Genomic DNA, 72,089 nt, shown 5'->3' with positions numbered 1-72,089 from the left:
TGCACAGGAGTGGCCCATCCTAGCTGATCAGAAAGGCCCCCCGGGAGACAAAAGAACCACAAAGGCCACAGTCCCAAAGGTATGAAACTTGCAGTTGACTGTTGACTTCCTTTGTAGCCAAAGGGACAAAAGAAAGATCTGTTAGGCGATAAAAAAAATTGCAGCTTGGTGGGGAGCACACAGGTCTGTTAGTTTCAACCAGTCTTATAAAAGGCTAGTATTTCTTTAGACTAATTACTGGTCTTATTTTATTCATGGCGCATAAAGGGTTTTGAAGCTTGTAAAACCTAAAGCTGATAAATATTTTAGTGTATTTCATCACTATGAAGGAGTGTTTATTAAGTGCTGACCCACCTGTGGGGTTTTCTTAGGTCTCGTGCGTCAGGTGAGTCAAACTGATAAAATTTATGCACTTGGAACGAGGAAATTTTAAAATGAACCAACTCAAAGCAAATTGAGGCGGTGAACTAAGTATAGGAGGAGCGAGGGACATGATCTCAAGTGCACACATAGCTCGCATGCAACAAGGTAGGGAGAGAGGAAATGATGGGAAAGTGCTAAAAAGCCCATTTTGCCTCGAAAGGCAGTAGTTTGATATTTAAGGCAGCTTTTGCTTATTGACTTTAACCATCTTGTTTCTTAGGAGAAGAAACAAACAAAAATATAGAGACAATAGTCTGTACTTAGTGGATAGTGTTCTAGCAGAAACATTATAGAAATTCTTCACCCTGTTCAAAAATCTCTAAGAGGCCATTCCCTCCCCGCCTTCTCTCACACACCCTCTCAGTCGAGCCGGATGGCAGGACATCAGAGAAGACGACTGGACTGTCCAGGGCTGTAACAGTTAGTTGTCGCTCATGGGACTGAGATGGACAAAAGGAAGATCACCAAATATGTGATACGAAGGCGGGGATAGCGTTCCTAAAACAGAAGGCAGACTGAAACTGGCCAAATAGCTAACGAAAACCATGGCCTTGGTAAAAGCAAAAAGGAAAATAAGAGGTAAGACCCAGAGGACAACTCAACACAGTGCACACGTAGGAACACGCAGGTGGACAAGCCACAGACGAAGAGAAGGAATTTTCCAGCACAAACTACCAAGCACTTGTCACCCAAATATATAAAGAAGTCCTTCAAAAAACACTAATAGAAAGAAAACCCAATTAAAAAAATAGGCAAATAATATGAGCAGACATTTTACAGAAGAAATCACTTTTGACCATAGGGATAAAAAAACCTAAGAAGTCTTAAAAATACCAAGTGTTGGCAAGGATGTGGAGCAGCTGGAACGCCTGCCCACAGCTGGTATGAGTGTAAATCGGTGTGCCCATTTTGGAAAGCAATTTGGTATTCTCTTTTTCAAGTTATATAGATGCATAACCATACCTAAAAAAAGAAAAACTTGCACATGTGACTCAAATAGATATTTATAAGAATATTCTACAATCATTGTTCTTCATGGCAAAAATTGGGGAGAAACATCAGCAAGAAATGAGAATATAAAACTGTGGAATATGCAAATGATGGAATATTAAAAAGGAGTGAAAATCAATAAATAATAGCAATATGCCATAACCTGGATGAATCTTGGAAAAATAATAGTCAGTCAAAAAAAGCAAATTGCACCTGATCAGGCAGTGACGCAGTGGATAAAGTGTCAGACTGGGATGCGGAGGATCCAAGTTCAAGATCCCAAAGTCACCTACTTCAGTGCAGGGTTATCTGGTTTGAGCAAAGCTCACCAGCTTGAGTCCAAGGCCGCTGGCTTGAGCAAGGGGTCACTCAGTCTGCTGTAGCCTCCTGGTCAAAGCACATATGAGAAAACAATCAATGAACAACTAAGGTGCCTTAACAAAGAATTGATGCTTCTCATCTCTCTCCCTTCCTGTCTGTCTGTCCCTACCTGTCCCTCTCTCTGTCTCTGTCACAGAACAATAAAATTTAAAAAAATAAATAAAATGCAAGTTGCTTAAGTTTCCATACTGTATGGATTTAGTTTTTAAAAGCTCAAACAGCCACGGATACATATATTGTAACGCATTTGTTAAAAAGCATGGGAATATCCCGAGGCATCCAATTTAGTGGAGGAACCACCATGGACTTCACAGAGATACAGACGGAGCTTAAAAACCTAACACGATGTAGAACCCTTGTTTCTGCAAGTCTCTTCATTCCTCTGAGCATGAGGTGAGTCACAACATAACACAATATAACATAAAACACAACAGTATTAACGATATTATTAACCCAGTTTAGTCCTTAAAGCTCATTAATAAGTTATGCTGCTCATTATGGAACCATTACCATAAAGCAGAAGGTGGCCATTTGGTCATCGCATCCAAGGAGAGGAAGATGACGACTAGGAACAGAACCGAGAACTTGCTTGTGGCCATCGTGACGGCGTGCGGTTGCCAATCCTCTAGTGATGTGGTGCCATTGACCAAGCTGACCCATACCTGGGGAGCATAATGCAGAGATACACAGGAAGGCTTTTCCCGGGTGGAACTCTCAAAACTATTTAACCTGTATTATTACTTTAGTTCTCAATCTTTTGTTTGCAGGGCCCCAAGTTAAAGGACTCCATTCAGGCTTCAAGGAGAGACTCCAACACAGAGGTAGACCAAAAGACCACATGGTCACAACTTTGGAACCAAGGCCTACGGACCCTTGCTGAGTCTATCAGTCCTGGAGTTTTATAGCCAGTGTCCAAATGTGGAGTATTTATGATTTATATGTTGTCAGATAATCCATAATTATACAAGCAAACAAAAAAAATTCAATATAGTATAGCTCATATTGATTTTTTGGCTATGCTGTAAGACCTTGATGCTAATATATTAGATAGAAATTCTCAATAGTCTCCAAACATTTTGTTGTTCTAGTAAATGGTTCTTAATATTTTGAAATCACCTGATTGTTCCCATGGGTCTGAGATTATTTGAAACCCATTTTTATTAGGGATCGTGACTCAGACTCCTGGTAGACAGTTTTGTGAGCGTAATAACCTCTCTATACATATTACTGGCGGAGTCAAAAACTAAGTGAGAGAAATGAATAGACTCGTGGCTTTCTCCATAGAGACTTTAGAAACCCCCAGGTTTTATTTTAGTCTAATTATAGATTTTGACTTTTTCAAGGTACCTAATTAAAGCTTGGCCCTTCTGCAAATCAAATGGAGCCAGGTTTCAAAGGCCTTGGGAACGGGCAGGTCACTTAAAGGGCCATGGAATTAACGAGTGTAAATCTATGTATCTTTGCAGGCCAGGAGGTGTTTTCTGCCCAGTGAGGGCTGGACCCAATGAGGTGTCACAGACAATAATAAAAGTCTGAGGCAGAGAGGTTCTGAACACTAGCTAGTCTAGTGTAAATATATTGATAGTGAAAGTCTCAGGTACAGAAACAAAAAAAAAAAAGAAAAAAAGAGAGAAAAAATGGTAATGACTTTGCACTGACAAATAAAACAATTGCTAGGATTATTCTGAGAGTAGAGCAGGCCTGGGACCCCAAAAAACTGGCCTTTCTAAATTACAACATGGCGGACTGCATGACAGAAGAGTGGTGTTTGGGCCCAGAAGGTGAACTGAGCTCTCTTGGACACAAGGCCTGAGGGCAACGGGGAAATGGTGGCTATCAGGTCCGGTTTTGGCCAGGGTGTGAATTTTAATTCTATCAAACTGAGTCTGAGGAACTTCAGTTCTGTGCGAGTCAGTTGCCTTATCTTTAAGTCCCTCGCAGGGTTTTCGGAAAGATTGTGTAAGGTGATGTGTCTACCCCAATGGGGTATCACCTCACACCTGTTAGGATGTCTGTTACCAAATCGACAAGAGATAGCAAGTGCTGGAGAGGATGTGGAGGAAAGGGAACCTTTCTCCACTGCTGCTGGGAAAGTAAACTAGTGCAGCTCTCCGGAAACAGTATAGACTATTGCTTTCTCATATGTGCCTTGACCAGGGGGCTCCTCAAGAATTTAAAAATAAAACAACTATATGATCCAGCGATCAACCTCGGGGTACATATCCAAATACAAATGAAGGTGTTATCTGAAAGAGATCTCTGTATGCCCATGTTCTTAGCAGCATTATTCACAACACCAAGGTATGGAAACTACCGAAGCTTCTGTTGACAGATGAACAGGTAGAGAAAATGTGTTCTATGTCAATGGAATGTTATTCAGCCGTTTAAACGAAGGAAATCCTGTCATTTGTGATAACATGGAGAACCTGGAGGGCATTATGCTAAGTGACATAAAACAGGCACAAAAAGACAACACTACATAGTATAACCTAGAAGTAGACTCTAAAAAAAGTCAAGCTTGGTAAATATGTGAGGTGATGGATATGTTAGTTAACTCTATATATATACAGAAGACTCAAGTAGGAGTACTTAACATCTTTTAGGCAGGTTGTGGGATTGCTTTGAGGCCTTATTTCTCACGGAATTAATGTCTTTTTAGTTAGTCTTTGCTAATTTTTTTTATTTTTTATGTCTTTATCCCTCCCCTTTAGCAAGTTTGGCTACATCTTACTTCCCTTTTTTCTTAACAAAATTGAAATCACTTAGCGGAAGTTATTTTGTGACCATCACCCAGATTCTAAAGTTGTCACCAGTAGCTTGTCACTTTCTGATAAAACACGTGTTCAGGAGTAGCCTGTCCCAGGTGCCCATTTCCTTGATAGGCAGCTCTGGAAATGAGCCAACATATCGCTGTTATTAGACTATCATTCACCCAGCCTTTCCCTCAATGTTACAAACCTGAAGGATAGCTTATGAAATTAACCAGAGTAGATACCTATGACAATAATTTTTTATTCAAACAATTAGCTCTACAATCCTTCAGGCAGAAAGTTTTTTGGGTTTTTTGTGGGGGTTTTTTGGATGACTCTAAGTGAGCGAACAATTTGGTCAAGAAAATTAAGATTTGTATTCTCAAAACTCTGTGAAAGCAAAGACGGGAAGGAAGAACCCTGTGCCCTCCGCAGAGGTAAAGAGAGCAAGCCTGCCTATTTCTGACACAAACCCTCCGAATCGTATCTCGTTTTCCATAATTCATAGGCTCGCTCTTTAGCATCAGATTTGTGGCCGTGCACAAAGGTCAGAGTGGGGAGAGTATAAAGCGTGTAAATCTGAGGGCGGAAATTCTTTCTTCCCCATTACTTATTTATCAAACAGGTTGACGGCAGACAGGAAGCTCAGGTATTGTCTTGCCTTACTTCCCCTCGTGCACCGAACCATCCCTGCGTCCTACCTGATTAACCTTTTCTGTTTATTCCATTTCTCTGCAATTTCTTATTATAGTTGCCAGTTAATCACAAATATGTTAAAAGATGTCTTTTTAATCTAGCAGTCTCCGTTGCCCTGTGGCATCTTCGTGAGCGGCTGCACCCCTGCTAAAGAGTGTCCAATTATGCTCACTGTAGGGAAAACCAAGACATCAGCGGTTGACTTTGCTTTTTGTCTAAGGCATCAAAAGTGAGAGCAAATTAGGTATCTAAAAATAAAAATTAAAATTAAGACTAATAAAATGGAGCTTTGACTTTTCTCATCACAGACTCATTTATACTTAATGACACAGACCCACTGAATAGGTAATTGTTATAGTCTCTCTTGAAATGGATTTAAAAAAAATGGCTGATCCATCCCTCCTTTCAGGACAGGCAAATGGGCATCAAGATAATAGGGAGATGAGCGCCTGTTTGTGCAGTTCTGTACTAATTTGTCTGTAATTCGGTTTGCACAGAGGTGAGAGAGAGAGACACGCCAGCCAGTATCACTTAGACATGACAGTGTATAAATTCACTCGTGCATTCTTTTGCTCACTGAGAGCTCTATCTGCCAGATCAAACACAGAAGACACTAGAAAAACAACACCAAAACTTTCTTTCTCCAAAACAACCCATTTCACTTTCATCAGAAAAAGACGATTTTAATAATACAATTTACAGAACCTTCTCTTTCTTTGGATGTATGTTTCCTCAGTTTACCAACAGTCCTCCGAGTTTCCGACATACAGTTTGTTAATATTTCCTATGAGATACCGATTACCTTTTCTTCTTCTTCCTCCTCCTCCTCCTCTTCTTCTTCTTCTTCCTCTTCAACTCCTCCCCCCCCCTCTTCCTCCTCAACATCCCCCTCCTCCTCCTTCTTCTTCTTCCTCTCTCACAAGCTTCTTCTGCTGCTCAGACCTATTACCAGCTGGACAGGAACTTAGTTCTGAAGGGATTATAGCGCCACCTGAAGGCTGGTACAAGAAACAATCTTATCCACTTTTCTTCCGCCATCTGCTTCTTTCCTCCTCCAAGGGTTCTTTCTCTGCACACAGTTTCGCATCTTTGCTAAGCCCTTTCTTATTCAAAGTTGGTGTCCTTCACACCCCCAACTCGGAAGCAAGGGGAAATTTTAACCCTCACAAGAAATAAAACAATTTTATTTATGGAGCATTCATTTTTCTTGGAGAGGCTCTAAGGTATTTAAACTTTTTTTCTTTTTTGTACTAATAACACTCTTAAGTGGTAGATCTTCATGTACTTTAAATATATCAATTCACCCATTTAAATAAAATTAGTGAAATAAGCAACTCACATAATTTATGTAATCCTCCCCCTCAGCCTCCTCCCAATTTCACATATGGGTTGATAATCTATTTGAATTTATTACAGGTTTTTGGTGGAAACCAAAGACAAGTGAGATAATTTATGAAGTGAAACTAAATTATAACGCGATACACACAGAGAAGTGTCTACTGTGGCGACATAATTTGAAAGACAACTGTCTTCTCTGTCTCACAGATAAGTAGGCTAATGGACTCCCTCAGCGGAGTGGCTCAGCTTCTGCTGGTCTGTCCTTCTGTGTTGCCCAGCGCCAGCTCTGCAGCCCTCAGCTCTCTGCTCACAAGTGTCTGTAGATGACTCTCAAGTGCAGCGTGAACGTGGAATCACACAGGCAGGAGCCCTGACCCTGGTCCCACCACAGAGATTAATAGGAGAGGTCCTTCCTGCCCGCGCCCCACACGCTGCCACGCACTCACACGTGCCAGCAGCTGTAGTCAGCTCCTCCCCACTCGAGTCCAAGCACCGGGGGCAGGGGGCTTTCCCAGGGTGGTGTTTGCATGTTAGCTTTAAAAAGTCTAAAAATAAACCTATGCAAGTAAAATCATATTCGATTTTACCAACCCTTCTGCACGATACTATTATTTTCTTTTAAAAAACATTTGTATATACATTTGATCTATAAAACACTGCCTTAAGAGTTATAATTCTGTGAAGTTTCCATGTGGGCAAAGGTATAATCTCTCAAGAAATGGCATTCCCTTAAGCTAAAAACGGGAGAGAAGGTAAAATGCACTTTTGAAGAGAGGCAGAAGTCTCAAGTTACTTGCTTCAGGAGCAGGCTTGATGGAAACTGGATCAACTCTGTAAATCACAGGATTATTGGCATTTTGTCAGGCTTGGGGAAGGGGAGTCAGGGACTCTCAGTGGAGTTTAGCAAGTGTTATTACTGTTGAATATCACTGTAGGCGAGATCTATCCCTAGTGGTGATCCGTACCTTCCTGTGGGAGGAGGAGGAAAAGGCAGTCCTCATCTCAAGACATGTCCCCATGACTCCAACATACGACCTTGAACTGGAGGAAGAAGTGAGGGAATCTCAGTAGGTAGCACAGAAAGTTCCCTTTTCAGACTGAGCTAGCCCTTAAGAGGAGCGTTTTTGTGGAGATTAATCTGCCTGATGCCCCATTTGTAAAAGCCACTGGTAATCTGGTAAATATTCAGTTCTGTTCTCTGGATTTTATCCTTCTTATAATATGAAAAATCAATTCATTTGTTTCTGATATTTAGATTTTTCTTTCAATTCTTTTTTTTCCTCTCTAAAATCTATTCTCTATGAACAACACAGTTGGACATGTTTAGATTTTTATTGGTGGCTGCTAGCTTTGTTTTTCTTGCTGTCTCTTTACAAAATCTTTTTCTAAAGATGATTCTGGAACATCGTATCTCTTTTAACATGGTTAGACTTTTAAAGAACTATACATTTTTCTTTCAATTAATTTAAGTTATGCAGCATGATTTTTTTTTCACTTTCTATTATTGATTTTAACCGAGTAAAAATTTCTGCTCCAAAAAAAGAAAGAGATGGATACAATTTCCAGTAATTGCTACCCATGCAATCATTTCTCAAGAAAATGCACAGATGTCAGGATGAACAGCCACAACCTTGTCGAAGCGGTTCTGGAGGACATGCTGGGCACAGCTCTGAAGCAGTCCACAGCCCACACAGCCCGCAAGTCCACTGTGGAGCTGCCTCGGGGAGCCATTGCCACAAACCCCATCAAACCCCCAGCAGTTCTCCAGGAAATAGACATGAGAATTTGTGATGTGTCTATCCAAGTATTTTCCATAATTTCAGACTTCTAAAAATGTTACAAGAATAGTACACGGAACCCAGATTCAATAATCCTGTATGTTGCCCTCCTCCTCCTCTCGCTTTCTCCAGCTCCCTCTCTTCCCCTTTCTCCGTCTCTCTCTATCTGAAATGAGGAATATCGGGATCTTCCACTTTCCCTCTAATACTTACAATATTGACTTCTTAAGGAAAAGGATATTTTCTATATAGCAAAAGCACAAAGATTATAAAACTCAGAAAATTAAATTTAATAATGATACATTTTTGAATCTACAATGCATATAAATATATATATATATAAATATATCTGTTGACTTTGGGGTATTTGACTATTAGGAAGAAAGCATCTATAAACATTCTGGTATAAGAATCTTTATGGACATGTATTTTTTATTTCTTTTAAGAGAACACCTAACGGCAAAAGAGCTGGGTCACGGTGTACATATATTTTTCTTTTTGCAAGAGACCATCAAAATGTTTTCCAAAACGGCCGTACCATTGCACTTTCTTAGCATCAATGGAGCACAGTGCCAATTCTACAGTCTTGCCAACATGTGGTGTTTTAATCTTAGTCATTCTAATGCATCTGTAGTGGTATCTGGTTATGGTTTTAATTTACATTTCTCTAAAAGCTAATAATTCTGATAACATATTTATGTGCATATAGACCATTTGTGTATCTCTCTCCTTCAAGTGTCTGTTTAAATCTTTTGCCCATTTTTCATAATCTTTTTGCCTTTTTAATATTGCATTATTAACATTTTAAAAATATCTGTTGGATATACGTCCTTTTAAAGATGTATACATTGCAAATTTAGTCACAGTCAAATATTTAGTTGTGATCTTGCTCATTCATTTTCCATAACAGTGTCTTGTGACAAGCAAAGTTTTTAATTGTGAAGAACTCAAATTTACCATTTTATGAGTTGCTATTTCTGGTCTATGAATTTATTGCCTACTTCTACCATGCAAACAAGCCCCGGGGAATAAAGATCAATGAGTCTAAAAACAGGTGTATCAGTCTGGGTCTAGTGAAGAGGCAGACATGTTGTCTTCTTCTGGTGTGCTTTGTCCTGTTGAGATTTGGTCTGGGGCTTTGATATGTTGTATCTAGGGCTATTCTAGCCCTAGTCATAATGGACAGTCTTTTTGTTTGAGAATCCAGTCTCTACTCTGACTCCTTGGAAACTTCTATTTCTCAGTTCTGTACAAATATTAGACCCTTTTTTAAACCTGTTCATAGTTTCCAAGTAGCTATTCTCCACTAGATCTCATTCCACACATGTTCAGCTTAGCATTTGGCTAAAGAGTCAAGGGACCCCATGCAGCTTTCTGAGGCTCCTTCTCTATACGGTTTCCTTCTCTCTGGGAACCAGCCCCTCAAGAGCGACCTCGCCTGCCGCAGGGCCAGCCTCTGTTTCCCCCACCCAGAGAGACCGTTACTCTGTGTTTGGGCTCCGAGTCCCAGGGCTGGGTTTTCAAAGTACTCCTAGAAAGACAGATGCACTTAATGTCGATCTCTCCTTATATATTTCTATTCTTTCAGAGATCACAGCCCTGCTTTGCCTGAAAGCAATTGTTCAATATGTGTGATACAGTTGTATAGATTTTTAATGGTGTGTCAGTTCTATGACCATTTCCCTTATATAGCTTAAAGTTCTTTTAAAATGAGCTGGTATGTGTATGCTTTGGATTTGATATTGCTAGATAAAACTTTGATGTTAGAGAATCTGGAGAAAAGAAAATCACTGGTAATTTCAACATTCAGAGAAAACTACTCTAACCCTTTTATGTTTTTGTTGTTTTAATATCTGCATGCACACACACACACACACACACACACACGTAGATGTAAAAAAATAAATTTTGACTCATATAATACCTATTGTTTTCATAACCTGTTTTTCTACTCCAACTTTACTATGAACACCTTTTTAAGTGATAAAATAGTTTTCCACAGCCAGTAACCAGCAAAACTATAGACTACTAAATCCTTCCTGAACTGTAAATTCCACCAATAGAATCAGAAGTGTTTCCATAGCTGGTGAAGCTCTGAGGTTGTCCTTCAAAATTTAATACATAAGTTCAAGTAAATTAATGGTTAATTTGCATATACCTGGGGTTTTTTTCTTTCTCATCTGATCTATTATTTCCTACAGGCCCTATAACCTAGTCGCACTTGGAAAACTAAGCTAAAACCACTGTAATTAGATAGTGTCTGATGCCAGATTGGTAAAGCTGCAGAAATTCCTGGTACGCAGCTCAACACATCAAACAAACTGATTTGGGTTCACCGCCTAAGTTACCATGGTAGCCTCCAGAATCATAGAAACCTGCCATACCAGTGAAGCTTTAAAGAGAGGAGGCTGTCCCTAATTCGGGAGTAATGCAAGGTCAGTCTGTTTCATTGTTGCCTGCTTTAACCATCCTTAGACTGTACTTCCCTCCCCTTTCTCTTCCTCTTCCTCTCTCACACACACATACACACAGACGGACTTCAGTGCTAAACTCTCAGCAAATAGGTTTTTGCCTGAGTCCACATTTTCCCTTGCCTAGAGGGGCGTGCAAATGAGGGAGAGCGGGTGCTTCACTGCGCAGAAGCCAACGCTGAACTCGTTTCACAGGCGAGACCACAGCTGCCGTTCACCCGGCTTTGCGTTGGCTCGATACAGCCTGTCTGTTTGGGTGCCTGTTATTGACTTGCCTCATTTGTCTGTGCTAACAGGATCTTTTAAAAGAAGGAAACAAAAGGAAGGAAAGGGGATGGAGAAAAGGGAGCAAAAGGAAAAGCAAATAATAATTTAAAATCGGTCCAGCAGGTCATTCCTATTGGTATGTCGGTTTCAATACGACACTCCGACGCCATGGATCAGTATTGGGCTCCCAGCACCATCGTTACTGATCACCTTAAAGAAGACATTCATTGTCGCCAATGTGGACACACCCAGAGCCCCAACCACTTCATCTCTTTCACCTCAGTTGAAGTAATTGGACTCTTATTTAGATTTCTGCTCATTCAATTTTTATTCATGGCATTTTGCTCCCAAGCACATTCTTTTATCAAGAACTGCACATTTCATCATTTAATTTTGCTTCGCACAAAGAAAATATCAACCCAAATTACTGAAAATGACATGATGCATTATCCAAGTTAAAGGAAGTCTCCATTGACTCAGGCAAAAAGACCCATATTTTTGTGGTGAAGATTAAATTTGTCAGAGATTACTGTCTGTTCAATCATAAATCAGATGGTGACATGCACAAGGCTGTCAGATCGATAACATCATCCTAATTCCCACTTTAAGCTCTGACTTAAACCCAGTATCTTCAAACACTTTCTATAGGCTCTAATTAATTCCTGAAACAGAATCAAATCAACCATAATTGATCATTCTACTTGATGCTTTTTATTCAAACTTGATATAAATGTTTCTGTATTAAATAAATGTACATATACACACATTACAAAAACAAAACAAAACAAGTAACATCACGTTTGGGTCACTAAAATGTTAGCTAGAATGACCTGCCCTTTAGGATATTCATGAGGCTGATTAAATTTTACTTAGCATAATTTGGACAATGTCTGTGCATCTTTTAAGAACTCTGCAGATCTCCAGAAAAGTTAGGACTTTACAAGCACATCTGTTTTGGTGATTTAGTTCTGTTTGACCATTTTCCCATTCCACACATATGGTGTCACACACATATGGAAGTCATTTATTGACTCATCTCAGTCCTCCTCCCCTATTTCTAAATGGTCGATGCCTCCGAGCTCACTTTCTGATACCTCCTCTTCCCCATCCGCACTCATTTCTTCATGATCTCACCTATAATAGTACATGTCCTTAAATATTATCCATATGCTGATGTATTAGTGTCCTGTGTCTATACTATAACAAATTACCATAAATTTAGTGATTTGAAACACAGATATTTTTGTTCTCATAGTTCTAGAGACCAAGAGTTAAAATCAGTATCAGTATCAGTGGGCTGTAATCAAGTGGTTGCTATGGTTCTGCTCCCTCCAGAGGATCTAGGGGAGATTCTATTCTTTGCCTCTTCCAGCTGCTGGGGCTGCCATCATTCCTATGCTTGTGGCCTCATCACTCTAATCTCTGCCTCCCTGGTAACATTGCCTTCTCCTCTTCTGTGTGTGGGGGAGATGGGGGTGGGGGGAAATCTCCCTCTGCCTCTCTTATAAGAATATTTGTGATGGCATATAGAGCCCACTAAATTATCTACAAAATTCTCTCTATCTCCAGATCCTTAAGAGTATCTGAAAAAAAAAATTTCCTTAAAAGGTAACATTCACTGAATCCAGGGATTAGGACCCAGCATTTTTGGGGGTATTTTTCCATTTACATGAGCTGATAGTTCAAAACCATATATCTACAGCCCCATGTCTCAACCTTCAAATTAGAATAAGCTATAGTCCGCCGGGTGTCTTGGGTCACCTCTGACCTTGTTCCTCACCATCCTCCCGTCTGACCACTATGCCCCAGACACTCCGGCTTCCCTGCTGTTCTCAGGGCCTGAGAACTTGCTTCCTCATGTCATTCAGCTCTCTGCTCAAATGTCACCACCACCGAGAAGCCATCTCATCCCCCATGTGGTTTCCCCTCTGTTCCTCCTTATCTCTTTCCCCTCTTCTCCTCCCTCACCTCTTCTTTCCACCGTCGTTCCGCACCTGCCATGTATCCCCTCTTTGTACAATGTCACTTTCACCTCGGAATTGAAACTTCTCGGTTTTCACAATATACAAAACACACAAAAGTCGTGGCCATGACTAGGACAAGAGAAGGTTGTTATTACTGGGTAATTAATGATTCAAGTATCATGTAACACTTCATGTACTTATGAAAGTGAACTATATATTGCAAAAAAAAAAACAAACCCATAGGTATCACTACAAGAAATAATTGCAGTTTCTCCTAGTCTCTTTTCAATATAATTCTGCATTAAAAGAGCCATCCCTGGATATAACAGCAGTATGCAGAAATTAATGTGTGCCTTTGGTGCCTAGTTTTATCCTTTTCCATGTTCTGTTTTTTGGTTTTTATTTGTTTGTTTATTTGTATTTTTCTGAAGTGAGAAGTGGGGAGACAGAGAGACAGACTCCTACATGTGCCCGACTGGGATCCACCCAGCATGCCCACCAGGGGGCGATGCTCTGCCCATCTGCACCATTGCTCTTTTGCAACTGGAGCCATTCTAGTGCCTGAGGCAAAGCCATGGAGCAGTCCTCAGTGCCTGGGTCAATTTTGCTCCAATGGAGCCTTGGCTGTGGGAGGGGAAGAGAGAGAGAGAGAGAGAGAAAGGAGTGGGGGAGGGGAGGAGAAGCAGATGGACGCTTCTCCTGTCTGTGTGCCCTGATTGGGGATTGAACCCAGTACATCCACACACCAGGCTGATGCTCTACCACTGAGCCAACCGGCCAGGGCTCCTTGCTTTGTTTAGATTACAGGACTCTTTTGACACAGGACTCTATTGGCTTCTGGGGTCACATGCCCACAAAGTGAAACCTGGACAATAGGCTGTTTCAAATTGTTTCCTTAAGTGTTACATTTTTTTGTGTGATATTTGGGTTTTTCTTTTTTACTTATTTTGAAATAGTTATAGAGTCATAAAGACTTGCAAAAATAGGAACGAGAGGTCTCCTTGTAATCTTCATCTTCTTTGGTTTTTAATAGGATATTTTTAAAAGTCAGTAGCAAAGGGAACGATTCCCCTTGCTGTAAAGTAGGACGCCTGAAATTTGGTGAACCTGTCTACAGTCCCACATCAGGCTCAGAAGTGACCAGCACACAGGGGTGTTCTTTCTTTGTGCTTCTAGAACATTCTGAACTCACTTTAGCAAAGCCTACAAGTGCTACTGGCTTGCTTCCCTCCATCATGGGGACCCCGCATTACCTGTGTGGGAAGAGGGAGCATATCTGTTCTGTTCTCAGACAATTTGGAGGCTCTGACAAAGGCCAGGCACGTAGCAGGTGCTCAAAATCATACTGTCCATCTCGCTGGCCAGGAGGTGGTCAAAATCATACTGTCCCTGTTTTATTGCAGCCCAGGCTTGCAAGCATTCTTTCTGTGCAGTCTATAAAAGTTAGATTGAGTTTACGCTAGTAGTTTGAAAGTCATAAATGGGAAGATGTAGCAGGTATTTAGGAATTTGGATGGTGTGGCGGGGGCTTACCTCTAAGTCTCAAGTCAAGTCCTAGTTACAAAGCTTGTGTGATCCTTCCTTTCAGAAGTCTGCGGTGATGATTCTTAGCACAGACTGAGACAGCTACTGGGAGGAAAAGAAGACCTGTGATTCTTTTAGTGGCTTAAAAATTATTAAAATCTGATGGGAAAGCAAGTTTTGAGGTTTGTAAACCGTCACAAAGCCTGAGCAGGAGAGACGATTCCTTCCCATTAAGTAGGTTAACTTCCTCTTACTGTGAGAGAAACAAATAAAAAATTCACACGAGCTATTTTTTATTTATCCTCAGGGTAAATTTACAATCCTTATCTACTTATCCAAAATAAAGCCCAGCCATCCCACTTTTGAACGAGGCCTCAGAGATCGATGTCACCTGGGGCAGGTCTTTGCTCAGGGAGCCCCACACAAAGCAAAGAGAAGAAAATCACAACTCCCGTTGCCATAGAGAGTCACCGCGATCTTTTGTCTCTAGGTCAGCGCTGTTTTGTATAATCACGTAGCTATCCCTATTTGACTTCAAGCAGGGCAAATCTGGGTTTTAAAGAATTGATTGCTGCCTTGACTTTTTAGAACTATTTATTTCTAAAACCCAGAGCAAGACCCTGTAGTTACAATCTTAAGTGAATCAAACAATTGGATAAATACACACACCAAGAACCAGACCCACTGGGAACTAAAACGGCTCCATTTTGAAACAATATAATTTATAACTTGCATAGCTACGAAAGGGGCAGTGGATCCTAAATTATCTTTTTTTTCTTATTTCTTTTTAACCTCAGTGCATTGAGTCATTTCTTACACCGAGAAGACAGTGAGTGGCTGATGTTATTTCTTTCTGTGTAAGGAATGGTTACTGAATAGAATGCTCGCTGACCCTCACACTGATTCGGGCATTACCCGCCCTACGGTTAATGGCTACTGCCCCTCCCTGCCCCTCGTCCTTCCTCATTCTTGCTGCGTGATCAGTGTGAGGTTTTTGTGGAAATCAAACCACCCTATGGCTGATTGCTGGGTACCAGCACCTTCTATCAGCTCTGTTCCCTTCTGGTTAATGACAGCCAAGACACCCTTTCATGGACGGCTGCCCCGTGTCCTTGACGCGTGTTTCCTGCTCCTGTAGGCGCGGAGCGAGCCATCCGGTTCATGGGTAACTGCGGGGCCGTGCGTGTGTCTCCGCACTTTTCCTCTCCACGCCCTTTTAGGTTAGTAAATGGAGACTCCCTGGTTTCTAATGGGGCTGAGTTCCAAAGTTTACTTATTAATCTGTTAGGACATCAACAAAATTTTCCTCTAGAAACAGGTGAGAAATGTTGGTTAAGTCCCCAGTTCAGGCTATATAAAAAGCCAGGTGGCAGAAATGAAAAAATATAGACGTGTGTGTGTGTGTGCGGGGGGGGGGGGGGGGGGGGGGGGGGGGGTACTGACACTGATACAAATACATCGTATTGCAAGCTACGTGTGATCAGTTTGGAGCCCCAGACCATGTAACCCCATTAACAAGAGCCAGATGGGAGCTGGGGGGGGGGGGGGGGGCAGGGGAAAACCTTCAAATCACAGGCTCACAGGCCCATGGAGACTCGGGAGAAAGTCAAGTGGGACTGAGTGTGATGCTTTACCGGATCTGAATGAAGTGAAACAGCTTTCAAGTCCAACCTGAATTACTGTGGACGCGCCACAGATGAGAACACTACAGAAACATAAACGACGTCAGCTAATCACGTGTCTGCCAATCACGTGTCTGCCAATCACGTGTCTGCTGACCACGTTGTGAGCAGTGAAGGCGGAGGAGGAAAAACGGCGGTGGAGCGCAGAAAGGATTGGAGACCGCAGAAGCCCACGGGAAGTGGTGACCCCTTAGAAAGCACGCGAGTGTGTTCTGTCCTAGCGAGAAAGGTTCTCTCACTGACGCCCATTGTTGATACAGTGATGCCCCAACTCTCCTGATCTTAAACGTGTTTTGAACCACTTGCTAAAATGCAGGTCACCAGTTCTTTTTTTGAACCCCCCCCCCCCCCCACAAACACACACACTGAATTAGATTCTCATAATCTGGAGAATGGTCAATCCGGTACAGGTGTCACCTGAAATGCTGATACCTAGTCTGAGTCACCCAACATGCAGGTGAGCCCTGTCCACGTGATTCCCGCACAGGGCTTTGAGAAGAGTAGGGAGCAGCAGAGCAGACACTGGAGGGGCCAGGAAGTGTGTGTGTGTGTGTGGGGGGGGGGTTGTGATAAATGGTCCGACTCTGTAGTGACAAGTGGAAAGTGTCAGAGAAAAGGGATTTTGTTCAGTTCTTTATGCAGTGAACGTTTGTCAAGTTATTATGTGTCCGTTAGGCGTGTGTCCCCCGATTGGATTTCATGATCATCATTCTGTGTTAATCATTCCCTGTAGAATTCTCAGTTTTGTAATGTTGAATCTGGATATCTGTTTTTACACTGTAATTTACAGGGCCTATTATTCTGAATGACATCATGGTACTGGTAAATATTAGCACAACACTACAACAATCACCATTTATTGAGCATCTATTATATTTAAGCTCTGGACTGAATGCTGATGAAGGCAGCAATGAACAAGAACACACAGTAAGGATTCTGTAATTCATCTAGACGCGAGAATAGAGATCTAAGAAGTCAAGGAAGGAGGTGGTAGGAGGAAGCATTTAATTACAGCAATGCAATGGACTGGGAGTTCAAAGACAGGAAACGCCTCTACAATCCGCAAGGTCCCTTTTCAGAAATTAAGAGGTCCACAAGGTCGGCGTGCAACTAGCATGTTTCACAATAAAATAAATGGAACAATAAGAAAGGATAGAGACCATCTCAGACGTTCTGTTTAAATTAAACAAGTACAACCATTTAAAGTCTGTGTATATGGGAAGTTTTGTCAGCTAAAATGAATCGACCTTTAACTGGGAAACTTAAGCTGTTCACAGGTCTTACCTAGTAAATCTAGACGTCTGTGCAGTTTTTCGTATACAATCTTATATTGATTAGAATACATTATAAATGTTGAATTTGTCTTAAAAATTCTAAATCTGATTAACTTTCTTTATATAACTCCATTTAGTTTATATAACTCCATTAGTTTGAATACATTAAGAAAAGAGATTTTAATTCATTTGCCCATTTTTTCCCAATATGATAGCAGTAAGTCATATGAATTAAATAAATGCTTGAACCATGAGGCTATCCTGCAAAGGTGAAATGATGTAACTTACGTAAGACTAGTGAGTAATTCTGGTTTTTAACTAAATATTTAGAGAACCAACTACACAAAATCAATTAGCTTTGCCTCTAATTTCATTATCAGCATATGACAACACATTATTTGCTGTTTGTGTAACAGAGTCTAGTTATCGATGCATTATTTTTATAACAGTTTATTGAGATAAATATTCAGTATGAAAGCATTCTCTAATGGAATCCAAAACTCAGGACTACACAATCTCAAGAAGTATCTTAAATGCAAAAAATAATTTTATCAAATATTCTGAATGGAAAACTATTTGGCAGAGCAGCAAATTCTCAAAACTAAAATTCCCCTGCCGTGGCCATTTATGTTTTACTTGCTACCCTTTACAAATTCTGTTTAAGCAGATGCCGAATCAGCTGGCAAGATTTCTATGTGTTTGGATGATCGGTTTATGAAGGCTAAAATAGGTTTCCAGAGTACTCCAAATAATTATTTAAAATCAAAATGCTTTCTGTGCTTCATGGAATAATATCCTACTAATCGAATCTTTTTGTTGCTTACTATTCAGGGAATTTCAAAAGACGTTCCTGTATTCAAAGCACTATTGGAGTTCCTTCGATGAGACCAGGGATACAATCTGTTCAGGTACCTTCATGATACGAAAGAGTCGTCACTGTGAAATGGATGGCTCCATCATAACCTAATACAACACAGTGATTTGCAATATGGTGATTACTTACCACTGTGATTTGATTCATTAATTCTCAGTAACAGTTGTTAATCAGCTCATTAGGCAAGAATTGTACAGAAGCTTTCAACCAGGGGAAAATCTCTTAAAATCCACTAAATATCTTCTTTTCCTGGAAGAGGGAAACAGGTTTAATGTCAGAGGAGTAGTCTATAAATATGGCAGGTTTTCAACTATGGCAAAGTTTTAAATAATTATCCTTCTATAACACTATAACACTGAGAACTTTGTTCCTTTTCCAAAAAAAAAAAAAAAAAAGTTCACAGTCAGAAAACTCCCATTATTTGGCCTTCCTAGATTTTACAACTATTTTTTTATTAAGATATATATAGAAAGGACAAGAGGCTTATTCCAACTTGTCTGTCTCATCTAGAAAGATGACATAATTTGACCTACCCAGAGAATATTATAGACTTCCATAATATAATTATATATTCATTATAGGTGTTTGAATAATGCCATTAAAACTTGCAAGCCTATGTCATATGAGCTGACCTATAACACAACTGACCACTTCTTTATTACTGTAAATTTTCTAGATCAATCTGTCTGCAAAAGTCAAGTCTAAGCTTCAGTGGACAAATGATGTGCTATTGGGAGACATACTAGGTCTTTGAATTTTGAGAGAAGGCGCTCAAGGATCTAAGACTGGAGCCGTGAGATTTAGAAAACCTTATCTGTAGAGGGAATTAGAAATCCTACAATTACTGAGATGGAGATTTGCCAGATTACACCAAGGAGAAAGAGTTTTCGCTCAGAAGAATCCCCAGGATAGAAGGAGTACAAATAAGTAACCAATAAAAATGTTATTAAGATAGCATTATTGGGGAGAGTCTAGTTTCATCTAGGCTCCAAATCAAAGACTTCTCTGGTGTAACCTATTTTTCAACTAGACTACTTCAGGCTTCAGGGAAACAAACATAGCTCATGCAGGATCATGTAACAATAATCCCCTCAATTTCAGAGAAACAAGTAAGTATTGCTTAAACTTATCTAGGTCATTTGGTCATTTACTGGGATGGTTATATATAGTAAAAGATATATCAACTAACACCAAACCTAAATGAAACCTTCAATTAATCATAATTCATTGTGCTTCCACTTTTATGAAAAATAGGTCAATCATAAGAAAACAAGCTGAGATCAAAGATTTAGTTAAAAAACAACTTTTAGAATTCACTCTATGTTTTTCTAAATCATCAAAAATAATTCATTTATACTGAATTATATTTATACTCTGCCAACAAAGTTATCTAACATATTTTGAATGATTTTCCACAAGGGAAGAAATAAATGTTTTATTAGTGAGGATCTTTTTGAATGTAAGTCACAAAAAACTTAAGCCAAATTTGCTCATGTAACTGAACTCCAGATGGATGAAGAATGGCTGGATTCAGCTCATCATGACATAACCTCTCTCTTAGCTCAGCATTTATCCATTTGACTTGATCCTCGGACTTTGTGTTGTGACAAGAATGGCTGCCAGCAGTCCCATAACCAGCTCCCCCTTCCACATTTAAATCCAGAGGAAGGAGTGTGTACTTCTTTCTCAACAGTCACAATAGCCCAGATTATATCTGATTGGCTTTGAGTCTCTGTGCTTAAGCTTTAGGACATTATGACTTTCTGATGGCCAGAACTAGGACAGCAAAACATTAAATGTCCAGTGGAATTGCTAATTGTTCTTTGGACCCAATGATAAAGGGGCTCATGGACTTGGTTCTTATGGATATCTTTTATCTCTACCATTTTATACAACACTTGATACATGTAAATGCACAATAAATGTCTCCTTTTTTATTTTTTCATTAATAATTATAAATGTGCTAAATCTATTGGGAAACATTTTGACCTTAAAATGGGTAGCAGAACATCCAAATAAAAATGAATGGAAGTCAGTGATCATGTGAAATCAGAACATTGTTTCCTAAAGTGCCTTCCTGGAACAGGGGTCCTTGAAATGCTCTGTGAGGAAGTGAGGTTCGGAGAGGGTGGCTACTACCATCTCTTGTAGATTAAGAACTCCAAGAATCCATGAGAAATCAAGACTGCCTACTTTGTTATTCATGTTTCCCAAATTTCCATGTTGAAGGACTTGTTTGTCATCTTGGGAGGCAATAGAGTGGAAGTTTCTAAGGGAGGACTGGAAATGTGACTGTCAGAGTGGTTGCTCAGGTGTGAACAGTGGGTTTTTAGACATGATGCCATTAAGAAAACATTTTCAAGTAATATAAATGTTCATAAGTAGAAAATTGTTTAAATTAAGGGTAAAAGAATGAGATACAATAAGACTAAAATTATAAACACCTATATTTAATAGCATGAAAAGAAACCAGTGGCACATGCTCTGTAATTATATAAAGCATGTTGTAAAATAAATGCCTATTGTCTTACTGATTTTTCTTTATAAAAAATGAAAAAGTAGACATTTTATGCAAAAAAAATCTTTAAACTTGTACAACAAAAAAACAAATGAGGGTTTATGGTCGGTTTTTAGTTTTTTCTTTGAACTTTTTTGTATTTTCAGGATACATTTTGTTATTATAATTTTTCCAAAAGCTTACTATTAAATATTATTGTACAAGTTTTCATGCCTTTCCCCTTTCTAATTTGAACATTAGTTGATGTACTTTTAACATCATGTAAAATTTCAAACCCATAAGTCTTTATTCTCTTCTCAAAAATAAAATAATTTCTTGGTGCTACAAAAGTCAGAAAGAAAGGCTTGTAGGCAGAGCACTTCAAAAAGTCCTCAACTGATTCATATTTCAGCTGCCTCATTACCAGATTTCAATAGAGCACATGAATCAGGACAACTTGACATTAACATCAGTCCAATAGAGATGTCAAAAGTATAGGGTGCAATTAGGAGCTGAAAAATAACAAAGTGATGGAATATCATCAAATCATAGCAGAAATTGTAATAGCACTTGACACCAGCTACCTAATGAAGCTGATTTAACTAACTATTCAACAGCTTTTATTTCAGGAAGGAAGAGGTTGGTGTGGGATGGGAAGGACCTTCCTGGGCAGTGGAAAGGTGGAATCACTAATAGAATACCCTCAAAAGGAGTTCTGTTCAAACTGCTGAGTTGGAATAAGGCTGTCACATTCTGGGATCAGGACAGCTTGAGCTGAGCATTGTCAGGTCAAGGAGGCAGCAGGCAGCCAGATCGAATGTTTACCTCTAGATCTGGGAGATAAGATTGGTTTTTCATCATCCATAGTAATAGAAGTTTCCAGAAAAAACTGAAGCTTCTTCCCCTTGTCTCAATTTTTTTTTCCCTATCTGATGCTGTGTCTGGACAAGGAAAGAATTCCTAGGTATGAGAGATGAAGGCATACACTAGCATGGAAATTGTCTTGAATTCTTTCCAAAAGGATGAGAAAATGGCAGTCTTTTAAAAAAAATTTAGAAAATTAAATTTTTTTTTTTTTTTGTATTTTTCTGAAGCTGGAAACGGGGAGAGACAGTCAGACAGACTCCCGCATGCGCTGGACAAGGATACACCCGGCATGCCCACCAGGGGGCGATGCTCTGCCCCTCCGGGGCATCGCTCTGCCGCGACCAGAGCCACTCTAGCGCCTGGGGCAGAGGCCAAGGAGCCATCCCCAGCGCCTGGGCCATCTTTGCTCCAATGGAGCCTTGGCTGCGGGAGGGGAAGAGAGAGACAGAGAGGAAGGGTGGAGGAGCAAATGGGCGCTTCTTCTATGTGCCCTGGCCGGGAATCGAACCCGGGTCCCCCGCACACAAGGCCGATGCTCTACCGCTGAGCCAACTGGCCAGGGCCAGAAAATTAAATTTAATGGGATGACATTGATCAATGAAGAGTACACAAGTTCCAGGTAAAGATCTTTTCTGTGCAGAAGGAGGAAGGAAGATATTATTTGGGATAAAACAGTCAAATTGGTCACATAACATACAATTAGGCATTATTCTAAAAATGGAAGGCTCATTATAACTTCTTTCAATTAGAAAGCTGTCTTTTTCATCTCTTATAGCATCATGGTACTATGTGTAACCTAAAGGAATCCCCATCTACATCAAAAGACATAACTCCATTACAAATAAGGAATACATAGATATTAATGAAAACAAATGGACAACCGTGAGGATGATTACAGTCTTCTCTGTAGAGGATATAAGGCCAGAACACAGTGAAATAATCTCTTCCACATGCTGGGGCAGTACAGAAAGAACCATCAACCCAACATTTTATGCCCAGAAAAAAATATCCTTTGTAAATAAAGAAAAATAAATTTTTAATTGTGGATAAACTAGGGTGAGGAGAATTCACCACTATAAGATATGCACTACAAATAATTGTAAAAGGAAGTTGTTCAGGCTAAAGAAAAATGAAGGAAAGTTGAATTTATACACATACAAAAATAAGTGTGTCTAAAGGTCAGCTACCCACACTGGTTTCAGTAATTAAGGGATTAGCTAAACATACAATGAGGATTTAGTCCTTCAAATCTTAATATTGCCTCTTAGGGTAGGAGTGGAGGGGAATAAGTAGTCTAACAAAACTATATGGAACCCAGAAAGATCTAGAACAAGGTAATATACTTCTGAACTGATTTCAGTCTGAATATCATCTCATTAATTAAAAGCTGAGAGGCATTGATTTATTAAGATTTTATCTTTACAGAGTCTGTACTGGGAAGACTGCATCCCTTTGAGTCATTTCTCCATGAACAGCTATCTAATTTTTAAAAGCAAGTGTCTGTTGGCATGAAATTATTTCCACAGTTATATAAAAACAACTTGTGGGATTGCTCTAGGGGGTATTACACTTAAATTTCTAATCAAGGAGACAGTATTACTGGTTATTTAATAATTCCATCCTTGAGAAAGTAAGACATGTTTGAAAATGATCATTTATGCCTTAAAATCTACTTGAAGTATCAACTCTGTTGACACAAGTCCTTCCCATACACACTGCAACTCACTTAACAAGTAATTATGGAGAACACTACGCCAGGTGCTGGGTTCTAACTCTGAACCCAGACACTGACTGAAGAAGTGATAAGAAGGAACAGAGAGGCACATAAACATAATGACAATATAATGCGGTGAGTGGTACAGCAGCTAAGATGAGGGTTTTTGTTTGTTTTTTAGTTTTTTTTTTAGGAAAATACCATCTACTCTGTGACCTCTATCACAGCACGCATGATCCAGCTCTCAGCAATAATTTTCATATAAATGAGGTGACTATTTCACAAATTTTCTTCTATTCAATCTCCTACATTCTCTAAATATCTCACTTATGGATGATGGTTGTATTTAGTACTCACAGAGAAAAGAAAAAAAAAATATTTCTTCTAACTCCCAATTCCACCAACATTTCTGCATTGGAAGCCAGGTAGCCGTCCCTAAGCATGTGCATTAGAATCTGACCCCTCCTACCTTCTCGGGGACCTTGCCCCCTCCCTCTCCTGCAATGTTAATCATAACATCTTTGCTAGGTCCTTCCCCAGGACTGCCAATCATGTCTTAATAATAAGCATCTTTTGAAACAAGATCCACCTTGTTGCACATCTGGAGATATTCCGACATTCTTTTACTATCCTAGCAAAGTTCCTCGTAAGAGTTGGCTAATTCACTGCCTTCTCTTCCTTACCTCTTATTATCTTCTCAATCCATTTTAATGGGTCCTTTGTCTCCACCACAAAGCAGAAGTGTCTCTTATCAAGGTCACGGTAACCTGCACCTTACCAGTCGCAGCCTCTTCTCAGCATCAGGTGTCAGGGTTGACCACTCCCTGTTTCTCTAGGCTTCCCTGATGCCACATTTGTCTCTTCTTCCTCTTCACCAACTACTCCATTTATTCTCCTTTGTTGGCTTCTTCTTCAATACCATCTCCCTAAATGTAAGAGTATCTAAGCTTTGACCTTTGCCTTTTTTTTTTCTATCAGCCTCATACATGATCTCATTAAATCCTGTGGCTTTGAATGCCACCTATATATGTACATGAGTCCATACCATAATCTGGCATCTGTCCTATATGCCAGACTCTTGTATCCAACCTCCTACTCAACATGACCACTTGGGTATTTATTCTGCAATGGATGAGCAGAATGTCTGTTACTGCCCCACTGGGATGAACACTGTTGTACATGTGTTTTCTAGGTCATTGTGAGAACTGCTCTGGGTTGATATTCCAGAGCAAGATCACTGACTCATGTGTCTGTGTGCCCATCGTTCTCCACAATGGCTACACGGACACCATACCCCATGTGAGTGTTTCTACCCTGGTGGAGCTCAAGCCTGGCTACATATTAGGATCATGTAGAGGAATTTCAAAACTCCAGTTATAACCCTCGTTAATTAAATCGGAATCGCCAGGAGTGGAACTGAGGCAGCTGTACTTAAAGCTTCTCAGGTAATTACAATATGCAAATAAGATAAAGCACTGCCCTGTTTCCATGTCCTCACTCATCTTTTCCCAGCTTTCTAACGTTGTCAATATCATAGGTGGTAAGTGCAGTATTATTATTATTTTAATCTGCATTTAACCTATAGAAATCTTTATTATTTTTAACATAATAAACCAAGTTTTCCCAATACTATCTCCTAAACAATTAGACATTTTCTCAAGAATGTACAGTTCTATAGTTTGCCAAGCTCTTTGTAACTGGAATAGAGTAAATCCATTCACTTCACAATATCTCATCAAACATTTAATTCTGCAAAGACATTTCAGACAGTGTGTCAGAATTGTTAAAATATTGGGCACACATCTGCAATGTGTGTATGTACATTGTAGTTTGTGGTGAGTGCAGTTTTGGAGATGGTATCGTCCGGTATTTGAGAGCTCCCATTTTGAAGTCAGACATACCCGATTTGAATTCCAGCCTTGCCATTTGCTAGCTCCACGGCTTTGGGCAAGTTGTGGAATCTCTCTCTCTGAGCCTCGGGTTCTCGTGAGTAGAATGACGACAGTAACTTAGACCATATATGTTTGTTGTAAAGATTAAATGAGGAAGCAGAACTAAAGCATGAAACACAATGGCTGACGCATTATTAAATGTCCGGTAACTGTGGTTTTCGTATTTCTATTCTTTCTGATTTCCATTCTCCTCACTGTGTTTGATGCTGCATCACAACTATGTTTGAAACACCAGCTTGTTCCATCGTTGGAGCCCATCGAACCTCTCCTCTGAGGGAAATATAATGCCGGCATATTTTTCAGGCACCCCTGCACCTCATTTTGGTTGACAGTAGCTTGACGGGCCATTTAAGTAACAATGAGAACCTAGTCTTAAAGTTTTTACGCCAGTATGACAACCGTGCCACTTGCGTGTCCCTGATCTCTAAGCAAAAGTTACCTTTGGAAAACAAGAGTATTAACACTTGGAGCTCATTAGAGAATCTACTTCCCAAACACCGCGAGGTGACCGGAGATTATGGTGGGAGACGTCCCAGGAAGTGCTTTCCAACCCCAGGCAACCAGTACATGCAATGATTTGCTGTGTGGTCCAGGTCTTCTGATTTTCAAAGAAGCCAGAAATGCAACTTTTAAATGGATTCAAACATGCTAAATCATTGCATTAGCCAAACAAAACCTGTCTACTGGTCAGACTGGGCCCATTGAGTATTAATTTCAACATCTGTGTTTTATAGATCAATGCTAGACCCGCCAGTTTACCAGGAAGGTTGCAACCAGACTGTGGGGTTTTAGCTTCCACGGAATCTTATCTTAAATTGCATCCTAATGTTATTGACAGGGCTGGGTTTCATGTTTTCCAGCGCTCTGTCCCTTTTTATTATTGTTGCTGTTATCACGTTTTATCATAATATCTATCTTATGAATTGTCTTCTCACTAATCAGAGAGTTCTTTAAGGAGAAGACTACATCTAGACCTCAGCACCTTGCATAGGCCTGACACCTTAGGCATTTAAAAAATTCTGTGGGATGAATGAATGAATAAATCCACAATATCCTTGATGTCCTTTCTGTTGGAGGAAAGCCAAAGCACTGAGTGACTTTCTGTTCCCATCTTGCGAAAGTGAAGGTCGAGATCAAGCATACATGACTGAAGGCACTCGTGTCCAGGGAAGGCCCCAAGGATGCAATGCATGTCTCAGAAAGGGCAAGAGCAATCTAATCAGTTTTGCAAAACTAAATAATAAAATTGCACACTGTGTTCTGTTTGTTAGTTTCTCACGCATGATGTCATGTTTATGCTTAATAAATTAGATAACTGATCTCTCTAAGACACCTCAATCCTGGGCAGATTGGGGTCCTCCACTTGCAGTTTTGCTGCTGCCTTGTTCCTTTGTGACTCCTCTTCATGAGACCCTGAATACTAACAACAGATGATTAAACAGGGACGAGCCCAGCGCCGAATCCCGCCCCGTGGTGGGGCGCGGGAAATGTGGCATAGGGAAGACCCACTCCCAGGGCACCACCTCAGATCAGACGTGGCGACCAGCTCAATTTAAGCATATTAGTCAGCAGAGGAAAAGAAACTAACCAGGATTCCTCAGTAACGGCCAGTCCTTCAAGAGTTATTTAGGAAATGTCCATTGGCGAAATATGTCAGTCTTTTGCAAAATAGTTATTAAAGAAACTAGCAATTTAGTTTCTTAAATCGATGTCAAGGTCACATAAAAGGTCACATTAAGGATTCACGTGGAAATCTTTTACAGGTTTTAAGAGAAAATCCTACTTCTCAGGTGGCGTGAAATGTTTTCCCTTTTCTTCAACACCACCTGTTAACACCTTTTTTCCTTGGCTGCCAGTACGCTCAGAGGCATGCTGAGCACTCGGCTGTGACGATGAACTCATTGCTGAGAGAAGACCCTGCACTTCCATTTTCCTCCAATATTTTCCATTTGGCTTTTAATGTCCTGTTTTATGCTTGTTAGTTGTGTCACTCAAGTAAAATATTTTATGGACGCAAGCAACATAGAAATCATTAGGAAACAATTATAAAGGAAAATATACAGCAATTTGCCTCAGGACTAATATGCCCCAGAGGGTTCGTCCATTTGGCAATTAGCATCCAGCAGGTTTTAGCACCCACTTGCCACCTGTTCCCTAGTCTTTCCTTTGTACTTCAGAACACTCACGTTACAATAAAGGACTCGGTTTCTACTGTAACAATGAGCGAGGTGCTTGGGGTCTGGGGACAGAGAGAAATCTAGTATAAGGACCCTGCTCCCAAGGTTACCATCTCATTGAGGAAAACAGGGCAAATATACTGCTCACAAAAATTAGGGGATATTTCAAAATGAATAGGAAGCGATAAAATATCCCCTAATTTTTGTGAACAGTTGTACTTACAGAAAATAACTAATAAGAAATCACAGCTGAGGTATTAGTTTCTAAGGGCTTCAAACAAAAGCAATGTATTCTTTTGCCGTAATCTCGAGGCCAGAGTCCAAAGTCAAGGTGTCCGTAGGGCCATGCTCTAGCTGAAGAGTCTGGTCTACTTTTTCTCTTAGCTTTTGGAGTTCCCAGCAATCCTTGGCGTTCGTTGGCTTATTGACTCGTGACTGCAATTTCTGCCTCCCTCATCGTATAGAGTTTTCTCCCTTTGTCTCTTTATGTGTCTGTTTCTATCTCTTCTCCTCTTATAAGGACACCAGTCATGGCAGATGAAGGGCCTTCCCTACTCCTGAATGATCTCACCTTTACTTACATATTAGTTACATCTGAAAGACTGTTTCCAAATATGTTCACACCTGTAGGCTCCAGGGATTACATCTTCAACACATCTTTTGGGGGACACAATTCGACTCACACCATTGGCTTTCGGATAAGTGCCAAGAAGCGTGAAATTGGAAAGGTTCTCAAAGATACATTGGGTCTTAGTGAGGAACCTTCCTCACTGGTTTGCATCTTACTTAGTAGGGCTTCAGGACCTGGCCCCCTTGCTGGAAACTCTGAGATGTTGGTCTGTGTGTCGTTTTTCTGCTGAGGACACTTTCCTGTTATCCTGTTCGCTCACCTTAGCTCATGCTCTGCTACAAACCACCTCTCCTGAGTACCACTGTTTGGGAAGCAAGCCCACTTCAGCCCTCAGCATTCTTGGTGCGCCTCTGCATGTAGGGTTTTATCCGTTGTGGGTGATGAGAAATTTCTAAGGCGCTTGTTACATGAAGGCCTTCCTTTACTCATGTCCTTATCGCGTGTTGCTATCACTAACTTGTGTGAGAGCGTTTGCCAGCCTTAAATTCATAGGCTCTCTGAAGTAAAGAGAAAATACACACACCTGATTTTTTTTTCCTTTTGCTGCTCACAGTACATGGGCAAATATACAAAGACTATCGAAGTATTCTCCCAACTCTCAGCCTCACTGCAGTGTCTGTGGGTTTAAAACACCACTTGGTTTATCTTCCTTTCCTCATGGGGGTTTTTAAATAGTCTTGGCTGGTTTACTTTTCAGGATGAAATGTTCACTTTCTTCTTTTTTCAAAAAATTTTTATTTATGATTTTATAGGGAGAAGAAGGGAGAAAGAGAGACACAGAAACCTCAACATGGTTCTGAAGGTGCCCTGACCGGGGATTTAACCGGCAGCCTCTGCATATTGGACAGTGTTCTAGTCAACTGAGCTGCTCGGCCAGGGCTTCCCTTTCTTCTTTTAAGGTCTTATTGTAACCATCCACATTCTCTTACCTGGTCAGGGAGAAGGACCCTAAAAATTGCTGCATCCTTCCCCATGTCATGTCTGATCAGCAACCTAGATGTGTAGATTCTCCTACCGTCCCCCTTCAAATGAAAATAAGGGAACTAGGGCATTATTAACCTAGTACTGTTTGGTGTGCATTTAAGCTTCTATCAATTGTGAGAACCTTGTTAGAATAAGTGTTTTTGTTAGACATAATCACAGTTGCAATCAATTAACATTTTATTGAGTGTTAGTTGTGTGGTGTTTTGTTAGGCAATAATTATGGCCAATAGTATTTTTATATAAAATACCAGCTAATGCGGTCACAAGTTCATGACCTGAAGTATATTTGGAGACTAATAAACTAGCAAAGATATTTACCATATTAGCTGGAAACCAGAAGTTGGACTACAGCAGGATTAAATAATTTCAGTTCCTATATCTAAATCTTCAGTTCCACTAGAGTCATGAATGAATGGAGTGCAGTTGTCCACTCACACATGAATGCTGTTACTGCCTGCTTCTCAATCCTCTTTATTACTGTCAACGAACGCTACCTGCAGTGGAATATTAAAACACCACTGCCTGATGTGTTTGTAATGGTGTGTAGCTCATTAAACACTTCTACATCCTTTATTCCCATTGCTCAGGGCCAGGGCGGAAGGTAGCTCTTCCTGTGGAATCTGGTCATGAGGTGCAAACACGAAGGACCAGTCAGACTTTGGGATTTAAGTCTGGGAATGGTCCACTACACTGCTTTGTCTCCTCCCTCTGCCATCCTGTTTCTAGTCTACTCAAACATCTTCCCAAGTTTCCTATTACTTTTCACATCAAATTGGAACCTTGGCAATGAAGGTCCTCCTAACATTTCTTCAAAATACCTCCCTCTCCCGCCATTGTGCCACACTGATGACCGTCACACAATCATTGCCACTCCCAAGAGCTGGCTGGGCACGTGCTCTTCTTCCTCAACCTGTCTAATCCCAATCTTTCCATCCTTCCAGGCCCTGTAGAGCCTCAGTCCTTTGTGACACCCTTCATGATGACAACTTTAGGCCATATTGATACCCCCTTTATGTCCCCTTAGCATTTAGATTTCATACCAGAGTATTTAGCACTTATGCTTACACCTGTCTCATTATCATTCAAATGTTGGCTAGAAGTGTTCATTTTTATTTATTTATTTATTTATTTTTTTATTTTTTATTTTTCTAAAGTTAGAAGCAAGGAGGCAGTCAGACAGACTCCTGCATGGGCCCAATCAGGATCCACCTGGCATACCCACCAGGGGGCGATGCTCTGCCCATCTGGGGCATTGCTCTGTTGTGGCCGAAGCCATTCTAGCGCCTGAGGTGGAGGCCATGGAGCCATCCTCAGCACCCCGGCCAACTTTGCTCCAGTGGATCCTTGGATGAAGGAGGGGAAGAGAAACACAGAGAGAAAGGAGAGGGGGAAGGGTGGAGAAGCAGATGGGCACTTCTCCTGTGTACCATGACCAGGAATTGAACCTGGGACTTCTACACACCAGGTCAACGCTCTACCGCTGAGCCAACCGGCCAGGGCCTAGGAGTGTTAACTTTATCTTCTAACCAGGTTGTTGTAATATCTTTGAAGAAAGGATTTTGTCATATATTTCTTTTCTATTTTGCACTTTTAAATACATACTTTGATGATTAATATTACTTAATTTCCTAACCTTTTGGCATTAAAATGTAGGTGAACATCATAAAGAGTAAAACATTTAACTGCAAGCCGTGTTCTTTCAATGATGCCAAGTTGAGGCCTGACCTGTGGTGGCGCAGTGGATAAAGCGTAGACCTGGAATGCTGAGGTCGCCGGTTCAAAACCTTGGGCTTGCCTGGTCAAGGCACATATGGGAGTTGATGCTTCCTGCTCCTCCCTCCTCCTTCTCTCTCTCTCTCTCTCTCACTCTCTCTCCTCTCTAAAAAAAAAAATTAATAAAAGTAAAAAAAATTTTTTTTTAAAAATGATGCCAGGTTGATATTAACATTCTGCTTTCCAAAATTCTAATAGAAGTCACCCATGAATATACACCATGGATATATTATGTTAGTATGTTTTTGACCCCATATTTAAAAAAAAAAAAAAAACTCTTAAGAGAAAGAGAAATATGTACCATCCTGGATTTTTTTTTTTTTTTTTACAGTTCTGTGTAGAAGAGGATTGTTGTCCTTGCTCTCTCTGCTTTATCTAACTGAGCATTTTTTATAATTATTCATCTTTACGAGACTGTATTTACAGTTGGTCCAGGAAAGTCTAGCTTCTGCATATTTTCCGAGCTCTTCGTGCATTGTTTAGCAAGCTCTTCTTCCATTTGGGATTGCCTCATTCTACTGAGGCAAGAAATTGAGCCCTCTGTTTTGTTGATGTCCTGGAGGTGTAGTGAGGAAAAGGCTTTTTAAGTGGAGTGACCTCAACGAAATAGAAGTTCTTTGGACACCAAAGGGAAAAAAAAAAAAAAGTTAATTTCTACCCAAAGCTTCATTAAACGGACTCTTTGTAAGAAAGGCTAATAAAAGCATGGCGATCCCATTAGTTTTAGGGGAACTCCACGCTGCAGTGCCTCAGACCGAGCTGTTGGTCCTGCTCTGTCAGTAAAGCATCCTAGATGCCCAGTTAAATGGGACTTCTTTCTCTGGCTCTAACCGATGCTTTAGGGGTTTTAGACCATTAGCCAATGGCTGACTAGCTTTATGGGATTTATGCACCGCTGCAGTCACAAAATGCAGTTTCATCCTCTGAATGTGCGGAAGGTCCCTAATAAATTAGAGCCTCCTCCTTCCCCTGCTCCTATGGTCTTGAGGATTTCAGTCTTTAGATAAGAACATTTGGAAAACCACATTGTGAAGATTTGCTTGCAAAGAAACAAAGCCATGTCAGAATATTTTAATTTGGTCTCAGATAGTTTTGTTTGAAATTCATTAGATATTTTTCCTTTATTTTCCACCTGATGTCTGTTTTATGTACAATAAAATGTGCATTCATCAGTTAGTCTGAAGAATGCCCGCCCACTTATCACAATCTACAATTTAGAAAGGTTCCTTTTGGTCTTCCCCAATTCGTATCACCACTGTGTCCTGGGCCCACACACCCATGTCTCCCAGACACATAGTACTAGGGTGTTGCTGGTTTCAGAAGAGGATCTGCAGGCTCAGTAAACTCATCTATTCACCTGTAATAACACAGTGATGTCAGAGTGCCTCAGCCAATAAATTTCCCAAGAAAACTTCCCAACCATGCACCAAAAGTTTATTTGCATTTTTGAGAATGACATAGTACAGGTATGACACTCACCTACTCATGAATCTACTCAACTGCTTTATACTAACAGCTAGATAAATGAGTATGCAGAGAAGTGAAGGTTCTTATTTATCATATTACTTTGAAGTAGTTGAGCACGTGGTAATTCAGCTTCAGGTTTATGTTCCCAACACCCATATGCCACAAGAATCAATTCTTAACAGCAACAAGCTATGGCACAAAAGATTCTAGTTTTTAACCTACACTTGTATTATACATGGTATCATCGAGATGGTCTTTTGTATTGAAGTTAAAATGTGTATATGCCTAAGGACTTAAAATTTTGAAACATCAGACTGCATATATACTTAGATATAACAGATCATGTATACTGAAGGGCTAAAGTAGGCCTGTTACTTAAGTTAGCAAAGGGCTTACACATAAGCAACAGAAAAGTAGCCTTTTTAAAAAGACACCTTTATGCTGGTTAGAAAGAAAAAGAAGGAGACACTAACTCCATTCCTGGCTCCCTGCAGTGTGCAGGAAATCAGAAGAATGAAATGACCGCCATTGAAGCATAGCACCACCAATCCTGGTCATGGTCACTGTCTCCAAATATTTGAAAGACTGTCATGTGAAACAGGAGTTAATTAGACTTACTCTATTTACTCCACAGGACAGCACAAAGAACAATGAAAACAAGTTCTAGGGGAGATGTGTTTTGCCTTCATATGGAGAAGTCTTGAACATTTAGAACTCTTTATATATATAAACAGTTGGGCTGGACTCTTTTGCTAAGTAGGAAGCTCCCAGTTCCTAGAAGTGTTTAAACAGAATCATGGCGACCTCTATCCAGAATAATAGGATGGAATTGTTGTTCTAGTGCAAAGATTTGCTTCTGTGACCTCAAATTCATTTCTATTCCAAGATTAACTGATTCCTTGTACTTAGTTGATGAGAAAGTATACTGCTCACAAAGATTAGGGGATATTTTATCACTTCATATGAATCTTTTCTATTAATCTCTTCTAAGTCAGCTTGTTTATTTTTCAAATTCTCTGGTGGTTCAGAAAGAATTTTACCCTTATTTCCAGCTGCCCTCTATATTCCCCCAAATAGAAAATAAAATGAATTTCAGAAGAGATCTTTAGTATTTTCTGTGATATGATTCAGGCAGTGTTACACATGTAATTAAAATTCTGTTTGCATTGCTGGAAATATAGACAAGCATCGCGCAGTGTGATCACTCTGCAACAGCAGATCTGCGTGGTTACCCAATTCAGGCTGCTAATAGAGTCATTTTGGACCCCCGATTCTTAGACTAACCCTAATTTCTTGTAATCACTGTTGAATTTTAGGCTATAAGGTTATGCAGGTTCTAGAACAAAATTGTCTCGCAGTAAAAAAATGAAGCTGAAGAGATTGTGGCAGGAATTTAGCTATTTACTGTGTGTAGATGATTGTTCTAACAAAGCAATCTGGATTTTATTTTAAAGTAAACATTACAAATGCGTCTTCCAAACCAGGCAGAGACCCACTTCCATACCAATTGAGGAAAACAGAGCTGAGAGGTGTAAAAAAAAAAGAAAAGAAACCTACCGCTGCTTTCCACGAGTCAGTAAGAATAATAACTCACATTATCCGAAAGGGCAGAACAAAATTACTCGTGCAAAGAACAAGTAAAGACTTCTTGCTTTTCCTCTTTGGCTTTCTCGCTACCAATTTAAGATCAAGATCTTAGAAGGAATTGCATTCCATCTTAGGTGGAACTGACGGAGATGCATTTCAATTACCAGCAGGTGACAATAGAACAACAATGTCAGTGAGTTTTAAACAAGGTTATTTCTTGCTTTACAAAAGTGACTATTTATAAATGGCTGAACAAGATCTCTAACAAATAATATTATTCTTTACAAAAAAAATATAAATGCTATCTCTTTGGATACTGGTACACTTTCACTTACACTTTTCTGGTTTCTTAGGGTCCCAATGGGAGAACAAGTCGCTCTAAAAGAATTATTTGACTAAAAAAATATTAAATATTAAGTACAACCCAAGGGGACCTATTATAATAAACAGGGTTATCATTCATTTCTATTTAAGGAAAGCAGAATTCAGGATTTTATTTTGTCGCTGTTACGGTCACTGCTGCAAGGGTCATACTTCTTAGGGCATTTAAACATTTCACTATGAATAAATGAATGAATGAAATATAAATAAAATGATGAATGAAATTAATATAAGTCAAAGATGCAGGTTCTTTGAGGCAACCTTATGGCTTAACCCCATAATTTTATTTCTGAACCATTTCTGCTTCTCATTCCAAAAGTCTTAAATACTACCCAGAGATATATTTCAGTAACTACAATTAAAACAAAACAAAACAAACAAAAAACAACTCAGTTTTTCCCAAGTTAGTCTATACAACTGGACTTGTTTGTACTCATAGTTGTATTAACTCATTTACTCTTTGTAAACTTGGATTTTTCAGTCAAGTTATTTTTAAGTTAAAAGCAGATTCTCCAGAAGAGGATTTCAACAGGCTTCTTAATTATTCTTCTGAAAGACAGGTGGAAAAACTACTCTGTACTCTTCTTTTTTTTTTTTTTTTTTCCTTTTGGACTATTTTCCTATCAGCTCCCCGTTGTCTGGAGAGATTTTAAGGTATGAGTTAATGTTCACATAGTTAACTTAGGTTACCTCCTATCTAAGTTGAAGGTTTTAACGACTCCAAATTATCTCATCATTTTTTTTGTTCCTTGATTCCATTAACTTGAGGATTTCAAAGCAATCTAATTTTGGATAAATTGCTTTCCTGTGTTTTGGCTGCTAGTTTTTGACAAACGTGTTTTAAGTTTCACTCAAAGGCTAATTTTTTTTTAAACACTGAATGCTTTACAAATTATGCTAGCAAGATGTCTTCCTATTTCTCAAGTTTTAGTTAATTACTCAGAAATTATAATTTTCCAAAGCTAAAAAAAGCTTGAAAACTTGATACTGAGCTAAATATCATTGACTAGATTAAATCCTTAAGAATTTATTATTAGGAAAACCAGTATTGAGTTATGTTCTAACCGATAATGCTCTAAAATACTGACACACTTAACTGCATTTTGTTTATTGGCGAGAATGACCAGTCTCCAGAAGAATTCATAGTTTTGCTTTGGGGCTGCTAAGTTAGCTGATCTCCCTCCTTTCCATAAGTCGCTCACTACACCCACCCAGATGCACCCACCCTCCCCCCACACACACCAACAAAGATGCACATTGGGGTAAGAAAAGAAAATAGTTAGGTTTCTTTTTCTTTTCTTTCTTCTTTCTTTTTCTTTTAATACTATAAATAGACATTTAAGGTACTCACAAAAGAAACTAACAGTTGAGAAATATTTATGAAATACCATAACATTGTGTTACACATTGTGATAAATAAAAACAAAGAAACCTAAGGTATTTGCTTCATAACCTTCTAGTTAGGGAAGTAACCTTGTCTTCTCCCTAAAACAGTTTGTCATCAAGGAAATATGAGGAGTAATAATAATATAATAGCTACTAATCTTGAGCCCTTTCTATTGGACTGACACTGGACCAAGGGTTTTAAATAAGTTGTATCAGTTGATGGTCGCTGCAGTAACAAGGACATTGCTATTCTGACCTTACAGGTGAGAAAATAGAGACTGAGGAGTCAGATAGTTTGTCCAAGAATATATAGCCAGTGTTTGGTTACCATTTAAATCTCGGTTTGAATTCAAAGCACATGATGTTATCATTTTTGTTAATGCTGCATTTCGGAATATTCTAAAGGTAGTCTTTCGTAGATGAGAAACATCACTTTCAGGGACAGCTTCACAGAGAAGCTGGTATCTGTGTTGAGAAACAAAGGGCAGGCATAGAAAGAATGATGGTTAGGCCTAGACCTTGGGGAATCTATTTTCTGCAGCCGGAAATATACAAACCAAAACATGAGGTTAGAAATGTAGAGACGTTTGGGAACCAACAGCTAGACCAGTTAGTTAGAATGCAGTAGACTGGGAAACATGGATGAGACAAAAGGAAACACGGTGGGTAATTTCTAATATATGATGTGTGTTCATTTATTAGAAATTTAAGAAATTAGAGATAGGACAGGAAAAACAATTAATTAAACTGTAACCCTGCATAACTGGGATTTAGAGAAATCTCAGTTATCATCTGAAATCAACTATGTTTTTAATGTTCTTTGTTTTTCTTCTCAAGTGAACAGTCATTACTGCAAAAAGAGATCTCCAAAGTAATTTGTATTCTTTGGTAAGAGAATATAACATTTTTTGATGCTTTAGTCAATCAATTAATTTTTAATTGTGTTCTATTTTAGAATATTAAAAATATATTTAACATACCCACAAATATTGTGCTAAAATAAAGGATAGATTGGTTTTTCACACAATCTCATTATTTATAATTCTCTAGAAAGAATTTGTTCATTTTCACTTAATTCCACGCTTTGTTTTCTCCTTTAAAAGGTTTACGTAAATATTATGGAACAGTGTTTTATTTATGGCAAGATTGAAGTTAATTCTTATTGATTGCATGAACCTCTTGAATATTCAAAGCCATTTGGAACTATTTGTTTTGTTTTGCCCTTACAAAGATATGTTTCTTTCTAAGTGTCACAAATATACAAATGGTCTTGTATATATTATTTTCTTACTGGGTTAATTGGTGATTATTTCAAAATGCTTAATTAAATCTTTATCAATTCTAGGAATTTATTTGTTCCTAAAATGAAAAAAAGTCTGCATATTCCTGGATACTTTTATCTTCCTTTTTTTTTCCATTGTGAATTACTCAAAAATTATTTTGTGAGGATAAAACTTGTTTGCCATACCAACTGAGTCAGGGACAGATATTTAGGCCTAAGTTGTTTTGATCAGAAAAGAACATAAACAAGCTCAATCACGCTTGGAAGCTTCTAATGGAATTCAAATATAAATTTACTAGCACCAGAAGTGCAAAACTCGTGTCATTTTCATGGCAAGAGCAGGGTTAACAAACAAAGGGGGAAGCCGAGAGGCAGCCTTCAGAGAAGCAGAGGCGAGCGGGAAGCATGTCATAGAGCCTTTCAGAAATGGGCGCCTATCACGCAATTAATTTAAGTTAAAAACACAAGAGCACACTTGGATCTTAACCTACCTAAGGAAAGTGATCCAAACCAAATACATAAAATTGATTGACTAAGACGACTTTCCAGTGGGGTGGAAAAGTCTCATGAAGACCCAGAAATGGAAGACACGGAGCGAGGTCATCGGGCGCCTCCTGTCAGCACTGAGTTATTTCAGAGCAATTAAACTCGGCTCAGCTGACCAGGGAGGCAGTTCGTTGGCACGAATGAGTCCACAGTGAAACTCTGACTACAGCAGGAAAATTCATATATACGATGTTTAAGAAAAATTGTTTTCAATCCCACTTTCCACCCCTCCAGGCCAACCCATGTGAACTTTTTTTTTCTTTCTTTCTTTTTTTTTTTTTTGGTGTGAGTGCATCAGTATTAAGGATTGGAAAGATCACCAAACGCGTGGTTTCAAAAAACTCAAGTTCATGACTTTTCATGGGCTTCAGCTATTGAAAATACAAAATGGCATTGGATGTTGTGATTCCAAGGCAACAACCCTCGTCTTCACTCTGTCCCTCGTCCTGGGAGGTGCTAGGTGATGTATAAGCTTTGGGAATCTAGGAGCAGGGTCTGCGGTGTCTCCCATGTCACCTCCAGAGAGTCAATGCTCAATGACATTTGTCGACTTGACAGATTGGGGTATGCGTGTTATATAAAGGCATGAGATAAATGTCTTTCTTAAGGATCAGATTTCCTGAGAGGAGAGTTAAGTCTTCTGGATGGAATGCAAAATCCACATGCATCTGTTCGATGGAAACTTGAGACTTCTGAGCAGTTCCACCCGGGGGCTGCGTCCAGCGCTGCCCTCAGACCACTTCTCCCGCCGCGAGGGAATCCTCAGGGGGATGTGCATGGGTAACGGAGTGCACAAGCAGCGTCTGAGACCTCCGCTGGGAGACTCGGAGGGCGGGCTTAGGGTATTTGACAGGCATCTGATAATTCACACTTCAGAGTGGACACCCTGTCCCACTCATTTGGTGCCCGAGCAGTAGCACAGCCTTGCACACGGGAGACCTGAAATGTACGAGGTTAAGGGACTTGGGAGACGGTGTCAGAGAGGAAGGCATTATTATTCCTTTTCCCCTCCTGGCCTCTCTAGGTGGAGCCCTGTAAAATTAGACTGATAAAGGCAGATTAATAAGAGAAAAACCGTTTTTTTTTTAACATGGGTGGGTTCTAGCCTATGGGAGAAACATCATGAGTACTAACTCAAAGCAGTGGTTAGAACTTGGGAGTATATAGCATTTTTGGACAATAACTCTTTAGAGAGGTGACAAGACAAAAGAAGGGATGTGGGCTTCTGGGGTTGGCACACTGTAGACGGTAACGCTGTGGGAATGAACAGAGCAGGGTTTGCTGCCCCGTGTCATTTTGCCTTCTTTCCCTCCTGTCGCTGTCAGACTGCCCCAGGAGTGGAGGCCCCACTGTTCAGACGTTTCTGCTCTTAGTCAGATGGGAGAAACTCTTGGAAGGTGCATTTCTGCATCTATTGATTTTCATTTGCCATCAACTCAAAATAATCCTCCTACCAAAGTGGCATATTTGGGATGGAGTATTCTGGTCCCCTATATGGGAATGGACAATGTGGATACATTCTAGACAACGGGAGTCCAGGAGAAGCCATGTTGTGAATCCAGATGGGTTTGAGGCCTGTGGTGTTATCTAATACAGAATGAACCAAAATGTATCTGCTTATGGGAGACTCAAAGACAAAGCTACTGGTTTTTGTTATTGTACTACGATAGGGCATGGGGGGGGGGGAGGCAGGAGCCTGGTGGGGGAATATCCATCTTCACAGTCCTTGTCACCCGAGTGCTGAGCATGTGTGAGTTTACAAAAGCAGCTCCACACTGCAGGAGAAAGAAATCCAGTTGGGACAGGTGTGACAACGTGCCCGGGGAGCCAGACTCTGTTTGGTTGTGGGGGCAGGCGTGGTGGGGCTATGCCTCTCATGGAGAAACTGAGTGTTGATGGCCAGAAAATGTCTAGTTGACTCTTGACAGCTGGGTGTTCCTAATGCCCAGCCTCCAACTCATCTGAGCCAGTTGTGCAAGAACAAATCCTATTGAGAAGGGTTTGTTAGGTGACTCAGAAGGTGCTGCTGGGGCTGGCAGAGTCATCTGTGAGCCTGTGGGGGGCGATGTACTGTTGGGGCGGCAGCAGGATGTGGAAAGGCAGACACAGCATGGGGCTTGGAACTGAGTTAAGGTCTGTGTATAATCAATGCCTAACGGCTGCCGGCTGCTCCTAGAAATGATGTGACACTGGCTGTTAGGGGCAATTCTCATTGAAACCCAGACACAGAGCTGGCTTCTTAGGACAGGTGAGCTGTACAGCTGCACAGGTACTTGCATAGAAGGGCCCCACATAACTTGAGGCTCTACTGTTGCTGCTTCAGCTCTTAATAATTTTATCTTTGACCTGGTATTTTATAAGTGGAGTCCAATGGGACAATGCAGCATTTACCTGTACAGGGGACACACAGTGCAATTAATGTGTGTCTGCTTTTGGCATAGGGCATTCACAATGTCCCATGAGCACCGAATTCTGGCACATGGAAAGCGAAAGTTGAGTAAGACTCAAAGTGAATATAGTCAGCCTGTTATGTCCATGTGTACGTAAGTGGGGACACTGGCCATCCTGAGAGGCCACATTTTCTATCTGATCAGGAGCTGGTTTCAAACACAGAAAGGAGGCGATCGTGGTCTCTAAGAAACGGCCCAGGAAGGAACTCTTAACACGTGGTCTTCACTACACGTGTTAATTTCCTATATTAGCCAACCAGGTACGTTGACAGAGGAGGACAAGGAAGGGTTGGGTGACCCTAACTTCCCTAACTCTTCCAGTCCTTCCTTCTTCACCAGTGAGCCGAGTGCAGAATGTTGTAGACTATGCCTGTATCAAAAAGGAGTCAATTTAGTTTTACGCAGAATTTCCACCGTTCTGGTAAGAACAAAATACATATGCATGTGTGATTTTTGGAATTTAAGTGATTTCACACACTATTTAAATGTTCTTATATTTACATTTATAACTGGTAATGCACAATATAGAGATAAACAGGACATGGTGATGATTTAAATTTTTAATTTTTCTCTACTTAGAAAAACATCACATAACAAAAAAAAAAACCCCACGATGACAAGTTGAGAGACAGATCATGGAAGAACAGAAAAAGCTGTGTATTTTAGGACTTGCATTGGGACATTCCCCCCGCCCCATTTTTTGAACCAGGGACCCCATGTTTTCATTATGCACTCTCAAAAATTCTGTAGCCAGCCTTGTTAGGGAGAGACAGTAAGAAACCAACTAGGTATCCCTTTATGGCAGGGGTCCCCAAACTTTTTACACAGAGGGCCAGTGGGAGGGCCGGACTATAAAAAAAAACTATGAACAAATTCCTATGCACACTGCACATATCTTATTTTAAAGTAAAAAAACAAAACGGGAACAAATACAATATTTAAAATGAAGAACAAGTAAATTTAAATCAACAAACTGACCAGTATTTCAATGGGAACTATGGGCCTGCTTTTGGCTAATGAGATGGTCAATGTCCGGTTCCATATTTGTCACTGCTAGCTGTAACAAGTGATATGACGCACTTCCGGAGCCGTGACGCTAGCATCCCACATCACTGGAAGTAGTACTGTACATGAGCTATGCTGCACTTTGCAATGCCGCCATATACAGTACTCTCACTGACCACCAATGAAAGAGGTGCCCCTTCCAGAAGTACGGCGGGGGCCGGATAAATGGCCTCGGGGGCCACATGCGGCCCACGGGCCATAGTTTGGGGATCCCTGCTCTATGGTGTGAGAAAAGATAGGATTATATAAATTTTCTCAACAGAGTGGATTCATTAGTATTCTTGCCAACGAATAAGCACCAGGTTATAAGAGGAGATACTTATCCTTGTGGGCAAGAAGGACCAAAGTTTAAAGCCAGCTCACTGAGTTCCCTTTAATTTTTTTGAGCCTTTTCCAAAAGATAGATTATGTTGTTTCTCTTAAATTTACAAATGTCGGCCCTGGCCGGTTGGCTCAGTGGTTGAGCGTCAGCCTGGCGTGCAGAAGTCCCGGGTTCAATTCCCGGCCAGGGCACACAGGAGAGGCGCCCATCTGCTTCTCCACCCCTCCCCCTCTCCTTCCTCTCTGTCTCTCTCTTCCCCTCCCACAGCCAAGGCTCCATTGGAGCAAGGATGGCCCGGGCGCTGGGAATGGCTCCTTGGCCTCTGCCCCAGGTGCTAGAGTGGCTCTGGTCACGACAGAGCGACCCCCGGAGGAGCAGAGCACCACCCCCTGGTGGGCGTGCAGGGTGGATCCCGGTAGGGCACATGTGGGAGTCTGTCTGTCTATCCCTGTTTCCAGCTTCAGAAAAAAAAAAAAATAATACAAAAAAAAAATTTACAAATGTCATTCCAATACTTTTAGTTATTGATACTCATTCTAGATATCTAGCAGTGACGTGCAGATACTCATAGTTCCTCCCAGCAACACCCATGCTCTTCACTGGTACCTAATGGTCCAGTTGCATCACTGGGAAGCCTGGGGTCCTGACGGAGAAGATGACCATGAGAGTTTCCCACAACTAACCTGGTTCAGGTGTTGTGCACAGAGACCCTCTGCAATCTGCTTATCAGTTTCTTGTCTTCTCCTTAGAGAAACAATCTGAGCCTTTGTATACTCCTGTATTAATATCATAACTAGCTTTTTTCGAGTCTTGGATTTCTGTATATAGGCACATTTTTAATGTTCTTAGTCTTTTGTTCTGACATTTCTCTAGATATTCACCATCTCCAAATGGTTTAACATCCCTAAACACAGTTGCCCAAAATTGAACGAATGCCCCCACACCAAAGATTAGATTCTGTTTACTTCTCTTTGTAATGGGATTGATTAGTGAAGACACCATTCATCTTGATAGAATACCTTGTGTTCTTTTCCAGCTTTTATTTCCACTGGAACTGATGAGCTTAATTTTAGAGCTATCAGAGCTCCCTTCTCTCAATAGTTGCAAAGACTGGCAGAGACTGATGAGATCATAAAGATTTCTTCACTCTTTCAGTAGATGACATTTAAGAAAAATAGAGGCCTATGTCATGCCTCTGTGGTCTAACGTAGAAGTCAGTGAGCTTCCTGTAAAGGGCTATCCATATTTTGGGCAATGTGGGCCCTGCTATTTCTATCACAGCTACACAAATACTCACGCCTGCCACTGTAGCATGAGAGCAGACGTAGACAATATGTAAATGAATGAGTGTGGCCGTCTTCCAGTAAAGCTTTTCTATTTCTTTTTCAAAAATAGTTGACAGGCTCACGGTCTATAGTTTCCTGATTCCTGACCTAAAGCCATAGAGAAATTCTAGAAAAATTGTATAGGTTGGAAAGTTGCTTCTCAGCCTTCTTTACTCATCCCTCTTCCTCTTTCTCTACTGAGTTTTTCTACACGTTCTCTACAAGTGTTTCCAATGGTTCCATTCTCGGGTCTGTGGCCTCTGTATTCCGAACACCCTTCCTGGTTGACCTGACCTGCAGGCAGGGCCTCAAGGGCATCCCACGTGCTCTGATCTCTCTCACCAGGGCCAGAACCACAGGTCAGATCCACTAACTGGAGGTCAGCACATTTATTGTCTTCACCAGCCTGTCTCTCTAGCATTACTTCTCAACTCTCGCTCTCTGAAGAGCACCTTTGGCTCAGGCAATGAGGAACACCCTGTGGTCCCCCTTTCCTTCACACCTGCTGTCACCTCCAGCAGGGTTGGGCATGGCATTCCAGCTGTTGGTAATCTCTCACCCCTGGTTGGACCACTGGCTCACACTTCATTCCTATCCAGCTCAGTGACTTTCCCCTCCGCAGACCCTTCCTTGGAGCATCCAGGTGGAATTGTTCACACCCTCTTTTTGCCACTGTTAGACCCCATGCAGCATCTTCAATCATATTCAGTGCATTCTGATTATGTTATGTCAGTTTCCCTTAGTAAACTGTAAACTGAATGGCAGGAATTTTTTCTTATGGGACTTTCTACCCCAAAGGTACAACAGAATTTTTTGAATGAATGGAATGAATGAAAGGTTTAGCCTAAGAATTCTTTTAAATCTCCATTTTAGAGTTCAACTGTGTGATATTTTTATAGTGAGGTAAAAGACTAGTAATATATATCAGACATACTTATTCTTTTAAATAATTACAAAAACTACATTTTCACTACATACATTTTAGGAAATACAGGAAAGTAAAAAGAAGAATCTGGCCAACACTTTTTTTTTCGTGCGAGAGAGAGACGGAGAAAGAGAGAGACAGACAAGAAGGGAAAGAAATGAGAAACATCCACCTGGAGTAGCGCGACTTTAGTTGCTCGTTGATTGCTTCTCAGGGCCCACATTTAAATAACATGACAGTTGCCTTAGACACATTATTCCACTTTCTTTTCATGTAGCATCTTTAAAGTGTTCTGACTTCTTTGCTGTGCCATATATACTAATATGGAAAATTCCTTTGCTTATGTTCTGCTTAAAGACCTCAGTCTGGAGGCTGTGACCTTTACTTTCTTGATAATCAGGTGGTGATATCACCAACACATCTCAGTCCTCTGGGGATTATGTCATTATATATCGCAATGCTTTCAAACTTTAGTATTTTTTTCCGTCTCTGTCTTCCTATGCCCAATGTCACTTAGTATTCTAGGGATCTTAATATTTCTGTAATTTACTTGTAGTCTTTATTTTCTAACCCCAGTCCACAAATCTCTGATATCCATAGACAAATAATAAACAGTAGAATAATGGCTCGGTTCTCTTTTGGTTTTAGTTTGTTAAATAAATTTTACAATGTCAAATTGATATGCTTTCTCAATAATTGAATTTATGAGATTGTGGTGACATTGTGTTATGTATCGTAATTTTATATACTTTGAAAGTTGTTTTCCAAATTATGTGATGAGAGGTAACTTTTATTCAATAGCTGCCAATAAAATTTATTGTTTAAAAATTATATTTTTACAAATAGAACCTGGAAATATGTTATGGAGAACCATACATATTTCTTTAAGATTGTCAATCTTTTACTTTTGATGAGTTTTTCCATTTATATTTGAATGGTGATAGATAATTCATTTCTATGAAGACTTTTTGGTTTGTATTTATCTTAGCCATTCTTTACTTCTTTGAATGTATACATAAATGTAATAAGAGAAAATCCAATCAAAATTATCAACTTCTTTGAAGAGCTAAATTTCGCTAGCCATCTCTAAGATTAGTTTTAGTTTTTTACTGTCATGTAGTTTTTCATAATCTATACTAAAATAAAAAATCTATAAATGGGCAGATTAGATTAAATTATATTTTTCATAAGTGATATTTTTAAGCTTTGAAGATAGTATATTCTATCTGCCAAAGATATATTTTTGCCCTGGCCAGTTGGCTCAGTGGTAGAGCGTCGGCCTGGCATGCGGGAGTCCCAGGTTCGATTCCCGGCCAGGGCACACAGGAGAAGCGCCCATCTGCTTCTCCACCCCTTCCCCTCTCCTTCTTCTCTGTCTGTCTCTCTCTTCCCCTCCCACAGCCGAGGCTCCATTGGAGCAAAGTTTGCCCGGGCGCTGAGGATGGCTCCATGGCCTCTGCCTCAGGTGCTAGAATGGCTCTGATTGCAACAGAGCAATGCCCCATATGGGCAGAGCATCGCCCCTGGTGGGCATGCCGGGTGGATCCCAGTCGGGCGCATGTGGGAGTCTGTCTGATGCCCCCCCCCATTTCCAACTTCAGAAAAATACAAAAAAAAAAAAGATATATTTTTACTAAAGATTAAAGTATTTTTTAAATTGTTAAAATCATTTTTTAGGTTGCATTAATTGAGCAAATCGTTCTGCAGCAACTATAATTTTGTTGTTCCTATGTATTTATAAATAATGTTATATACATGTTTCTTCCCAAATTAACTTATTCACTCACATTTTCAAAATATTATTAAGTACCTATTATACCTAATTCAAATAGGCAATAAAATGATTAAGGGCATAGACTCTGAAATCAAGTGTACCTCTACTTCCTAGGTAGGTGTGAGAATCCATTATTCTGGGTGATAACAGTCACTACTTTTAGGATCACTGGGAGGGTTGAAGCAGAAACGACATGCAGAATGTTCAGTGCCAACACAGGGCCCGTTCTCAGCATATGTTAGTCATCATCGATGTTGCTGCCTGCTGGACGTGATGCATATTAATTTCTCTTTCCCCTCTTTTCAGGAAGAATTCATGAACTCGGCATTTTTTTATTTTCTGTTTCAGTTCAACATCAAAGCTATTACCTAAAGGGCTAAAAATGGCCCCCGTTTGGGAAAAAAAAAATCAATGAGGCAATACATGTCAGTTTCCTGTATGACTGGACTGTAGCCAGCATTCTGGCTGCAGTAGGTGGCGTTGGCACAAAGACCGTCCAGCCCCCAGTGCCCCCCCCCCCCGTATCGCTGGCTCATTGTCTGGAGGCTTTCCTCAGCTATCCACATCAGTGTGCCACCTTATGTCCTGGCCTTCGAAAAGCCAAGGAACATCTACAAATCCAAGATTCTTGGTCTTTTGGGGCAGCCATGTCTGCTGTTCACGCCCAAGGGACTCACACATTCAGGCTAATGACTTGGGAGCATACTGGCTCTCCTGAGGATTCAGTCAAGCATCTGAAGCCAGGACAGCTCTTTAGGGCATTACCTTGATTCAGTATGACATATTTTGTGCTACAGAACATGCTGGTCAAATGCAGTATAGAGGTACTTTACACAAGGATTGCTACACAGATCAACCTGACTTCTTTTCCAAGCCTTAATTATGCTTCTTATAAATTCCAGAAATAATGGTTAATATTACCTTCAGAAGAAAAAGATCTATTTGGAGCTTGGCCATACACTATATGTTATAATAAATTCCAGGTAGATTAATGATTTAAATATATATATATATATATATATATATATATATATATATATGAGACAATATATCTTTAAACAATTTTAAGTAATTAAAGAACTAGAGAATAATTACTTTCAAATGGTTTTCTAACCTTTTGAGGGGGAAAGTCTTTTTAAAGTCAGAAACAATAGAAGAGATTCCAAAGGAAATTATAGTCTGGTATGACTGACTATACTATGCTTTTGGGGGGTAAACTTTAATCCTTTAAAAAGTTTTAAAATTTAAAGAAGAGTTATAAAAGTATATGCCCAAAAGTGACAGAGCAAGTTTACCATCCTTAACTTATACAGTGTCTTTACAAACATATAATAAAATTATTTTATTCTAAAGTATAAATGGATTGCTCTAAACCAAAGCTAAAGAATGTAAATACTATTTATTTTCAAAATCAGGCTGTTAAAACACCTTAGAGAGCCATCAAACTAAATAAATGTGTACATTTGGGCTTTTTTTTTAAATGGGATAACATTATTACTTGCTTCGTAGAGTTTTCTTGAGGATTGAATTAAATAATGCATGTAAAGTATAGCACCCTCCTAGTAAGAAAGGGATTAAAAGAAAAGTTTTCTGTTCCCTGTGATCCCAGAGTATGTATAATTTTAGACTATAAATTTTAAGGGAGTCTGAAATAAGCCAACCGTATTCTAAACAGAATGGACCACAGCACTCTGTAAAGCCACGCATAAATAAATGCATGAATACATTCTACCTGAGGATTCCACTCAGATTGTCCCTGATTGAAACAGCAATGACTCGTGCCTCATGAAGCAAACTCAGGTATTGTGACTCAGTCAAGGCACGGGCGCAGAAGCAAGGCGTGCCCATCTCCCAGCTGTGTGGTCATTGTAGTGGCTTGTCAGCTGGCCAGGCAAGAAGTAGTAGCAAAAGGGACCTCCAGGCTGGACCATAAACACCCCAGGATATCTCCAATGACCTCAAAAGATGACATGAGAAGAATTTTCAGAAAATCTTTGAAAATTTTTATTTTAATTCATTTGTTTAAAACTTCAGTATATTTTATTTAGTACGGTAAGGAGAGTCAAGGAAGGCAAAAATGGACAAACAACATGAACTCCTAGCTGAAAAAGAGGAAATCACTGGCCGAGTCATAGAGCAAACCTCAGTGGTTCCAACACAGATTTTGTTGCCTAATATATTCATTATATGTGTCGACATTTCCATTTTAATTATTTTGAAGAAAAGGTAGTAGCCCTTTTGCCATGTGTTATAATTTATACATGTTCTGGGAAGATAAGTAATACCACTCCAAGTATATCATAAACAAAATATTTATTAGGAAAGCTTCATTAGCATGCATTTCAGTCTGATAATAAGGTTTAGGAATTTAAATGAATACCAGCATTATTTGAGAACATGGCTATTAACATTTAATAATATTTAGCATTTATATAGCCCTTTGTATTTCCAAAGTACTTTAGTCATTAATTAATTAAGCCTCAAATTATTATTGTGAACTGGTTCAGCTAATTTCTTCAGTTACAAAAATGTCGTAAGTATTTTAAGTTATCCGACAAGATGGTTATTTTCTTGAAAGCTCTTTCATGCAGAGTCAGATTGCCAGGCAGGAATCTCTCAACTGCAGCTTGTCGGTGATATTCTACCTGGTGGCTGTGGGGACCAGAGGTGGGGAGCTAGCAGGAGAGCAGAGCTTTTCAAAAATCTGCTTGAAATATCTTGATTTCTCCTCTGCTACTGTTGCTCCTGGTCTCCTCCCACCAACTGTAGACTAGGCACTGACATGATCCAACACAAAATGTCCTTTGATTCAAAACAAAATAGCTTGAACTGGGAAATAGTTTGAACCCGGGACAGGGGGCTGGGGAGAATAGACAAGGACCCTCACTCTACAGTTTTTAGTGGCTCCCTATTACCTATATGCAATAAAATTTCCAGTTCCTCAGATCTAATATTTAACCTGTCTGTAGTGTCAGATTTGACTTACTACTTCTTCACAACCCCAGCTTCACAGTGCCTCTCCCAACCCCAGAACACTATTTCAGTCTAATGTTGCCATAGTGAACGGGTGCTGGTCCATCTGGAAAAGTGGTAACAGTGTAGACTTGTGGGTGACCTAGCTGCTCTCAGAGGAATTGTGCCCGGGAAAATTCCTAGATCAGAGGTGGTTACTGGTTGGAAACAGAAAGCCAAATCAGGCTGCTGGGTGTCTAAACCCACATGGCCCATGGGGCTCCTGTGTCCTTGGCTTCCAGACCCACCCAGCACCTCCTCCGCAAAGGATGCTGTCGTCTGCTATCCCTTTTCGGTCCTGGGGTCCTTGACTGTTGCACTAGGCTCATTGCCAGATGCAGGGAATACTCACCTTGCAAAGAGTCTCAAGGCTGGTCCTTTGCTTCACTGGCAGAAGCCAGTCCCCGAGGATTCACCCTGAGGACCCAGGCAGGGAGCGCTATCTCCTTCCCCTGAAGGATGATTTTATCAAAGCTGAGCTGAGAAAATGCTGGCAACATACACATGCTGGCAGAAGAAAGCATAAATTTATTATCAGCAGGGATAAAGCAAATTATAATCATCCATCAGCGTGGGGAAGAAGACGGGAAAAGAGTCTCAGCGCAGTCACCCTGTGGGTCTTAGCTCTGCTTTCCCTCGTTCTCTACTCGATTCCCAGGCCGATTTTTTAAATAGTACCTGATTCATTGGAGTGGGCAGGATAATGGTCTACTAAGTCAGTGGTACAGAGGTCACTAGGTTGGAGTTGCTTTCCTTACAAGATCAAAACAAATTTAACAAAATTTGTTTAAATAATAAAATGTGCTCAACATTATATGACCACATAAATCCCAAACATGCTACAGCACTATCTTTGGGAACTGAATTTTCTGGGTTGTACAGATGGCTCATTTTCCATGGGACTTCAGTACCATTATTATTTTTATTTATTTTTGTTTTGTTTTGTTTTTGTATTTTTCTGAAATGAGAAGCAGGGGGAGGGCAGAGCCATTCTAGCGCCTGAGGCGGAGGCCATGGAGCCGCCCTCAGCGCTTGGGCCAACTTTGCTCCAATTGAGCCATGGCTGCGGGAGGGGAAGAGAGAGACAGAGAGGAAGGAGAGGGAGAAGGGTGGAGAAGCAGATGGGCGCTTCTCTTGTGTGCCCTGGCCAGGAATCAAACCTGAGAAGTTATTATTTTTAAAACACCTTTCAAATCTTCAAAAATATCTGCCGGAGGAGGGGCAGAATCTTATGTTAAGCCTAAAATTTTGATACCTTGACACACAGAGATATCCAGATATCCATTTCCCATCTCAACCCTCACTCCAGTATTTAATGATTCTCCATTACCTGTGTGTAATATAAACCCACGTTCCTCAGATCTGATATTTAACCTTGCACAATGTCTTCTTCGCTTCGCAACGCCCAGCTTCATACATTCTCTCCAGCCCCGGCACACGCTGTATTTCGGGCAGGAGTGATATACGTGACTGTTCTCTAAATACCCGGGCTAATGTTCCCATCTCTGGGCTTTTATTTGAGCTGTTTCCATTACCCAAAATGTTCATATATTTTTCAGTTGCTCCTATACACTGTGAGGTCCTTCAGAAGATAGACTAGGTATTATTCATTTCTTTATTTCCACGGTGTTTATAGGGCTTTTTGAACAGGGTAGGTAGTCACAAAATGGGTTTTTTAACAATAATAGAATTGAAAAAAAAATAAAAAAGAAGTCAGGTTTTTGTTTGTTTGTTTTTCATGCCTGCTACTGAAGAATAGCATCGAACTCCAATGCTTTTAATCTAAGGAAAGATTTGTAGCATAAAGATTTTTTTTTATATGACCCAATAGAAATATAATGGCTTCTGTTCAGGATTTTAGTTAGATTCACCAAAATGTAGGAAGACTAGCTAAGATATTTTTTTTTAATAAAATAACTGGCCTATGTTTAGAAAACTTCCTGTGTAAGAAGCTCCCAATTAGAAAAATCCTATGTAATACACATATATGTTATGCTTTTATGTGCTCCTAGATAAAAGCACGCTGATCACATGTGTGAGTGGGAACTTGTATTTTCCAAAAATGTGGGAAATGAGATTGAAAAACGTCTGTCCTATGAGCCAAGGGATCTTTCAACAGCCCCACCTGTGAGTCCCCATGGTTGTTGCGTTTAACTCAGTCAACAGGCAGCGAAAATGTAGCTGATAGACACTGGCATAGATCTCAAATATATAAAAATATGCCTACTTTCATTAGAATTGCAAATAAAATGTGTTTATTTAATTTGAGGTTGAGTCTAGGATTATTTTTCCCTTCTGAATAGAAAAAAATAAATATATTTTGTTTTTAAGAATAGACCTGGCCAAGGCCCTGGCCAGTTGGCTCAGCGGTAGAGCGTCGGCCTGGCATGCTGGGGACCCGGGTTCGATTCCTGGCCAGGGCACATAGGAGAAGCGCCCATTTGCTTCTCCATCCCCACCTCCCTCCTTCCTCTCTGTCTCTCTCTTCCCCTCCCGCAGCCAAGGCTCCATTGGAGCAAAGATGGCCCGGGCGCTGGGGATGGCTCCTTGGCCTCTGCCCCAGGCGCTAGAGTGGCTCTGGTCGCGGCATAGCGACGCCCCATAGGGGCAGAGCATCGCCCCCTGGTGGGCAGAGCTTTGCCCCTGGTGGGCGTGCCGGGTGGATCCCGGTCAGGCGCATGCGGGAGTCTGTCTGACTTTCTCTCCCCATTTCCAGCTTCAGGAAATTAAAAAAAAAAAAAAAAAAGAATAGACCTGGCCAGTTGGCTCAGCAGTAGAGCATCATCCCAGTGTGTGGAAGTCCTGGGTTCGATTCCCAGTCAGAGCACACAAGAGAAGCACCCATCTGCTTCTCCACTTTTTCCCCTCTCCTTCCTCTCTGTCTCTCTCTTCCCCTCCTCCAGCCAAGGCTCCATTGGAGCAAAGTTGGCCCGGGCGCTGAGGATGGCTCCATGGCCTCCACCTCAGGTGCTAGAATGGCCCCGGTTGCAACAAAGCAACACCCTAGATGGGCAGACAATCACGCCTTGGTGGGAATGCCAGGTGGATCCCGGTCAGGCGCATGTGGGAGTCTGTCTGTCTACATGCCCACTTCTCACTTCAGAAAAATACAAAAAAAAAACAACAAAAAAAGAATCAACTTTATAATATTTGACATCTTAAAACTTTTACTGCAGGTCTCTGCCTTATGTAGGGCACCAGGCTTCATGCTGAGGACCCGAGGACAAGATATGTGTGTCCCGGATTTGAGGAGCTCATACTCTGGCAGAAGGGCCAGATGTGCAGAGAACTAACAACGGGATGTGCTGCATGCTAACGAGGAGAGGAACGCTGCAGGCACGCAGGGCCAGGAGCCGTGCATTCCTTCCTAAAGAGAGATCAAATAAGGCGAGCAGAGCTGAGGGCGGACTGCTGGGCTGGCGAGGTGGAGAACAGGGGAGCTCTCTGCAAGAATTAGAGCACAGGAAAGAACAGTTTATGGTGCTCGGGAGAGCAGTGGGTGCTCGTGCTGGGAGAGAGGGAAGATTGAGTGACACGGGTGGTAAAATCAAAGGCCAGACAAACAGCATCAATAAGTAAAGCAAGGCTGGTGGGAACTGCCGCAAGCTGGAGAGAAAGCCCCTTGTCGAGAGAGCCTGGCCGGGCACAGCTCCTGCCAGCACGTGGCGGCCAGCAGACCTGGCGGCCGGACTTGCCAAAGCTTGGGATTAAAAAAAAAAGGAACAGAAATATAAACTTTTGTATAAAACTCTACCAATTTTTAGGGATTTTTTTGTTTGTTTTTTTTTACAAGGACAGAGTCAGAGAGAGGGATAGATGGGGACAGACAGACAGGAACGGAGAGAGATGAGAAGCATCAATCATAAGTTTTTCGTTGCGACACCTTAGTTGTTCATTGATTGCTTTCTCTTATGTGCCTTGACTGTGGGCCTTCAGCAGACCGAGTAACCCCTTGCTCGAGCCAGCAACCTTGGGTCTAAGCTGGTGAGCATTTTTTTTTTTTTATTTTGCTCAAGCCAGATGAGCTCACGCTCAAGCTGGCAACCTCGGGGTCTCAAACCTGGGTCCTCGGCATCCCAGTCCAACGCTCTATCCACTGCGCCACCACCTGGTCAGCCAATTTTTAGTTTTTGAAAACTGATTTAGACTTCTTAATACTATGTCATAGTCAAGCAAAATATCTGTAGGCTAAATCCAAGCTGCAGATGGCCAGGGTCAGAGTTCTCTCACACAGATGACAAGGCTGAGAAGGTGGGTGGGGCAGGTTGTTAAAGGGAAAAACAAAGTCATCGATGTATTTTTTTTTTTTTTGGTAGGTGAAGGAGCTGTTTATTTTCTTGATTGTGATGATGGTTTCTCTACCTATGTATATACATAAGTCAAAATTTACTGTATGCTTGAAATGTATACTTTATCCCTATATCAACTGCACCTTGATAAAGCAATATTTTAAAGCTACAGAAAAAAATTGATATTTGCAATATCATAAAAATAATAAGATTCACATTAGTATGTTTCCTAGTTGCTATAAAGTCTCACCAGTGTCACCTGTCCTGTGCACCTGAGGGACAGGACACCAACAGTCACCTGGCAGTGAGCAACTCATTCCGAGAGCAACTTGCAATGAAAAAGAACAGAGAGAATAAAAGACAAGAGGCCTGGCCCTCAATCTCTGGGTTTCTTTAGCCTCTTGTTTCTTAGAAATTAAGAACGGAGAGACTCATACAAGGTAGGAAAGAAAAAAAAAAAGACAAAACATAGAGGGAGCCTGGAGCGCGGGTGCAGGAAAAGGGTGCACCCCGGGCTGGCTGTGGTCCTCCCCTGGACTACTTCTGTGGAATGGGTTTGGCAGTAGGTTCTGCCGCTGTCCTCCTGAAACCCTTATTTTGGACCCATCGTAAAGAGCGTAAGCCAGGATATGTGAGTAACGAACGAGTATTGCTCAAAGGCCGAGAAGATTATTACTAATCAGTTCACTCTCCAGGCTCTCACGGACTCAGCGGTCACGTGCCCACTTAAGACGGAAAGAGGGGGCCAGAGCTAATGCGTGGCGGCGAAATTTTCTGATGAGCCTGTCTTCTTCTGTTTCACATGCTACCCTCATTAATTAATTGATTGACTAGCACAGTATTTTTCATTTGATTGTATGTAATACATATATCTCTGCATACTCAGGAAATAAATGCAAACGAAAGACAGAGAAAACTATTAACGGTCTCTCCTGGGCAAGGTTTTTTCGGGGATGTAGATCATTCCTCTTCGATTCAGGTCAGGTTAATTTCCTAAACTGTGTTTTCCTACACAATGGGTTGTTGTTGTTTTTCTTTTTCTTCTTGAGTGAAAAGGCAATGGGAGAAAGTATAAAGTCAGGTTCAGAATTATATTAAACACTAGCGGTTTGTGAGCTGTTATGTTAACGATGAAATTGTATCCAGTTTAAGTTCTCAGCACAGTGGACTACAGTTATGCTCCGTGGCTCACATTAACATTATTAAGAAATGTGCTGTTTAATCACACAAATCACATGACAAATTATCTACACTTCATGTTAAACCGTGGGAAAAGACAGCAAATAGGAGGGAGCTGGAAAGGTCAAATGCTAGGGAATAGAGCATATCCAAGTTAAACTGCTAGAAAGGTTGCTTAGAAGCGAATTTAGAGATGGAGAACTGAACCCACGGGCTGGGGACTCAGACAGAGCTGTCTGACCCTGAACCTCCCATTGATTCACTTTGGAATCTTGGAAAAGGCATTGATTTCACTAAGTCACATCTCTGGACAGAGTGATCCAGTGCTTGGTACTTAATAAACAGTGCTTGGTCCAGTAGAAGGTAGCTGCGGTCAGTACAGATTCATTCCATTCTACCAACCCATTTACAGAGTCGAATATTGAGATCAGAGATATTATGTTACCTAATATAAGCATTTAATGTTATAAAACATTTTTTTTTTGTATTTTTCTGAAGCTGGAAACGGGGAGAGACAGACAGATTCCCGCATGCGCCCGACCGAGATCCACCCGGCATGCCCACCAGGAGGCGATGCTCTGCCCCTCCGGGGCGTCGCTCTGCCACGACCAGAGCCACTCTAGCGCCTGGGGCAGAGGCCAAGGAGCCATCCCCAGTGGCAGGGCCATCTTTGCTCCAATGGAGCCTTGGCTGTGGGAGGGGAAGACAGATACAGAGAGGAAGGAGGGGGTGGGGATGGAGAAGCAAATAGGCACTTCTCCTATGTGCCCTGGCCGGGAATCGAACCAAGGTCCCCCACACACCAGTCCGACGCTCTACCGCTGAGCCAACCGACCAGGGCTATAAAACATTTTTAAGCACTGAATAACTGCATCCCCTAAAATTTTTATGTGTATTTCAATTTTTACTCCATTCAAAATACTTTCCAACTTCCTTTGACTCGTGGATTATTTAGAACTGTTTTGTTTATTTTGATATTTTGTTAACTTTGATATTGTGCTACTTGCCTACGCTCACACTAGTTAGAAACAGAGTTGGGAATGGAACAAGAAACCATGAACTCTTACCCTTTTTTTTTTTTGTATTTTATTTTATAGATAACATCTATCTTGTTGTTTACTACAGATTTACCGAGGTATAACTGCCCTATAATAACTCATAATTCTGCAATGTGTACAATTTAGTGAGCTTTGTCATATGTACATGCCCATGAAACAACCACCACAATCAAGATAGTGACTGTTGTCTCCTTTACTCCCCGGAGTTTATTCCTCCTCCCTGTGTAATCCATTTCTATCTTCCTCGACAGCTGTGGACAGCAACCAGTCCGCCAGCTGACATCATAGATTGTTTCTCATTTCCGAGGATTTTACATACATTGAATCAAATAGTATGTATGTTTATAATACACCATCCTTTATGTCTGCTTTTTTTACTCAGAAATATTATTTGAGATTTATTCATGATTATACATGTAACAGTAGTTCATTTTGTTCTATTCCCGAATAGTATTCCATGTCATAATTTGTTCATCCATGAACCGGCTGATAGAGATTTCAGTCATTTCCAGTTATGGCTATTGTAAACAATATGCTCTGCACATTTGTGTGCAAGTCTCTGTGGGAGATATGCTTTTATTTCTCTTGGGTAAGCTGCAGGCATAGATGAGCTGACCTATGGCAGGAGGGTGTTTAGCTTTTGATGAAACTGCCAAACTATTTTCCTAAGTGGCTATGCTTTCTATATTCCTGCTGACACTGTCTGGGGGTCCCAATTCTTTCCCATCTCCACAGACACGTATAGTATTCATTTCCTATTACAGCACAACAAATTCCCACAAACGTTGTGGCTTAAAATAACATAGATTTATTAACTCACAGTCCTGTAGGTCAGAAGTCCAGGCCCAGTGTGGCAGGATTTACTTCTCTGCATCTCACTAGGCTAAAACCAAGACATCATCTAGCCTGCATTCTGATCTGGAAGCTCAAGTTCTTCTACACTCAACGGTGGTGTGGCAGAATTCAGTTCTTTAATGTCGTAAGAGCGAGGTCCCCATTTCCTGGTTGGCTGTTGGCCATGGACTGCTGTTCTTAACTGCTAGAGGCTGCCTGCATTCTTTGCCATGTGGCTGTACTCCATCTGTAAAGCTGGCACTGGTGCACAGAATACCTCTCTGGCTTCTGATCTCTCTGACTTCCCCATAATAACCTCCAAATCCAGATTTAAAGGCCTCATGTGATTAGATCAGTCCAATTTAGTGAATCTCTCTATTATGCATTCAACTGATACAGGAACTTAATTATATCCACAGAAGTCCTTTGACCCTCAAAATATTATTTCATCACATTCACAGGCTCTGCCCACACTCAATGAAGGAGATTATACAAGAACCTTAAGCAGGGTCAAGAGCCATTGAGGGGGGTCATCCTAAAATTCTGCTTACCATAGTATCTATACTTTTAATGTAGTTAGTGTATTTCATGGGGATTTTGATTTGCATTCCCCTATTAGCTAATGAGATTAAGCATCTTCTCACTTGTGATCTGATTGTCTCCTTTGCCGAAATGTCTGTTCAAAACTTGACTCATGTTTTCATGGTTTGCCTTTTTATTGATTTTTAAAAGCTCTTTTATATATCATAGATCTATATTCATGTACCTTTCCTCCCAGCTTGCTTTTTCATTTCTCTAAGTGTCTCTACAGAGTAAAACTTTTAATAAAATTTTTGATAAAACCTAATTTATTGATTTTTTTTTATAGTTTGTGGGGTTTTGTATCACATTCAAAGACATATTTGCCAAAAACCAAAGTCATTAATTTTCTCCTATTTTTTTATTATACAGATTTTATAGTTTTAGGTCTAACATTTAGGTCTATGATCCATTTTGAGTTGATTTCTGAATGCAATATAAGGATCAAGGTTTATAATTTGCATATGAATACCTAATTGTCCTAGCCCCACTTACTAAAAAGATACCTTTTCTCCTATTGAATTGCCTTCACACTTGTTTTGAAAATCAATTGCCCATGTATTTGTGGGTCTATATGTGTTTTCTGTTCCACTGATCTACGTAAATAGCTTTACGCCACCATAACGTTGTGTTAATTACTGGTGGCTTTATAATAAGTCTTAACATCAAGTAGTGTTAATTCTTTACTTGCTCTTTTTCAGAGTGGTTATGGCTTTTCTAAATATATCGCAATTGCATGTAAATTTTAGACTCAGCATGTGAATTTCTGTAGAAAGCATGCTTGGATCTTGACTGAAATTGTTATTTTTATGAATAAATTTTGGTAAAATTGGTATCCTAGGACTATTGAGTCTTCTGACCAATGAACAAGCTATATCTTCCAATTTATTCTGGTCTTTTTTTTTCCCCACTATGAAATGTTGAGGTTTTGAGTGTACATGTTTTGCAAATCTCTTGTCAATTTATTTCAAAGCATTTCCTATTTTTGATGGTATTTGTCCTTTAATTTCAGTTTTTGTTTGTAGATATTCAAGGGAAATTCAATTTATTTTTACTTCCCATTATATATACTTTTACTATCTTTTTCTTGCCTATTGTACTGGTTAAGATCATCAGTATACTATATAATAAAAATGCTAAGAACACACATTATTAACTAATATCTGGTCTTATGGGGAAAGAATCCAGACTTTTAACATTAAGAGTAATATAGTTTTAGATTTTTCCTACATGCCTTTATTAGATTAAGGAAATTCCCCTCTCTTTCTTCTTTGCTTAGAGTTTTTTTTAATCAAAAATAAATATTACATATTATTAAATGCTTTTCCTACATCTATTGTGATCATGTGATTTTCTTGCTTCATCTCATGATATGGTGAATTATATTATATTATTAGCCATTAACGTAAGGAATTACATAGTAAGTCAGCCTTGCATTTCTGAGATAACCTCTATTTCATCATGATATGTTATCCTTTTATATATTGTTGCAATTTTTAATTAAAATCTTGTTTAAGAAATATATCTATGTTCATATTGAATATAGAGTCCATTAACTTGTTTATTCATTTCTAATATAAGCATTTAATGTTATAAAACATTTTTAAGCACTGAATAACTGCATCTTCTAAAATTTTAATGTAATATTTCAATTTTCATCCCATTCGAAATACTTTCCAACTTCCTTTGACTCATGGATTATTTAGAACTGTTTTGTTTATTTTCTAAAATATTGAAAAACTTCCAGGTATCTTTCTGTTACTGATTTCTAATTTAATTCTATTTTAGTCAGAAAAGATACTTCCATGATTTCAATACTTTACAACTGGAGGTGGGGGGCTCAAATATGGCTTATCTTGGTAAATGTTCTATATGCACTTAGTAATAATGTGTATCGTGCTTTTAGTAGTTATATGGTTCTATAAATATCAATTAAGTCAAGTTGTTTGCTAATATTGTTGAAATACTCTATATCCTTGGGGTTTTTTTTTGTCTACTTGGCCAATCATTTATTAGGAAAAAAGAAGCTGAAATCTTTGGCTCTAGTTGATGATTCATCTGTTTCTCTTTTCAGTCCTATCAGTTTCTTTTCTTTTTTTTTTCTTTTTTTTTTTTTTTTTTTTTTTTTTTTTTTTTTTTGTATTTTTTCTGAAGTTGGAAACTGGGAGGCAGTCAGACAGACTCCCGCATGCGCCCGACCGGGATCCACCCGGCACGCCCACCAGGGGGCGATGCTCTGCCCATATGGGTGTCACTCTACTGCAACCAGAGCCACTCTAGTGCCTGAGGCAGAGGCCACAGAGCCATCCTCAGCGCCCAGGCCAACTTTGCTCCAATGGAGCCTTGGCTGCGGGAGGGGAAGAGAGAGACAGAGAGGAAGGAGAGGGGGAGGGGTGGAGAAGCAGATGGGCGCTTCTCCTGTGTGCCCTGGCCAGGAATCGAACCTGGGACTCCTGCATTCCAGGCCGACGCTCTACCACTGAGCCAACTGGCCAGGGCCCCTATCAGTTTCTTTTAGGTATTTGGAAGCTGTGTCATTACTGCAAAAACATGTGCCTCTTGATGAATACACTTTATTGCCACAAAATGACCTTCTTTATCTTTGGGAATATTCTTCACTCTGAATTCTCCACACCTAATATTAATATAGCTACTGCAGCTTTCTTTGGGTTGGTGTTAGTGTGGTCTATATCAGCTCTTATCCATTCATTTTAACTTATTTATATTTTATAATTAAAACATGTATTTTATGGGTAAGTTTTTTAAAATTCAGTCTGATAATCTCTACTTTTTGAGATGTTTAAAACATGTACCTTAATGTGAGCATTAATTTTGAATTAATTTAATATTCTGCTATAGTTTGCATTTATTCTATCCTTTGTTCTCTTTTTTATTTCATTCTTTCAAATGAGTTGGGTATTTTTAATGATTTAATTTTATCACTTTGTTAGCTGTCAATACCCTCCAATGCATTTTTTATCTCAGACATTGTATTTTCAGCTCTAGAAATTTAGTTTGTGGGGTTTTTTTTAATCTTTGTATGTCTCCTTAATGTGCCTATGCTTTCCTCTATCTTTGTGAGCATATGAAGTATATTTAGTTTTTAAACACATCTTTTTCTATTAATCCTAACATTCTTCCACTCTTGTGTCTTTTTTAATGATTGAGTTTTATCATCATAATTCTTTTTTTTTCTATTTCTTTGCTTGTCTCATAATTTCTGAATAGACATTATAAATTTACTCTGTAAGAAAAGTTCTTTTAGAACCCTTGAAATATCTTTGAGCTGTGTTCTGGGATGTAGCTCAGGTACTTAGGAAACCATTGGTCCTTTCTGGCATTTAAGTTTTCATAGGCAGGACAAGAGCAGTCTTGAATCTAGGGTATATTTGACCACAGGACTGATGCAATATCTTTCTAAGTACTAAAACCAAGACCTGTACATCCTGAAGTTTTCCAGCTCATCTTGGTGTCACTCTGCTCCTTGTTCATGATCCTGACTCCAGCAGGTGCTGACTAGCACTGAGCTGGGAACCCCACAGGGAAGCCTGCGTCACGTCACGGAGCTCAGTCTTGTCTCTGGTACTCTGCCTTGCTAGTTCTAGTCACCTTGTACAGCTTGTACAGCTTGTACTGCCCAAATTCTCACCTCTATCTCAGCAACCCAGGGATGCTGCCAGGCTCAGCTTGGGTTCCCCTTACCTGTTTGACAGCCTGGAAGCTCACTCCAAACAGTCAGCCAAGACTTGGTCAATTGTCATCTCTGGCTTTCCTTCTCTCAAGGATTACTTCCCTGCACTCCCTGTTGTCCAAAGTCTGAAACCACTGGTTATATATATATATATATATATATATATATATATATATATATTTTTTTTTTTTTTTTTTTTTTTTTTTTTTTTTTTGCATTTTTATGAAGCTGGAAACAGGGAGAGACAGTCAGACAGACTCCCGCATGCGCCCGACCGGGATCCACCCGGCACACCCACCAGGGGCGACGCTCTGCCCACCAGGGGGCGATTCTCTGCCCATCCTGGGCGTCGCCATGTTGCAACCAGAGCCACTCTAGCACCTGAGGCAGAGGCCATAGAGTCATCCCCAGCGCCCGGGCCATCTTTGCTCCAATGGAGCCTTGGCTGCGGGAGGGGAAGAGAGAGACAGAGAGGAAAGCGCGGTGGAGGGGTGGAGAAGCAAATGGGCGCTTCTCCTGTGTACCCTGGCCGGGAATCGAACCCGGGTCCTCCGCACGCTAGGCCGATGCTCTACCGCTGAGCCAACCGGCCAGGGCCTGTTTTATATATTTTTATCTAGCTTTTCAGTTATGTAAAATAGCAGGATGAATCTAGCCCCTATATCTCCATCATGGCTGGATGTATAAGTCTACATGTTTATCCTTAATAAAAATAAAAAAAAAGAAATAAAAATCAATAATACAAACAGGATTATTTGCCTTGGAAGGCAACAAAGGTAGGTTTTAGCATCAGTTTTAACAACCGTGTAGCATTCTAGTGAGTGAATGAATTACGATTTATTTAGCTTATCCCCTATTGCTGGACAGTTAGGTTTCTCTAACTTGTTAACATTTTAAAAGTGCTCTGATAAACCCCAGTAACCCAAGCCTATAGTCCTTTGCTTTTTGTCCTCTAAAATTGCCAGGCTACATGCCTGTCCTGTGGTTTCACTTCATACATATTTTGCTGGGATTCTTAACAAGGAAAAAGGCGAGAAGAAAGACAATTGCTTTTGACAGATGATGTTCTGACCCGAGACGGATACAACGTGAAATTTTTGTCTCCAGCTCAGTGGGAACTCTCTTTGGGGAAGTTGAGGTTTGTGAAGCCTCATTGCAATGAAAATATACAGGAAGAAACCTAGGCTGCCAGTTTATTGGCTGAGAAACTAAAAATACATGGTACCTTGGCAAGGTAATTCGAGTTGGCGCTAGAGGCAATCTGAGATGAATACGGAAATTTTTAATCATGGATTGTGGCTGAATAGGCACTGGTGGGAGATTCACACTACTTTTGAGTGGCAGTTGCTTTAGCTGCCGAAATAACTTGATTATCTAATCCACGTCCCAACAGACCTATCCTCGAATTTGGACCTAATAGTTGTGTTTTATAGAGTTTCAGCAGAGAGCCCTGGATTACGGGATAATGAAAAATAAATAATACAGGTAGAAGTGCCATTAAGTTAGAGTTGAGATATGTTAATAGACAGTGAGGTGAATTTGTAATAGACTAAGGTAACCTACATTAATATATTTTACATTTGCAAAGCTTAAAAAAGACAAATAGCCTGGAATATCTCCTGCAGCACAAAAAGAAATGTTTACACAGCAATCAGGAGCATTAGCTCTCTACTCAGTTTACTAAGAGATTGCACCTAGAGTCTGGACAGCATAAAATGTGAAAAGCTTTTCATTTGTAATTGGGACTGTATTTCACAAGTCTTAGGAAAATAAACAAGTGGAGGTGTATTTCTTTTTAAGTTCTCTGATTGTTTTAGTCTTGAAAAATTAACAACTTTGGATATTTAAAACTGTAGCGCTAGAGAAGGGGAGAAGATAACTCTTCACAAACAAAAATAAAATCTTAATGGAGGTTCATGATTACGGTTGGTAAAGAGCGTTTGGCTTTGAAAGTTGTCATGTACAAATATAGACTAGGAAAACAGAAAGCATTCGAGAATAAAAATTGGGAAGGTAAGTTCATATCCCATTGAATGTTTTTGTATTCCTTTGATATTGGGAGAACATTTGTCTTTCCATTTTTATTTCTCATTTAAAATGAGACCCTTCCTGTAATACAGAGTGAGATTGATTCATTTACTCACACAAACTACAACCCTGATAACACACTCACCTGGGGATGTAGTGAGGAGATACGGGAGCAAGAAAACATTTTAAAAAATGACTCACTTCCATAATCACAAACGGAGGTGAGTGTTGTTAAAAACAATGCAGGTATCATTTTATAACTTGCCATTTTGTTTCTGTTGTTTCCTTTGACTATTCCCAAAGAAGAGAAGAGTGTCATCATTTTCTCAGACCCAAATAGCTCATTTGTTGCCTGGCATTCTCCTGAGTGAGGTGACCGGAAAGGACCAGGGTCTTCCCCACGGACTGCAAGAGTGAGACCAAGCTGCCCACAGGGCGGCACATTTCATATAATCCTTTGACTTTGAAAATACTTTTTTAAGCACTCTTCATCCTAATTAACTGCTTTCTGCCAAAAACGAGAGGCTTTACCTAAATATTAAGCTTTGGTGATAGAAATTTTTAGGCAGTACAGTTTACCAATTTTCTAGTTATTCATCCTTCACTTTTTGTACTGACTGGCGCTCGAGCTCTAACCGCGACACTCCTCACGCAGACCGGTGTCTCCCACACACTCGCGCGACTCACGGCGCCTCCAGTACTTCTCAGTATTCCTCAGAACTCCATAACCTTCGCTGCTGGTACACTTTCAACAGTCTAAATTATTTTAATCAAGGCTACGTAAGGACCATGTTGCAAGGGAGAGGTTTATTTTTAAACAGAGGTTGAAAAGGGGGGACAGTGTTATCCAGAGAAACTCAAATAAACACTTAGAAGCTTCTTCTACATGCCAAGAGCTATGTGAGTCTCCCTGTAAGCCACAGTGCCGTCCTTCAGAGAGCACCTGGTACAAGGTCTGAATAAATCCCATACTGCAGCACAGCACGGCTCACAGACAGGGGGGAGCAAAGTTAGGTTTATGGTAGCACCTGCTTTCAAATACAATAATTAATAAATAACAATAGAATAAACTATGTGTTTCTTGTGATATTATTTATTAATTACTGTATTATTTCCCAAAGGAAATCCATAAACCTATTTTTGTGCGAATTTATCCAGATTCTGTAAAACTCCAAAAGAGGGAAATTACATTTGAACCAAGTCTCTAAAAGTCCAAGTGAGAATTCACTAGTTGAAGAAGCGTAGGGCATTACGAAAGTGTTAAATGTAGAACTGTGAAAGTCTATCATACTTAGGAAAACTAAGTAGTTCCAGTAGCTGGCTAATGGGCTGTCATTGGAAATGCTTTTCTGGGCACTTGTATTGTTTTTGTTGAGAAGTCATCTTTGCAATAAGAATTGTTTTTGCCTGACCAGGTGGTGGCACAATGGATTGAGCATTGGACTGGGACGCGGAGGAGCCAGGTTCAAAACCACGAGGTCACCTGCTTGAGTGCGGGCTCATCCAGCGCGAGTGCAGGCTTATCTGGCTTACGCATGGGCTCACCAGCTTGAGGGTGGGGTCGCTGGCTTGAGCCCAGAGGTCACTGGTTTGAGCAAGGGGTCACTGGCTATGCTGTAGCTCCGTGGTCAAGGCACATAAGAGAAAGCAATCACTGAGCAACTAAGGAGCCACAACAAAGAATTGATGTTTTTCCCTTCCTGTCTGTCTGTCCATCTTTCTGACTTGCTGTCTCTGTCAAAAAAAAAAATTGTTTCTTATGAGATATTAATTTTTTCCCAGCCAACTGCTTTTTAATTTTATTTTTTGTCTATAGTTTTACTCTGATGTGTCCATGTTTTTATTTTGTTCAGTTTGTATTCATCCTACTTGAGAGTGGTGAGGATTCATAATTTTATCTCTTGAGACCTTATCTTAATTCTGGAAAATTCTCAAATAATAGTTTAACCCATTTTCTCTTTTCTTTCTGGGACTCCAGTGAATTTATATTAGATTTTCTTACCTGTATCTTAACTATTTCTTGCCTCTTCTCTGTGTCTTTTTATTCTTTTGTCTCTCCATGCTTTCTTTAGGACATTTTCTTATACCTATTTTCTGATTCGCTCATTCTCTCTTCCGATGTGTGTAAAATTCTGTTAAATTCATTCACTGAGATCCTCATTGTGATTATTGTAATTTTCAGATCTAAAATTTCTATTTTCAATTTCCTATTCTGTGCCATGATTCTCAATCCTAATTCTCCTTTGTAAAGAATAGTTTTAAAAGCGGTTTCTGATTGCTCCACTTTCTGATTTAAATTTTTTCCCTTCTCTGTCTTTTTTTTTGTTCACATTGGACTGTCTCCTTGAGCATCTACTTATTTTGACTAAATGCTTGATACTTTATTTAAAAATTAATAAAAGTAATTTGAGACCTAGGGTTGTGTAGCTTTCATCCAAAGAAAATGGAAGTTTATTGCTGGCAGGTAGCTCACAGTGTTAGCGAGTCCAAAAGGCTTCTTCCAGGAAAGGCTTCCATCCCTGTGAGGTTAATCTGACTCAACATCTCATACTACTAAGATAATGTTCTTCTAGTTTCCTATACAACGCCCCAGGAGTTGCCAGGTGCCCTGGACTTCAGTGGTGCCTGGGCTTTTTAGTATCACTCTAGTTGTGAGAGTCTAGGAAAATTCTCTCCCGCTTCTCAGCCTCCCAATCACCTGGAATCACAGGATGTCCCAATGCAAACACCACGAGCACCTTTCAGGGTTTCCAGCTTCTATCTGATCTTGGCTGCATAATTACTCCTTGCTTTGTTAGCTCTTTAACAAATTATTTTGTGTTCAACTCCTCTAATCCTCATAGTGAAGTTGGTCCAAATTTCCGAACCTCTGTTACCACAAGTTGAACTTCTCTTATATCACATTCCTATCTCTCGAACATTACAATGTAAAAGAGAACACCATTCCCCTTTGTCTGTGCCTTCTTTAAAGCTGCTCTACTGCATAGCTTCCCTCTATGGGCAGATTCCTTAGAGGAGGCTACAGCTATCTGCCTTCATCTTCGGTTTTCACTTATCTTTTAACTTTCCATTTCATCACAGCTCAGAAACTGCTATAACTGAAGTCAGCAGTGACCACCAAATTCCCAAATCCAACAGACCCATGTTAACCCACAGCTTACTCTCTTTCACATTTGAAATTCTTAAAACCCCCAACCAGAAGATCAGTGTAGTTCTAACTTGTATTTGTTTTCATACAATTGAAGTTGAAATTTCCTCCATATTTAAGCACTTTATTTATTTTTTTTCTGCCCCTCCCCTCCCCCAACCCTCTCCCTCCCCCTCTCCTCCCCCCACCCTGTAACCCCAACCCTGTTTTCCATGTCTTTGAGTGTCATCTTTATGTCCCACCTATGTATGGAATCATATAGTTCTTAGTTTTTTCTGATTTACTTCTTTCGCTCAGTATAATGTTATCAAGGCCCATCCATGTTGTTGTAAAAGATCCTATGTCATCATTTCTTATGGCTGAGTAGTACTCCATAGTATATATATACCAAAGCTTTTTAATCCACTCGTCCTCTGACGGACACTTGGGCTGTTTCCAGATCTTTGCTATTGTGAACAATGCTGCCATAAACATGGGGGTGCATTTCCTCTTTTCAAACAGTGCTATGGTGTTCTTGGGGTATATTCCTAACAGCGGTATAGCTGGGTCAAAAGGCAGTTCGATTTTTAATTTCTTGAGGAATCTCCGTACTGTTTTCCACAGTGGCTGCACCAGTCTGCATTCCCACCAGCAGTGCAGGAGGGTTCCCTTTTCTCCACATCCTCGCCAGCACTTATTCTGTGTTATTTTATTGAGAAGCGCCATTCTGACTGGTGTGAGATGATATCTCATTGTGGTTTTAATTTGCATTTCTCTAATGATTAGTGATGTTGAGCATTTTTTCATATGCCTTTTGGCCATCTGTGTGTTCTCTTTGGAGAAGTGTCTATTCATTTCTTTTGCCCATTTTTGGATTGGATTGTTTGTCTTCCTGGTATTAAGTTTTAAGCACTTTATTTATTCATTATTTCTGTAAACTGTCTATGTTATTGCCCTTTTTTATGAGAGTTATTTTCATATTAAGAATTTTGTTTTGTTTTTTATATGAGATGCAAATTTTCATTGTTTGTCATTTGTCTTTTGACATTTTTCTCATGCAAATGTTTTTCTTTTAATGTAGTAAAATGTGTTATTGAATATTTTTTGGAATTTTGATATTAGAAGTCAATTATGGGGTTTCTCGTGGTTATTTGTGCTAAGCTAGGCGTGGCAGTGAAACAGACATTTTTTTATAGTTTCTTAAAGACTAAAACATACTATATTTCTTCTCAGTCATCTTAGGTATTGAATCCCCTGGACTTCTGATGCCATTCTCATTTAAAATCAGGCATATAGAGGGCCTTCTTTCCAACTTTATCCTTTATGGGACATTAGTATTCTGTTAGAATTGTCCCAGAATTCAGGGTTGTAGAGCACGTCAAAACATAACTGTCTGATACCTTGTGTCATCCCATAGCTTGCCCTTTGAGTAGTATTACCTCAAAAATAATCAAACTTCAGCCTGTTAGATGAACTCAAATACTACCTCAAAAACAATCAAACTTCAGCCTGTTAGATGAAATCAAATACTACCTCAAAAACAATCAAACTTCAGCCTGTTAGATGAACTCAAATACTACCTCAAAAACAATCAAACTTCAGCCTGTTAGATGACCTTTTGAAACTAAGTGTAATTGAGCTACATTGTGCTAGAAGGAACCAGCAATCAGGAGATGTGGAATATTTTCATCCATAAAAAAAAGATGATGTAGTCTAGAGTGAAGACAATAGAAATCATAATTTGGAAAATTTTATTTTATATCCCTATGTTCTCTTTTATAACATGATTTTGTTGAGCTCTTTTATCTTCCTTAGCTTTCTAAAAATATCTGTAATAAGAGGATAACAATTTGTTATCCAGGAGGGTGGTTGTAGGTTTGTTTGTCTTTTAACTCTAAAATTATTTCCCTACCCTCACCTCCACCACATTTTTTTTAACATTTGGCAAAATATTTTATGCTCTATCTTTCCCAATGGCATTGAGGTATTGTATCTTATAAAGAAAAGAGTCTACATGTATAAATGGGTAGGAGAAATTGAAGCTTCAAAAAACTCATAATGTACGAAGCTTGAGAGCCATGAAGAAACAAACACTGGTTATTTGTGGTATATAACAGAATCTGGGACTGGCCGAGTCATATGGTATTCATGTAATACAGGAAAGTTCAAGGTAGAGAAAACAGTCACTCTTAGAGTGAGTGGATAAGATATCAGAAGGAAGAAGAAATGATCAATCATTCACTAATATTGGTGAAAGAGAAGAAATAACTGACAAGGCAGCACACAGGAAAAGTGACAATCTGCTTCTCTCCCCCTTTCTTTCCCCCTTCTCTCCTGCAGCCAGTGGCTTGATTGGTTTGAGCATGGGCCCTAGGCAGTAAAAATAGCTTGGTTTATTTGAGCATTGGCCCCAAATAGTGGTTGCCAGGTGGATCCCTGTTGGGGTGCATATGAGAGTCCGTCTCTCCATCTTCCCTCCTCTCACTTAAACAGACAAACAAACAAACAAACTTCATAGAGAATTCACACCAGAAGTGCCATGTCACTCTCTGGTTAATTGTTGTAAAGTGACCCGTGAGGTCCAAAGAGACACCAGAAATCCAGAATTTGAGAGGAGTTTATTTAAAGCAGGCTGCTGGGGCAAAACAAATCCCAAATCAGCAGCCTCGAAGAGCAAGAATATTGAGTTTTTGTAAGTGAAAACCACAGACTTTGCAGAAGCGATCAAATAGAAGGCAGAACTTGCGATTAACTTATCAGGTTACATGTCTAGGCTAAGTACATTCTGTGGTGTCCAGCTCAGTCTGCAAGTTTGCATAGAAACCTAAAAGTTTCCAGTGGGGTTATAGAAAGTCAAGAGAGTTACAGAAAGTCATACAGAACACAAGAAATGGCATTTACTTCCGCTAACAGTTTTAACAATTTCCTGGCACCTTGTTACATAATGAACCTCAAAACAAACATAGCAAAGCTGGAGAAGGCACAAAGACACGACACTGAAAAGATAAAAGATATCACTGAACACAGATAAATAATTTAGGACCTTCCTTATAAAAAGACTAGGACTAAGCAACCGTGGAAATAAATATCCTTTAAAACACTGATAAAATATGCATATATTTCTCCAATTTATCCCAAAGTATTAGAACTAGGCACTCTCTTGAACTTATAAAAAGTAAGTTTAGGACAAATCTTTATATAATGTATCAATATGAAAAGTATCTCTACTTAATCAGAAAATACAGATTCACAAGACTGTGGAATAAAATGTTACCAAACCAAAATTACAGTGCTGCGGTGGAGTTTTGGGAAAATTCTTAGAAATAATTAAAAAAAAAATTGTTAAAGTAAGAAAACACTGTGGAACGAATCTCTCAAACACTATGAAAACAAACTGTCTTTTATAATCTTTGAGTAAAATACACTTTTAAGAGCTCACTGACTTTTTATTAATTTAAATATTTTATTTCATATTACAAATATATCATTTTCACATAGGACTGCTTTGGGTTTGTTGATGATTCCAATTCTAACCATTCTTATATATTTTTTAATTAGAATTATTAATTTATTGGGGTGGCATGGTTTCAAATGTCCCACTCAAGAGCTTACTGACTTTTGAATAATTCATTTTCCAACAATTGTTATATGACACGTAGGTGTGTCTATGACAGAGTACACATTGCCCTCGGTTGCCATGGACATGTAAGTTACCAGTTAACTGCCAACATTGCCAGAAAATTGGTAGAAGGACTATCTAATTTTACTGACTCATCAGTCCCCATGTCATGTACTTCAGTAAACAAGGGTGTAACTTTCCGATTTAAAGGCTGAACACTAGAACCCACAAAGTGTGTTTGCTAAAAATTGACACAAGTTTATTATTCAAATATATACGTATATATATTTGGCCAAGGAGGGGGAGAGAAGCAAATGATTGCTTCTCCTGTGTGCCCTAACCGGAATTAAACCCAGGACATCCACACCCCAGGTTGATAGCTGATGCTCTATGCACTGAGCAGACCACTCAGGGCCTAGAAATCCTTTAGTATCAATAAATTGTTCTTATTTACCCAGGATCTACAAACAAGACCACTAATGGCTAGCTTCCCTGTGTTGTAGCAAATTCTTAAAGTTTTTCCTGTGGAGTAAGTAGCATTGGAAGTGGCCTATATCTGTATTTGAATTTCAGTTACTCATAAAGGATTGAGTATATTTCATTTCCACTGTTCTCTTCTGAAATTCTGTGAAATGATAGTAAAAAGGTTTAGAGAGGTTCATAAGAATCAAGTGAACCATGGAAGGAATGACAGTGACCAGTTCTGGCAGCTGGAGGGAAGGTCAGAGCACAAGACAAGGTCCTCGTGGAGGAAAGGAGCAGCTAGCTGGCTTGGACCGCAGAACCCAAGACACTCTCACAAATGAAGAGTTACCACGGGGGTGCTATTGGGTTTGATATAGAAGGATCATTAAATACTTTGTGTACGTAGCTGTTAAAAAAACACAGATTCTGTCCTTCAGGACAACAAATGTCTTGCAGAGATTAAATCAAAGGAATTCTATGGGACAGCAGGCAAACTGCAACAGAAGGGTTAAGTGAATGTCTCTGCACTGAACGAGAAGATGCCTGGGGCCCTTCTCCCATTGGTCTCCAACAACACCAGCCAACACTGCGTATCTTCTAGACAGGGGATTAAAGTGTTGTCTCTGAAGTAAGTTGATTGGCACAATTGTATTTGGAGAAATGACCTTCCATAATCACCAAAATGTCATCCTCAAAGAACCCTACAATGAAGACTATCAACCAGCGGCCTGTGTTCTCCTTTAAAAAAAAATTGAACACTGTTTTCAATTACTGTTTACAGTCAGTATCATTTTGCATTAGTTCCCCATGTACAGCGTAGTGGTTAGACAATCAGATACTTTACAAAATGATCCCATACTTTGTCCAGTATCCACTCTCTGCCCAACATAGTTATTAAGCTCTAATGAAGGTGTGAACAGGCGAGTAAGGAGCATCAGGCACTTCAGAAATGCCTCCGATGGGATATGTATCTAAACCAAGTGGAAGGCAGGAATAAATATCTTTTCATGAGAGGTTTCCGAGTGTTTGCAAAAATGGGCATGAACCAGCGTCATCATCGCTTTTCTGCACAGACATGGTTCTTTAAGTAACACGGAAGTTTACCTACACGGCCTACTCAAGATCACCTGAGAAGTCCTTTGTGTAATCTGGAAATGGATATTCAAAGTGTAAAAATACCTTGTAGCCTCACTGCAGATCTGAATTCACAGCATTCTTTGGCGAGTGCTGGAGGGAACAGTCATCTTCAATGTTCACAGAGAGGCTCCAATCAGCTGGCCGTCCCTCAGCCTCTCCAGGTACGCACAGACCTGCAGACCCAGGCTTCAGCCCTGCTCTTTCCTGGCGTATCTGCCCCAAAAGCTGAGTGAGGACAGAACGGGGATGTGTGTTAAGATTTCTTCCGAATTACTTTAATTAAAGAAATAGGTGGCTGTATTCTCTCTTCTTCCCCCAAACTCTTCTATTAAACCCATAAACAAATATTTATTCAGTACTTACAGGGTTGCCACTCACTGTGCCAAACACAGGGAACACAACAGCATGAACTCACTGTTCCACTGCGTTGTGTCATTGATTGCTTCTCATCTGTGCCCTGACCAGGGCCCGAAGTAGTGCCGCAAAGTGAGAGCTGGCGACCTCGGGATGGACGATTCCAAACTGGAACTGGCAACCCCTCATTGGAACTGATTGATGTCCTTGGGCTGAAGCAACTGTCTTCACTGCCCCACAGGCGGGGGCCAGAGTTTTCACTTTTATTCATTGTATTTAACTTTTTTCATCTTAGATTTTTATTTCCAATAAAGTCAGTATCACTCTTTATTATCCCACATAAACAAAAAGCTCTTTGAGGGTCCTTTTATTTTCTTGAGTAAAAGGTTCATGGGATGTAAAAGGGAGAAAGTCACTGTGGTTCATCCTGAGCCCTGCTGGTCCATGATTGTCCCTGACCTCAGAGGGCATCGCTGTGATGGAATTACAAACTAACCTGTGCAAGGCCCTGGCTGGGCTGAGGATTTTGTCTGTTACAGCCCAGGGAGTGAGTGTTACCTGAGGTTTTAGACGTGGTTGGATTAAATTTTGGATTTGGATTGTGACTCGGACTATTCTCTTTGGACTTTGATTTGCAAACTCAGACTTGGTTGTATTGGATTTTGGACTCGGCTTCTGTACTCAGACTATTCTCTTTGGACGCTGACTTGGCTCAGAGAACTTGGATTCGACATAGGGATTGTTTTAAGACTTACCCCTTTGTGTTTTCGTTTAGTTATTTTCATTGTTTAGAACAAGTCACCATGTCTGATGACTCTTTATTTATAATCACCACTAGTGGAAGAGGTGAGGCGTGGGAAATTACCCTGGACACAGGGAGCTTTGCCACGGTAAAGCTGACCCGACATGTCCCTACAGGCACATTTGTCGCAGTGAAAATTGTTAAGTACAAGGGACTGTCCTTATGCATTCAGGGAGGCTGACTTCCACAAGGTTTGTTGTTTTGTTTTGTTTTTTGTATTTTTCTGAAGCTGGAAACGGGGAGGCAGTCAGACAGACTCCCACATGCGCCCGACAGGGATCCACCCGGCACGCCCACCAGGGGGCGATGCTCTGCCCATCCGGGGCGTCGCTCTGTCATGACCAGAGCCACTCTAGCGCCTGGGGCAGAGGCCAAGGAGCCATCCCCAGCGTCCAGGC

The 72,089-nt window shown here is 40.1% G+C and overlaps 2 non-coding genes across 2 annotated transcripts; both read right to left on the bottom strand.

The window, feature by feature from the left end:
• Positions 1-22,263: 22,263 nt before the first annotated feature.
• TRNAT-UGU (transfer RNA threonine (anticodon UGU)) lies at positions 22,264-22,339 on the bottom strand. The gene has a single exon. It is a non-coding gene; the product is annotated as a tRNA-Thr (tRNA).
• A 36,552-nt stretch (positions 22,340-58,891) lies between these two features.
• Positions 58,892-58,967, bottom strand: TRNAS-GGA (transfer RNA serine (anticodon GGA)). The gene has a single exon. It is a non-coding gene; the product is annotated as a tRNA-Ser (tRNA).
• Positions 58,968-72,089: the final 13,122 nt, after the last annotated feature.

This window comes from Saccopteryx bilineata, chromosome 12, assembly GCF_036850765.1.
Source record: "Saccopteryx bilineata isolate mSacBil1 chromosome 12, mSacBil1_pri_phased_curated, whole genome shotgun sequence".
Classification (NCBI taxonomy): domain Eukaryota; kingdom Metazoa; phylum Chordata; class Mammalia; order Chiroptera; family Emballonuridae; genus Saccopteryx; species Saccopteryx bilineata.
This window is presented reverse-complemented; position numbering and strand designations above follow the sequence as displayed.